At 37.1% G+C, this 54,995-nt stretch overlaps 7 protein-coding genes across 7 annotated transcripts in view; 3 read left to right on the forward strand and 4 right to left on the reverse strand.

Moving 5' to 3' along the window:
* Positions 1 to 6,627: 6,627 nt before the first annotated feature.
* LOC126794691 (uncharacterized) lies at positions 6,628 to 7,761 on the forward strand. The gene has a single exon (XM_050521458.1). It carries the CDS (start codon positions 6,628 to 6,630, stop codon positions 7,759 to 7,761), a length of 1,134 nt encoding a protein of 377 aa, XP_050377415.1.
* A 218-nt stretch (positions 7,762 to 7,979) lies between these two features.
* On the reverse strand, positions 7,980 to 12,069 carry LOC126794689 (plastidal glycolate/glycerate translocator 1, chloroplastic). The gene is made up of 8 exons (XM_050521456.1): positions 11,659 to 12,069; positions 11,243 to 11,558; positions 10,462 to 10,723; positions 10,191 to 10,306; positions 9,870 to 9,979; positions 8,871 to 9,048; positions 8,529 to 8,658; positions 7,980 to 8,262 (listed from the first exon to the last, which is right to left on the reverse strand). The coding sequence occupies exons 1-8, from the start codon at positions 11,977 to 11,979 to the stop codon at positions 8,109 to 8,111; spliced, it is 1,587 nt and encodes a 528-aa protein (XP_050377413.1). The 5' UTR covers positions 11,980 to 12,069; the 3' UTR covers positions 7,980 to 8,108.
* Positions 12,070 to 13,226: 1,157 nt separating this feature from the next.
* On the reverse strand, positions 13,227 to 16,460 carry LOC126794687 (4-coumarate--CoA ligase-like 6). Its single transcript, XM_050521454.1, has 6 exons — positions 15,371 to 16,460; positions 14,871 to 15,060; positions 14,013 to 14,158; positions 13,796 to 13,863; positions 13,526 to 13,628; positions 13,227 to 13,400 (listed from the first exon to the last, which is right to left on the reverse strand). Exons 1-6 carry the CDS (start codon positions 16,454 to 16,456, stop codon positions 13,287 to 13,289), a joined length of 1,707 nt encoding a protein of 568 aa, XP_050377411.1. The 5' UTR covers positions 16,457 to 16,460; the 3' UTR covers positions 13,227 to 13,286.
* A 1,621-nt stretch (positions 16,461 to 18,081) lies between these two features.
* On the reverse strand, positions 18,082 to 25,443 carry LOC126794685 (CSC1-like protein At1g32090). Its single transcript, XM_050521451.1, has 11 exons — positions 24,938 to 25,443; positions 23,345 to 23,497; positions 22,733 to 22,868; positions 22,428 to 22,529; positions 22,183 to 22,302; positions 21,952 to 22,032; positions 21,468 to 21,808; positions 20,805 to 21,050; positions 20,363 to 20,687; positions 19,679 to 19,912; positions 18,082 to 18,752 (listed from the first exon to the last, which is right to left on the reverse strand). The coding sequence occupies exons 1-11, from the start codon at positions 25,252 to 25,254 to the stop codon at positions 18,303 to 18,305; spliced, it is 2,505 nt and encodes an 834-aa protein (XP_050377408.1). The 5' UTR covers positions 25,255 to 25,443; the 3' UTR covers positions 18,082 to 18,302.
* Positions 25,444 to 26,561: 1,118 nt separating this feature from the next.
* Positions 26,562 to 29,306, reverse strand: LOC126794716 (protein EIN6 ENHANCER). Its single transcript, XM_050521484.1, has 4 exons — positions 29,232 to 29,306; positions 28,879 to 29,056; positions 28,329 to 28,396; positions 26,562 to 26,979 (listed from the first exon to the last, which is right to left on the reverse strand). Exons 2-4 carry the CDS (start codon positions 29,048 to 29,050, stop codon positions 26,848 to 26,850), a joined length of 372 nt encoding a protein of 123 aa, XP_050377441.1. The 5' UTR covers positions 29,051 to 29,056; positions 29,232 to 29,306; the 3' UTR covers positions 26,562 to 26,847.
* A 4,948-nt stretch (positions 29,307 to 34,254) lies between these two features.
* Positions 34,255 to 38,685, forward strand: LOC126793839 (uncharacterized). The gene is made up of 4 exons (XM_050520471.1): positions 34,255 to 34,580; positions 34,988 to 35,091; positions 35,188 to 35,272; positions 38,402 to 38,685. The coding sequence occupies exons 1-4, from the start codon at positions 34,371 to 34,373 to the stop codon at positions 38,489 to 38,491; spliced, it is 489 nt and encodes a 162-aa protein (XP_050376428.1). The 5' UTR covers positions 34,255 to 34,370; the 3' UTR covers positions 38,492 to 38,685.
* A 15,063-nt stretch (positions 38,686 to 53,748) lies between these two features.
* LOC126794634 (uncharacterized) overlaps positions 53,749 to 54,995 on the forward strand; it is a 4,352-nt gene continuing 3,105 nt past the window's right edge. Inside the window, exons 1-4 of the mRNA XM_050521394.1 lie at positions 53,749 to 53,967; positions 54,055 to 54,120; positions 54,240 to 54,420; positions 54,738 to 54,934. Of these exons, the coding sequence (XP_050377351.1) occupies positions 53,758 to 53,967; positions 54,055 to 54,120; positions 54,240 to 54,420; positions 54,738 to 54,934 (654 nt within the window). The 5' untranslated portion in view covers positions 53,749 to 53,757. The remainder of the gene's footprint in view (positions 53,968 to 54,054; positions 54,121 to 54,239; positions 54,421 to 54,737; positions 54,935 to 54,995) is intronic.

The following is a 54,995-nucleotide window of genomic DNA, read 5'->3' on the forward strand; positions in this document are numbered from 1 at the left end:
GTCAACTCCTCAAGCTTTATCTTCTCGTTGGCCACATTGGTATCATACCTCTAGACAGAAGAATCTTTCGGCAAGAATCTTTCTCTAAGAAGACCTGTCATCTTCCTCCATGTTTTAGCAGGCTCCTTACCTTGCATTTTCCTAGCCTTTTGCAAATCATCCAAGAAATTTGCAATAATGCTCTTGAGTCACAAAGCAACCATCTTGTGTAGCTTGTGTTATGGAATTTTTATGGTCTCAAAGAAATTGTCAACCTCATCTAGCCAATCCATAATGTCCTCCTCGTGCATGTAACTAGAATAATAAGGAATATTTGCCATCGTTTTGGGACCTTGTTCAGCAATCTGAGTCATCCTCTTCAAGTCTTTTGTTTGTAAATTTCCATATAAGTAAGATATGTTAGCTTGCCTTCTATAATTTTCTTCATGGTGATATTGATATTGATTGTCTCAGAATCATAGTTGTTATCATGTCGAAAGTGTTAGCCTCGGGCAAATCCTCCGTCTCACACATCCACTGACAGCTGTTGCACTGAAGTCGCCTATTGACCAACAAAAGCTGATAAATTGGATATATCTTGACAAAAACCGCCAATATCTTTTTTCATCGCAGTAATTAATATCCCGACCAACGTTAGTGATTGTGATAATAGTAACCTCCGCTTCGTTGTCTGACATAGAATCAAGCGAAATCTGCTCTGATGCCACCAAAGACGTAGTTACACACGGGCTACGATGGGTTACAGTCCACCTCAAAATTCTCAAAAAGCTTGACTTAACTACATAATTTTAGTGTAAATAATTCAATTAAAAAAATTAGTCCACCCTAAATTTAAAAACTTAGCCCGTATATTTTTGAACTTAGTTCATTTATATTTTTATCAAATATAAACTATTTATTTTTATTAAACAATTCAGTTTATAGAGATTTAGGTCAAAGAAGAGGAAATGTTTTTCTTTATCCCTAGTCTTTATTCTTTAGGCACTGTTCTTCTTCCCTTCAGTTTTTTTTAAGTGGCTTTTCTTCTTCTCTTCAGTTACTAGGTACTAATGCATATACTCTTCAACTCTTGGGTATTAAGCCATTGATTTGAAATTTTGAATTTAATAGGATATCATGATTCATTGAATCTATGGCACTATATTTGAATTGGAATTATATATCAATATATAGCCATATCACCCATATGGATCTCAGGATTTGGACGTTTGTGATTTGTGAATTATTTTTATATTATATGATTACTTGTATGTTATAATACATAGTTGAATGAAAATTAACAGGCACTCAAAACATGTCTGCTCATGATCGGCAAGCCAAGAAAGCAAAATTTTTTAGTACATGGTACAAGAAAAAGATTCAGCTAAGTCAATTGAACGGAATATGCCAAATAGCAGTGTACCTTTTGCATCTGATAAGCATCAATATGTTACTTCTCCTATACTATAACCTAGAGAGTTTGTTCATACTGGAGTAACTGGACTTGCATCAGATACTGACAGAGAATCTGTTCCTATAGTTGAATAAGCAATACCAGAGACTAGAGAGAATGTCCATACTTTTGATTCAACATCTACAAAATTTACTCCTACTTCGCCACCGCCAGTATGAAATGTTAACAGTACAATGGTCAATGAGCAACTTGATGTTATATATGAGACTCTTGAAGATACATATTTTGATGTTGGTGATTTAGAACGAGATCTGGGGAAACTAAAGCAAATATATGAATATCCTATTAATCAGCGTGACCGAATTCGACGTGCTTATATAAACTTGGGGCCATATGATCATAAACTGTTTGAGTATCCAAGAGTTCGCTCAGGAAACCAGTATCGTCGGTTCAATTATTCTTGGTTCCAAGATTGGCTGTGGTTAGAGTATTCACATTATAAGAATAAAGTATTTTACTTCCCTTGCTTTCTTTTTGCAAAGGGTCCAAAAGTTAATCATGCAGTAACTACTGATGGATTTAAAGATTGGAAAAGAGTTCGAGATGGAAATGATTGTGTATTTTTAAATCACTTTAGAGGTCCATGCTCATTGCATAATAGTTGTGTGAAATGCGTTGCGGATTTGATGAAAGCACCTCAACATGTAGACATAATTCTAAATAGACAAAGCAGAGATGCGATTTTGAAGAACCGGCTAAGACTCAAGACAACCATTGAATCTGTTCGTTATCTTGCATATCAAGGGTGTGCTTTTCGGGCTCAGGACGTGTCTTTAGGTTCCAAAAACCGTGGTAATTGTGTTGAACTTATAAAGCATACAACAAAGTTTAGTCCGGAAGTTGCTAAAGTTGTTTTAGAAAATGCCCAAAAAAATGCTACATACACCTCACCCATAATTCAGAAGGAGATTTTCAATATTTTAGCAAACAAAGTGAGAATGCACATTCGAGGAGAAGTTAGGGATTCTAGCTTTTGTATTCTTGTTGATGAAACACATGACTCAGCTCATAAAGAGCAAATGGCTATTATTTTGAGATTTGTCGATAAAGAAGATTTTCTAAAAGAACGGTTTTTTGATATTGTGATGGTTGAAGACACTACTGCCGAAACATCATCAAGAGATATCTAAAGTTCTTCTCCATCATAATTTACAAGTTGAAAGATTAAAAGGTCAGGGGTATGATGGTGCTAGTAATATGAGAGGTGAATGGAATGGGTTGCATGCATTATTTATGAGGTATTGATCATATGCATATTATCTACATTGTTTCGCCCATCAATTACAATTGGTCTTGATTGCAGCTTCAAAAAAAGTTGATCCTATTTGGAAATTCTTTTCTTGCATAAGTTCTATTGTCAATGTTATTTGTGCTTCTCCAAAACGTCATACTGAATTTCATGTTGCTCAAGTTATGCATATTACAGAATTGGTTCTAGCAGGTGAGCGTGGAACAAGTAAAGGACTTAATCAAATTGGTACCTTACATAGACCTGGAGCTACCCATTGGGGTTCTCATTTTACTTCAGTGTGTGACTTGATAGATAAATATGATGCAACTTGTACCGTTCTGGAATTTATTATGGATGATAAAACCACAGAGTCTTTACGTGCATAGGCTAATTGTCAACAAAGAAACATAACAACTGAGCATCATTATCATGTTGACCTATTTTATGCTGTAATAGATTTCGAGTTGGTGGAATTGAATGACAGGTTCAGTGAAAGAACAAAGGAACTTCTTATTCTTAGCTCATCTCTGGACCCTGCACATGGTTTTAAGGCATTTAACCTTGATAATATTTGGAAACTTACATAGAAGTTTTATCCTCGAGATTTCTCTAAACAAGAGTTACATCGCTTGAGAAGCAAGCTGACAATTAATGAGTCTAATGTACCTCATGATGATGTGCTCAAGAATGTTACTACTCTTGCTGAATTATGTCAAGGATTATTTGAAACAAAAAAATCAATGACATATCAAATGATTGATCAGTTAATTCGTCTTGTTTTGACTTTGCCGGTTTCCACATCAACTACAAAGAGATCATTTTCAGATATGAAACGTATCAAAACAATGTTACGCAACAAGATGGAGAATGACTTCTTGGCTGATAACATGATTGTCCACATCGAAAAGGAATTGGCTGAGAACTATGATGCAGACTCAATAATTACAGAATTTGCTTCTATTCAAGAGCGAAGAGTGCAATTTGACTAGGTATGTTATTATGTCTTGGACAAATATTTGTTATCAAAATTTTATTAATGATGATTTTGTTTATTATTCAATTAGCTACATGATTTTATAACATATACAGTTATCTTAATATACAGTTATATATATATAGTGAACGTTCATCGAAAAAAATTCTAGACCACCCCAAATCAAAATCCTAGCTCCGCCCTTGGATGCCAGCTAACGCAGTGAAAGAAATAGGTAAAAAGGTGAAAATGGTAGACAAGCGTTAGACCGAATCATAATTGAAATAAATCTCAAAGTTTTATGAATTATATTGAATATTGAATTGCATATTACATCATAGAAGTGCCTTTATATAGGCATTGAAATAAACTTATTCTTACTAGAACTGGAAACTAATAACTTATATGCTAAGACTAGAAACTTAAAATCCTCCCTTAAAAAAAACGTAAAATCCTAGTTAAAACATAAATCTCAAATCTGATCAGTAAATCGACATCTCTTGGCCTAAATCTTACATGGATCACTTAAATGAGTATTGTATATCTTGTCGTTCTCATATTATGCGTTCCAAACAGATATTCTGGCCACAAATTGCTCCAAATATGATTCAACAATAAAATCTGATCTTTCGATCTAAAATCCCGAAATATCCAAAATAACAATTTATGATCAATTTCATCATTAAGAAGCCTATTTGAATACCAATTTTCAATATTCAAATCGTTCTTATTAATGTGACAACGCTTCTTTCTTTTCGAGATTCTCTGTTGTTGGGATTTGCTATAATCACGTCCCGCATGACATGCCATATCTCTATTGAACATAGTTCAACTTTTATACAATCTACATTTAGTTTCAAGTAGTTTCAAATCATTAGAAACATTGTATATCCTTCCCTCTACTTAGTATTTTTCATATGAGATCGATGATAAAAGAAAATTTTAGATTTCGTATAATCAAAGGGCCGGAACCCAGTCTAGCTGGCGGTTAGGCCCTCACATTATATTGATAAATTTTACAAAAATACAATGGGGGAACATTATGCTCAACCCCGTCTGAGTTACATGAATTGATCCTTTTCTGATCAATGTAAATATGAATGAATGTCATCTAATAACTAAGAGACCATCATTCCCGTCGCCAATTTCCATGCTATTCAGTTGATCATCATTCAGTAGATCCTCCAGAAGAGACTCGCTCCAATCTTCGCCAACCATAAATTCACTCATCAAATTCTCACCATAGACATTGACTTCCCTTTGTGTCATGAGCCCCAATCCATCTCCCATTTGCTGCTCCATGTTTCCATCACGGTGGGAGTCAAGGCCACTCATTACTATTTCATTAGCACCAAAGGTTGGCATATCAGGAAAATTATGTCCCAAATTTCTTCAATTGGGACTTGTTGCATACCCAAATCCTCATACTCTTGCAAAGCAACATGTGGCTCATCTTCTAATTTTGTTGGTCCGGCTTGTTGTTCATTTTCTATCGGGGATGCTTGGTTGTACCATTGTTCTATGTCAGCCCACTCGAACGATGGTGCTGCCACAATATCATCTTGCGGCTTGGTTGAGCAAGGGAGATCACAACGTCGCCGCTTCTCTTGCGGCTCCTCAACTACTAATGCGGGATCGCTAGTCAAATGACTCTCGCCATCTTCATCCTCAACACAGTCCTCAAGCATCTTCTCTTCTTGCTCTCGTTTTCTGTTCTTATCCGGGAGTTCATCATATTTCCTTAGTAAACAAAGAACATAGTCGTTTTTGTTTACTTGTTTCTTGGCAAAGAGTTCAAACTCATACATGATCCAGCGACCATGATGCATGGATTGCCATTCCGGTAGGTGTAGGTTTTCTTGAAACCAAGAAGGGTGGAGGTTGGCATCTGATTCTCATCAAGAAGATGTACGTTCTTGGCTGCGTTTTGGCCTTTCCAAGTACCACTTCCAACTTTCCGACATGCACGCCGCGAGCCTTTTGCACTCGCCTTCTTCTTCTGGGTAAAGAAGTACAGATCTTTGTACTTCCTCAAGTCATTCGCCCTTCTTGCTTCGAATCTTTCCCATATCATCCATGGTTCTTGATCGCCATAAAGATCCAACTCGCAAACAAGGGATTCTTTGCCGGGTACTTCCTTCCCTTCCACCTTGGGCTTGAGGTAGTACAAGAGCAGCTCGTCCTCCATGGGGCAAAACCTTTGGCCAGGCAGAAGCGCATGATCCTCCATGAATGGATAACTGAGTTCTTTCGGCTAGGGTTTGTGTGAGTTCTTTCGGCTAGGGTTTTTGTGATCTTTGTTCTGCGCAGAACAAGAAACTGATCGAAGAATGGGTAGATGGAAATCGAAAGATAAAGAAGGTATATATATATATATATATATATATATAGCTGATCGAGGTCGAATCACGTGCCGCAGGGTGAAATATTAGAAACGATAGCGATTGTGGTATGGGAGATGGTAGCTAGGATTTATAGAAACTTTAGTATCTTGGAGTGGAAGAAACTCAGGTTAGGAAACACGTGGAACAATCAGATCCAGCGGCGAATATTGTTATTGTTTTTACAAGAGTTTAACTCTATTTATGTGGTGCGGCCGTGCGGCACTTAATTACTATACTGTACAGTATTACAATTAGGGTTTCGAACTTACAGCAAATGATAAGTTAATCAGCTGTAAAAACCGAAATGAAATTTATTTTGTTTATTCGTTAAAATACAGTTGTACAAGGCATTAACCAAGTTATTAAGCCCATAATTTTCTCGGAAACCAAAGGGCTGCCAAATCCTAGTTGAATCTACTTTCCAATTTCGAGTTGGAGTAGGATTTCTTCCGACTTGCACCATTGGTTATAAATTATATGCAAAGCCGCACTTTTCTGGTATCAAATCCAACTCTACTTTCATAGCGTTCTAGGGTTTCTAGGAGAGTATTACGGAGATATCTATCATATCTAATCTGTGATCGCTATGGATTTGAATGAAAAAGAGACTGATGATTCTGACCAGACTAAATGCACCTCCGACATGAGTGGTGATGATATAGGGTCTGAAATGAGTTGTGGGGATGATGATGATGATGTCGTTTATGACGACGACAGTTATGATATGAGTGTTACTGATGGCGATTTAGAGACGATGAACCATTCTGAAGCCAGTTATCGCGGCCGTCAATATGCCTATGATGATTATGCTAGGACGACGTTTTGGCAGAGGTATCAGTGTTTTTCTGCATCTTCGCATGCACAAGTTGAGAGTAGTGATAAAGTTATACTGCCTGCCTCAGCCCTTGACGTCCTCACGTCTCTTCAGATTGATTATCCCATGGTGTTCGAGTTCCAGCCATATTATTTTGATGCTGAAAAGTATGTCGAGACTGAGAGAGTTCGTGTTTCTCATTGTGGAGTTTGGGAGTTCACTGCAGATGAAGGAATTGTCTACATGCCTAGCTGGATGATGGAGAATATGCACTTGAGAGAGGGAGACCTTCTGCTGCTGCAAAACAAGACCCTTCCGAAAGGTACCCATGTTAAGCTGCAGCCCCATACAAAGGACTTCTTGGACATCCCAGACCCAAAAGCTATGTTGGAGGAAGCACTCGGGACGTTTTCATGTTTAACAACTGGGGATACTATTGTGTTACCTTATGGGAACAAGAAGTATCATATGGATATTATTGAAACAAAGCCTTCCGTTGCAATAGGCATTATAGACACAGATTGTGAGGTTGACTTTGCACCTCCTCTCGACTATAAGGAACCTGAGAAGCCTGTTGCTGCATCAGTTCATTTGAGCAAGGAAGCAGCAGGTCAAGTTGAGGAACCCAAGTTCAGGGCTTTTAAGGGAACTGGGAGGCGTTTGGATGGCAAGCCTCTGCAGTATGAACCAGCATTAGATTCTTGCTCACTGGCGAATGGAAATGCACAACCATCGAGTTCACAAGCTACTAGTCAGACTCAGGGAAAGCTTATCTTTGGCACAGGTGCCCCCCCTACTAGTGCTTCAAAGGTAGCTTCAAAAGAGGTCAAACAACACCAGCAGCTCCAAGAAAAAAAACAGCCAAAGTTCCTAGCTTTTACTGGGAAAACATACTCCCTAACTTGAATTTCTTTGTAAATCAAAATATTCTGTTTCTTTTGAGTTTTGACCATTCATATCAAGTATCATTGGTTTACTTTTCTGTCAACTTTTTTCTTCTATGGGCGCTTTGGCTGCTTTCAGCTTGCTATTCTTGATGTGATTTCCAAAGATTTATCACAAAAGAGATTGCTTTTTATGTTATTATTTGATATGTTATAATGCACTCGATCTAGATCTTCAAAGAAAACTACCACACAGTTGTTTTGCTCCTAAATAAATTTGGATTCTTTTTCTCCTAGAAAAATGAATATCTGTACTGTACATTACCAGCCAGCAATCTCGACTATCCATATGGCTAACGTACGAGAGGCTCATGCTCCAATCACGGCAATCAAGCTTGCCCTGACTGCTGGAATTGAGCAGAGCAAAGAACCAAAAATACCATTCAGAGCATAAGCTATGGCACAAAATGGGAGAGCCTCGGGTTCCTTGGCTGACAATGCTGCTGTTCCCAATCCATGAGCACTTCAACAACAAGAAAAAACAGAACAAACATATATAAGTACATGATTAATTGCTATCTGGTCACTATCACCACTGTCCATGTGGCAAGATAACTAGGTAAACCTGTGTTTCAACATAAATAATTTTCAGTTTGGTTCAACATACTAGCTCTACATCCAATTTCTTTCAACATATATCTTTCTATTCTCTACAGTTTGGTTCACTTGTTTACAGTTACATAATTCAGTTAAGGGGCACATTGTAGAGGGTTAAGAAGAGATCCATACCTAGATGCAGTAGCTATTCCCCGAGCAATAGGATCTCGAAACTGTAGTTTATCAAGTGTAGCCTGTACAAAATTAGCTCCCACCAAACCAGTTACTACTACAACAGCAGCTGTGAGAGATGAATTGGCACCTATGAAAAATACAAATTGGTATATAGATTACTTACAAATGTAGTCACCTCAAACTTAAAATGGACTTCCAAATATGTGTTGTATGCAATATGTATTCCAATGAAATGTAACTGTAGGAAGAGTCTCAAGTTCACTAGAGTCTAATATTGACTTCATGTAAACCTTACCCCTATAATTTGCTTCATTTAACAAAAACAGAATGAATTAGTACCTTCGAACAAAGACACAATGCTGAGGGCTAATGCTACAGTTATACATCGTGGTAGAATTGAAACAGTCAAACTTGATTCCAACCCAACAAGGCGTCCAATAAGAGCAGTTGAATACAATGAGAATATGCAAGACAAGATTACAGATGTGAAAATCTCTGCTGCATGCCTCTTGACCAGCTGAAAAATTGCACAGCAGCACAAAAGTTCTTGAATAAATGTCTTTAATTCATCAGTAAAATAAAAAGCATTATTAAATCGTTCTACTATCTACTACAATTCAGAATTGAACTGAGAACACCATTGGACAAATGCACAGATTCACTGGCGGATCCAGCCCAGGGCTTGGCCTGGCTGGAGCCCATGCTACAATATTTACCATAAAATTTTAATATATTAGTGCTGATAATATATATATAATTAGATTATTAGCATAATTTCTCCTATAATACCGTCATTTCTTCTTAAATCTCATAAAAATCCTTAAATATTTTCTTTTAATATTCTTGTTACTCTATATATTGAATATGGAATTGTAAATATGAGCTAGTAAGTTTCAATCTAATTAATTTGAGAAAAACAATTGTTTGAGTATTTTAATTTGCCATCTTATTTATATTTTTAAAGACTTTACCGTCAATGTTTATATGGTTATATATTGTACTGACCAAAATTTATTTTTGACCTTCAGCCAATTCCAAGTGCACCCTGTGTTCAGAATATACTGGAGTGGAATCATTAAGCAAAGACTATCCCTCTATTCTTAAATAATTACCCCATTATTATCCTCAGACTATATTTCAGGATACAAGTAAAAGAAAAATGAAATCACACAATAAACTAAGTATATGGTAGAAACTTATCCTAGTTATAGCATAGAAGAAGCGAAAAAAAAAAACATATTTCCAATGGATCAACCATTCCATCTACTCAGTAAAACATTTTGGCCACAACAAATCAAACTAAATAACAACCAACACAAATTGAAAAACTTGGCTTACCTTCCTCTGTTGGAACATTGAGAAAGCAAATGAGAGGATAACAGACCCCAAGAATCCCATCAGAATATCACCAGCTCCGGGGTTTGATGACACCTTTGTAAGGTAAGATTCTGTGCATATCAAGAAGAATGGCCATATTAATATGCTAAGGCACAAGAAAAAATATAGGGGTGAAGAAAGAGGGCAAAATAAAATATTTGGACTTTAGGTAATTGTTCCCATTTTTTTGGTTTTTTACGATCTGATTTACTCTTCTTCTGGCAATATAAAAAAGAGCACAATATACTAGCTGAAACCAACTACTTCATATCAGGAATGTACCAAGAACAGGATCAAGCCCAGACTTGGAGAAGTATCCATAAGCCACTGCTGTCAGTTCTGCAGATAGTGCACAACAAATAATAGGATGGAAAACCTTCTTCACAGCTGATGGGAATCTGAAAATTATAAGTTGAAAAGTGCATGTTTAGAACCCGAGTAATTTGTATAAAACAATCCTTTAGTTAACGTTTACTTATACCAAAAGAAATAGGGTAAATGAAAAAGGAAGTGCTTCTGCAGGTAGACTTAATATGGGAGATTGAAATAATACCCAGAACCAACAATGTAACCTAACACAGTGGATGCAAGAAGGAATGGGAGGCATGTCAGAGCACTTGTCCCCAGTGCTGTTGGGTTTACTAATGCTCCAATGAATGAGATGAGGAGGATGCCACTCCATGACCAAACTTCAAGGGAAGAAAATGGAGAGGGTTTTGCCATCGGCTCAGCATCTATCATTTCTGTCTTTACCAGTTTTCTGATAGCTATTGCTGTATATCCTGCAACAGCTAATGAAGCTAACCAGCCTCCAACTGCAGGATATAACAATACACACAAGTACTTGAGACAAAACAGATAACAAACTCTGACTCATAGCAGAACATACATCCTAATTCACGTAGAACCGTTAACAGTACATCCATCTACTGATTTCAGTTGGCATCACCACAAGAACAAGGTACAAGTTTGTCTCAACACTAGTAGTTAATAAGCCATACTATGCTTTTGTTATCAATTTATGGTACTTATTTGGGGAATTTTCTAATATAACATAACAACTAGAGTTTCACCAAAATATCAAAGATGAGCAGTTCCAGACTTCCAGTGGCTTGTTTCAAAATTAAAACTATCTGGGTGATCTAAAAAACAGCAGTACTTAAAAATATCACTGTTAAAGTAATCCGTCACTTACACAATTAGGAAAGAAAGTTCCTGTGCCGTTAACTTGTCAACCAAAGCTTAACAATCACAATTCTTAAAGACAAAAACTCAAAAACAATGCTTATAATCATTAGGAAAAATTGATCTTAAAGTAGCAAGAAACTGCATACCTATAATGTAGCAAATCTTGATGCCGGAAGCTGGGGGGATACTCTTAACAGAAAGCGGCAAAACAACCAAAGATGGCACATAAAACAATGGCAGCCATCTCTGAATGAATAACAGCGCCGGCTGAAAGAAATTCATCAAGCTTGTTGCCACAGCAGGAACAGTGACATCAAGAACAGTTAGAATCGAGAATATACAAAACATCCCGAAAAGCGCACTCGGGAACTTAATTGCAGCTGCCACAAATGCCTTCTTCAAGAAATAGTCTATTGCTAGAATGATCCCAAGTGAAACAGCCAAATGCAAAACCCCGACCACCTGTTATGCATACATCAAAAGCCAACATATTTAAGCACATCGAATGAAACCAATAACAAAACAGATCAAACATGTAATATGGTCATTCAAGAACACTCGCATTCTGAGACAGAGTTGTAGTGCTGGCACTGTCTGAGCCAGCTGACTTGATCAGGCTTTGTCTGTGGGAGGAAGCGTCTTCAGAACCCATTTGCAGGAACTTGGGGGAGTTGGGTCCTCTGAGAACAGTGGTGTAGTTTCGGGAACTGGTCCTGTTGTGTTCTGTTCTGACGCCATTGAAAGTAACAGACGAAGATCTTTTACGGGTTCCCAGATATTTAGAAACTGAAGACGTGACACAAGTAGGGAAAAAGAATAACGAATTGTGGTGGCTGCGGAAACAGGTGTGAATGTTATTGGGTGCGGCAGAGAAGGTCGACATGGTAGGAGAGTGAGGAAGAGAGTGAGTGATGGATCGTGTAATAGAGAAACCATGGCATTCTGTGGACGTGAATCCAACATTTTAGGAGTAAGGGGGGATCAGACTACTCATCACAACCAACCACCCGATATACTAAATCTATTAATTTTTTTTTTGTTTTTTTTGTTATGTGATTGGTCACATTCACTACTCAATATCACTTCCATGTCAATACCAATATAATTACATATAAGTATTGGGTATTGCATTGAGCCAAAATTGAAGAATCATCTAACCAAACATCGTTAACATGACACAAACATATTTTCAATTACTAAAATTGCGTCGTGTATCATGCACGTCGTTCATATAAGATTTTATGTACTTTGCGGCTTCCTCTATTTTTTTTTTTAAGGAAGGAGAAATTTATTAATGATTACAATTATAATCGTACATGAGTGCCAGGATTAAGTCTGAAGCATTTGCAAACAATTCAAGGGTGAATGTCTGTCTCAAAACCATAATCTGCTAATCTATGAGCAGCTATTAGTCTGTCTGGGAGAAAAAATCAGACTCGTCTCCTTATTCATCTAATCTCATCGATCAAAGAGCTCAATGGAGAGAGATCACAGGCAAGGGAATTACCCGCTTGCACAGCTATGTGGCCTCCCCTACTTGTGATCGCATATTATTTCAGTATTTACTAGTGCAACCTACAACACCTGCAAAGTTTAGTTTGTCAATTGTGACGACCAAGGTGCTTTATATATAGGAGCAATTCGAGCAAATCATGAAAACACCAAACACATGCATCGAAAATAGTTGTAATGTGGCTCGTGAAAGAATTCAAATTGGAGTGATTTCAAGTTTTCAACAGTATACTACGCAACAAGCTGGAGATATATTTCCCAAGCCCTGTAGTGCTACACTTTTAAAAATCATTAACGCAAGTAAAGAATCATGCACCAACTCAAGGGGGACTGGGGGAGTGTTGAAATACACAATATATATAATTGATTAGGCTTAATTAATTGCATTACAGTAACTGTTGAAATTGTATATAAAACTGGCAATAGATATTGTCATATCTTATTCCCTATTGTAAATTTGTAATTATATGCTGATTCTCAGCTACTGAAACTTCACAATGTGTACATCAGATAATAGAGAATGACCTCTGGAATCTTTATATCTATCGCCATTTTTTTAACATGATATATTCAGCAGAATCATTCTTACGCTAATTTGGGCTTATACTAGTGAAACTCTTCATTGTGATATCTTCAATCAGTCATGTCGGCAAAGTTATCTTGCTACAAACTGGAATTCTACAGCCTAGAAGCCAAAAAAGTTCTGAGCTCCCTTCGGAGGATCTTCCCTGCGGCAGATCTCGGTATTGAATGTGTAAACACCACCTTACGGATCTTCTTCTGTGGAGAAACCTGCAAGAATGGAATATTAGATTGAAATGTATGAAATGGTCCCGTAATGACCAAAATTGTGCTGTAGGATGGGAGATTTAATTTACAAAGTGAATTTGAAGAACTCAAAGGATTCAAGACAAAACCTGTCTTGCAACGTAATCCATGATATCCTTTTGAGAAAGCTTACTGTCATGCTTCTTAACCACAAATGCCACTGGTACTTCTCCACATTCTTCATCGGTAGCACTGGACAGTAAAGGAGTAGAAATAGCAAATTTATGAGTTTACTCAGACAATTGACTAAAAATTATATATATTAAAAAGCTAATTTCACTTTTGGTTGATGTCATACCAAACTTTCTGTAATTTACTTCTATAATATCTGGCAGTTCAGTGCTAATGCTTATACTTACCCTGTAATTCCAACATCTAGTATCTCAGGATGCGAGATCAACACAGCTTCTAAATCTGCAGGAGCAATCTGCAAATTGGATACACTTGAATAAAAGCCATGACAGATACATACTAAGTACAGGGAGGTTCTTTCCTCAAGACATCAAGCTTATCAGACAAAAAGAAAAACCAATTTAATGTGCCAAACTAATATCAGTTTTATATTTAATGTTGTACCTGAAATCCCTTGTATTTGATGATTTCTTTTATGCGATCAAGTATATATAAGTATCCATCCTCATCAAAATAAATGATGTCCCCAGTATGCAGCCAACCATCATTATCAATTGTTGACATAGTTGCGCTTGCATTATTCAAGTAACCTACAATGTCAGCGGCAAACAGTTTAGAATATAACCAATTTGAGCCCATAACCTACAATGGAAGCATTTTTCTTGTCCTCTATTCAGGAGTGTATTAGTGTTTCAGCCAGCAAACGTGTTAGCCTAACAGTTGAAGTTTACAGAATTTCATTCGCACGATCATATGGTCGAGTTGTACCATGGGAAACTTATCTAATATTCAACTAGAGAAACAAACATATAGGTAGTAAATATGTAAAATTAACAGTGTGACTAAGGATACAAGAAGAATAACAGCAATTCTAACATTAAGTCATCCAAAAGTAAAATCAATCTCAAACTAAACGAGCGCAAAAGAAGTTGGCCAAAATGATGCAACGCATGAAAAATTGTAATCATAGAATAGTTATAGAACCTGGAAATCTTATACTTGAGGCTCCTTTAAGTATTTAATTTTTATATATTCATAATTCACAAAACCATGCCAATTTTTTTTAAAGTTCATTTAAACCAGAGAAACTGTTGCCCAAATGTCCTTTAATTTATTCCAAAGTAAACATGTCTTTCCGTATTAGGATAAAAATAAATCTCTTCTAGAAAGGCTGATATGACCAATCAGATATAAAATAACACAGCGTAAGTTAAAAGTGGATCTCTTATCATAACTTTCGACACACACATGATAGGAGAAATGTGATAAGCGTCTACACATGCTTCAACCAAGACTCATTACCTCTCATAATTGAAGGTCCTCGTAACCATAGCTCACCAATACTAGCTGGCGGCAAAAAGGATCCGGTATTCCAATCTACTACTTTAGCTTGCATGTTTGGAGCCAAGAGTCCAATTGAAGAGTATTTCCTAATCTTTTCAGTATTGAAACCACGAGTTCCTACTGCAGCCGTTTCAGTCATGCCATATCCCTAAAAACAAACAAATCTAACAGCTGAAAGTTTCTGAATATCACAGAGACCAACATTTATGGAACATTATTGATAATCAGCAAAGAGTTCAATTGACTAGGAACAAAGATATGGTACATATATTCAAGCTTCACTGCCAGTTATGAAGAGGCTTCCAAATTTTCCATTTTAAATTCAGAAGCATCATGCATGTACAAACTTCAGGATCCCCAGAAAATATAAATGAAAAAAATATATGACCATAAAGTAAGCAAGCTTAATGACTGTTAAATCAAAGCAAAGTATCTATGATAATGATTAATCCTGTTACCTGAATAAAATCAACATGAGGAAGGGTCTGAACCAAGTCCTCTATTAATTTCATGCTTGTAGGAGTTGCTCCACAAGATACCTGCTTTAAACTCTGGAGACTTTGTGTCCCAATATCCTCTGCCTTCTTTGTTAATGCTCTCAATATGGGTGGAACAACTGGGAAGTGTGTTACTTTATACCTATCAATTGCCGCGACCACCTCATTAACATCAAATTTCTTCATAACAACTAGGCTAGATCCCAAAGACAATAACCCAACCACAACAAGCGCCATCCCGTATATGTGAAACAATGGCAGAACAGATAAATACACATTCTTCAAGCTTGAATATTCATATTGTGAAGCCTCAAATCGCACAAAAAGCTCTACTGTGGCTATCAAATTCCCATGTGTTAGCAAAACACCTTTACTCACACCAGTAGTCCCTGATGAAAACAATATCGCCGCAGTGTCTTGCTGCTTGATCACAGGCATTGGAGCCAAATCAAATTCACCATCAATAAGCTCATAAAACACTGAAAACACTTCTTTCTTTACATCCAACATTACATTTCCTGGAACTACAATTACAGTAATACCCAATGCTTGCAATTTATCAACATTTTCCAATCCAGTAAAAGCAAAACATGCATTGGAATCCTTAATCTGTTTACTGACCTCTACAACACTGCTTAAAGGGTTCATGGTAGTAACAACAGCACCAATATACAAAACACCCAAGAAAACAATGGGATAGTAAACAGAATTAGGCAACAAAAGCAGAACAACATCACCTTGTGATACACCCATTTTGTGGAGTCCAGAGGCCATGGACTTGACCAAAGAATAGAACTTTGGGTAAGATATTGAAAACCCAGATGAGGAATCAATCAAAGCTGAAACCCCATTGTGGCTGTGGGATAAAATGAATGACACAACATCAAGAAAAGGGTCAGTGGGGAGGTTAACATTGGGGTGTATGCTGCGGTAGATTCCTGTATCTGGTGAAAACCACCATGGATACTGTTGTTGTTGTTGTTGTTGTTGGGTGGCCAAAGGCATATGCTTTTCAGGGTTTAAGCTGTTGGCAAAGGTTTTAGACATTGCAGAAGGAAACAGAGAGAGGTGGGTGTTGAGCATTTGGTATTGGCCAGAGACTAGAGCTTTGTTACAGGGATCGAAGTTATATAGCAGAATAAAATGGGAATCATAAATTTTATGAGCTCTGAAACTGAAATCAATTATTTATGAGCAGAAAATAAATGAATTATGTTGCAAGGTACTGAGAAAGGCATAGTATCAACCGCCAAATGTAGGAAGGATAGAAGGAAGGAGGAGTTTGTGTTATGAAATGTCGCACAATAACAATCGATATGTTCTTTAACTGACATTGACTGAACAAGTGTTGTTTTTTTATTTAATGAGAAGGACTGGACACGTTACCTTAGTTTTTTAGCTTCTTTTTTCATACAAACGTTACCTTTGTTAAATGCTAATATAGATCTCATTTTCTGTATTTTGTAATTTCCAAGTTGCAGCATTATTGGAATCGACAGATCGGTTGTTCGGTTGGAGAGGAACAATGAACCCCGAATAAGTTTTCATGTAGTCTGAAGACATTTGTTCATTTTTTTTTCTTTGAGAATAAGAACTTCCATTGATATATATTAGATGGATATGTCAACTCGAATTACATCGAAAAGCTACAAGTAGGGAAAAGTCAAAATGACAAACCACAAGCTATCGAAAGTCGGGAATGTAAGTGTGAAAGTGTTGCCGGTAACTTTCACAAAAATACGTAGTTAGAACTATGAAATAGAAAAAGTGAGAAATATTATAATAGAGGACATCATATGGAAATGGTACTTAGTACTTACTATATGATTCCTATTTAAAAAATAATTTGGTTGGCACTTAGCAAAAAACTTCTCTTAAGAATGAATAAATGATGCCAGCAACTTAAAACTATTATCATCTTTACTCGGTCTAACGGATAAGAAAAAAGTTTCCATGTAAATCCAACTATCCAAGTAACATGAATCTATGCATAGAAGCCAATTTCACAAATTAACCCACGAATGATCTCACTTTTGCTTTTCATTTACAACTCCTTCCCTTTATCATTTAACATGTTTTATTTCACACAAAAAATATATTAATTTCCAGTCAAAAATGATTTCATATTAATTCATCTTAATAGCGTTGCTATCACCGGACAAGTCTCAAATTATTCGGAATGTGTTGTGTCGCCGTCGATGACATATAAGTATATAACCGAATAAATGTGGCCTAATTTTGTTGTGTAATGTGATTTAACTTTATGAGTTAGCCCTGTTTGGTTGTATTTTTGGATACAACAATATAAACAAGTACTAGTTTGTTTGTTTCGTTGTGTAGTGTGATTTCTTTGTGTGGTGTGCTTTATTTTGTGTGAACATGTTGTATCATAAAAAAAAAATCAATGCTTTGTTGTGAACAAGATCTGATCAAATGATGATTTTCATTTTTTTTTTGAATAAACGATTTTCATTTTTTGGAAATTCTATGTTTGAAAAAAAAACTAAATTAATTTGAGCCGTCTATGATTTTGTCACTCAAATTTGAGCCCCATTTTCAGAATTATATCCGTTGCATTAAAAGGGAAAGAGGATGACACCAGACCATTCAAAATGGACGAATAAGAGCCATTGATTAACATGACTTTACAATGGCTTCAAGGGGACAAGGTCTTCTGGTAGAAATAGCATTTTAAGCTATCTATATAGGAGGCGAGTCCCCGCCCTAAAGTTGTTCATAATCAAGTACCAAAAATCGCATCCAGTAATATTTCAATTCGCATAACCAAACTACACTCATTTACAAGGCAAATGAAAAATGAGCAGCATCAAGCAGCTAGGACTAGAAGATGCCATGGTTAGAAGTTCCTGTCAGCATACCAGCAACTTAATGTTCACAGTTCTTGATTATGGTAGCCATAGTGACTACCATAATGGGGTGGCGGATCTTCATTATGGTACATGTAATGCGGTTGAGGTTCTTCATTATGGTAGGAATAATGTGGCGGAGAGGTTGACTGATACACATAATTAGGCGGAGAGTTCGAACTGTATGAGTATTGGGGTGGAGAGGATTGGTAATAGGCGTACTGTGATGGAACATGATGGACATTATGAGGCGGGGATGACGAACTGATATCATGAGGTGGAGATGGGGAACTGATTTCACTTGCACTGGGAGCAGCAGCAGTATGAGTTTCTTGTTTGTCTACTCTGACTTTAACAGACTCATGTTGTTCTTCAAATGACCGGAAAATAGGGTGCAAGTACGCATCAGCCAAGTATGATTTTAAATTTATGTCAGGTTCCGTAGTTTTGTCCAATTCATCTTTTTCCATGGCTTCCTGAGGTTGAAACAAGGAAAGAATCTCCATCAGCATTTGAAAAAAAGTTACATGCTTATATGAAGACAGGGTGAAAGCACCTTGGAGAAATTTATAGCCTATGACATATTGATCTATCAAAATAAATAAAATAAAGGGACACAAGACACTTAAGTATAAGTTCATACAAGACAACTGTAGAGAGATCAACTAAACCACAGAAACAGAGATGTTATCCATCAAAGTTAGAGATGTGACCAAGGGACGTTACTTTGTATAACTATCTATTAGTGCATCTGCCATTCACAAACATTCTGGACTATATTAAACCGGGTTATTAGACTACTTTGCAATTCGTAGATTGATCATATAATAAAGGGAGCAAAGGGCCACATTGGCTGTGTACTGAAGTATGCCAACTACCTTGGTAAAACTCAAAAATAAAGGTTACTCAAGTATATAAAAGCCCAGTCAATTCTAACCAACTTCAATAATGTAACAAGGACCTCAAAATTATGAATAACCTCAATCTATAACAGAACAGTAATGTTAAACTCAGCACAGCCACTCTCAACTAAACTATTCCACTTCTGTCATTTGTCAAGGGAAGTTTCCACTTGCAGGTGGAAGACTTACTGCAGAATCCCATCCAATACTTATTTATTCATTATTTCCATGGAGGCAGCTAATGGATATTGGTAAAGTAAATGTCCTTTTAAGGTTCATCACAGAATATGCCGAAAAGTTTTGCTGGTGGTTAAAGTTCAAGAAAACTCCTAATGTATGAGATTATGTTTAATCTTCAATATGTTGTCTAGCATTAGCTCTTATGTATGCATATCTCCAACTTTTAAGTTATTTATCACAGTGAGCAACTTCTTATAAAGTAAAGACGATAATAAGAAGAGTAATAAATCAATTGATCCAAAAATAAATACAAAGCTTACCTCAAGTGGATACTTTCTGAATGCAGGTTCAAAACGATACTTGCAATATTTGTGGAATGATAATGTTAATATAGGTAGAGCAACAAGAAATGGAGTAGAGTTCGCAGCCTTTTTTGTGCTTAGTAAGCCCATCAATAGTAGTTGAGATATCAACAAGCTCGCTATGATGCGGCTATGAACATGTGGCCAAAATGCAGCAGCACTTTCATATTGTTGATCGTAGACATTGATTATCTGCCAGTGGACAGTGAAGAAATAAATATAAAACTACTGAGGCACTTCATATTCAATTTCTAAGTTATTATGATCCGAAAGTATAATTGCACAGACAACTGCCTTCAGTTCCCATTTTATCATTCCAATACCTTTATTGTTTTTCCTTGCAGAAAATGAAAAAAAAAAACATAAACTCTACAAGTAGTGGAAAATAAAGATACAAATCTTTCTCTTCCGTGCACATTGAGATGCACAATTAGGCTACTAATATTTCTCTTCCATAACATGGGGATGCACAATTAGATTTCTACTCTTCCTCACCCATGGATTCTACTATATATTCCATTCAAGTTTATGAAATTCATGCAAAATTATTCTTAAGTAAACTTTGTGTTCATGCATATTCATTTGTAAAGTGGTGCTACAAGCATAATAAAAGGAAACGAATAGAAAGACAAATAAAAGTACCTGATGACGGTAAACTAAGTACGCAAAGGCGAAGAAGACTAGTATAAAAGGCAGCAGGATTGGAGTAACCACAGCATATACAATACCCAGAAGGAAGTATAGTTGAAGACTTGGGAGAGTCTCTGGAAAATCCACACTACCGGGGTGTGTTGCCTTCTCCCTGTCTCTCTCAGTTTTTACCAAGAACATGTTCTTGAGATGAAATATAACCAATGGCTTAAAACGGAGAATCTCACCAGCGATTGCAGCCCACCCATCGACCATTATATATGTAATAAAGAAAGTAGCCTTTGATGGTATAGTCTCTCCAATGTTTCTTGGAATCCTATGACAAGTAAAAGATATTATAAAGATCAATTGCACAACTTCACTCCACTCTTGAAGTGTTATCCTACGAGAACAAAGCATTTTTGTTTACTATACAGTACAGGTAGAAAATTACTGGGTAGGTGATTGGTGAAGGAATGCATGCAATTGCTGGAAAGCTGTTCCAGTCACTATGCTTCCCAAAAATACGTTGACCAACATAAAGTAATAGTATTTTGCTGCTGTTCTCCGTTCTAGGGTTGATAATGCTATATGCCCCTCAATTTTTGACATGATCATTAATACTGCCGGAAGAATGTACAAAAATATTTTAAGGGCAAGACCAGGAAGAAAACCCTGTAGGAATGACTTGATGAATTTCCTGTAAAAATAGAAAGAAAGAAAAAGAAATTATAGTTAATTTCCTCAATCATAACACAAAATCAGGAATTATAACATGAAAAACTAAAGAAAAAAAAAGTGGCTGCTGCAAGAAATATCATACTGGCCAAAAGGCCGTATTAACTTCCAAATACAAAAACAATTAAGTTCTGTTATAATTATATATGTTGTCTACGAACATGATCTTTATAGAATATCAAACTTTGCAAGGATTTTCAGAAATGCTATGGTATCATGTTCAAAAATATGATAGCAAAACACTAAGGTTTTTGATATGCAGTAGGAAGAGATGAACGGTAACAGGGAGCCGAAAGCAGAGGAGTAGATCTGCAATGGCTATGACAAGTAAGAATACTATTGAAATTTGAAAAACATACAATATGATTGAATTACTTACAATTCTATCACTGGTCTGAGAAAAGGAGCAACTCTTTCCAGACCCTCTAAATTTGCAAGGGACTGCACAAAGGCTATGGGTATCATGTAGAAGAACACCAAAGCAAACACGGATAGTGATATTACAAGTTTTCGTATGCTTAAGGAAACAAATGGTATAGCCAAGTTACGCCAGTAAATATCACGGGGTTCAGGGGCCCAATTGGTCAACCACAGAGTAGGATTCTTGCTCTGTGTTGTCTGTGCACAAACAGCAGCTCCCCAACGTGAACTAAATGATACAAAAGCAACCGGCAAAAGAGATTTGGAGTCCGTGAGAATTTTTTCTTGTTCCAGTGTCATCTAAAGTAAAAATACAAAAAACGAAAAAGAAATACATCACACAGGTTAGGGAACACTTGCAACTCATATACACACCATGGTGGACTACATGAATAAAACTAGCCCTACAGAAATTCGAAAGAATAGTGAAATTAGTAACTTACTCTTTTATCAACTGCTTTAATCTGTCGTTTGTAGTACTCGATGGCATCAACCCGTTTGCCACAAAGCCCCAAACAGCCTGGCTGGAAATACAAAGAAAAATACACAATGCCCAAGTCATATATATACACAAACTTTGAACCAGTGCATTCCACATAATAATGGATAAAAAAATCAAATGCTACCACTAATGATGTAATAAAAAAATGAAATATTGGATTAAGATAAATTACCTTTGTGGTTGGCTTTTTGTTTGGATGCCTTTCATACTTAAGCTGGTAATAGTCAAGCCAGTTTTGGACCCGATCTCGCTGTCTCACAAGTCTGGCAAATTTGTTTGCATTGTAGACTGCCTGAATAAAAATAAGTTGCCCTTATGAGAATTATGATATGTGACCAAAAGAAAAGTATAAATATTACTATTTTTGTATAAATATTCACCCATCACACTTCCATATTTTCATTATAACAATCTTACCTGGTGAAAAAGATACTCATTCGGGTGGTTTCTTTTGAAGTATTGGTCCACAGTGTCTGATATTGAACGACCAGAGACAATTGGTATGTTTCTAACGACTACCTGAAGAAAGACATGTGTTAAAATGTTTAAGAAAGAGAGAGAGAGAGAGGGAGGGGTTAAGTCTATCTTTAATCTTATAGGCCTATAGATTAAAAGATTGTTTAATAGGCAAAACTACAGTCATCAGTATGAGAACCTCTATTCTTCTTACATTATAACATTAGTATTCTTAATAGTTTTCCACGAGTAGATGATTCACTCACCGTGAACTGCTCTGCATGTCTGCGCTGAGAAGCTAAGAATTTCAACCTCATTGATGCTACATAATTATACTCCTTGTATAAAATATAGCAAACCCAGAACGTGAACAAGTATTCCAATCCTATGTGGTAGAAAAACCTGAAATGTATAATGTCAAATTACTGTAAACTCCTCTTCGGCTAGTTTCTTGCTTCTCTCACCTCTTTATGGAAACCAAAGGATTCTTTAATCTAATCTATCTTGCAACATTAATTTAAATTTCTAAAGAGCTGGAGCATTTCAGTTTCAAGAGGAAAAACAGTGCTTATTACAGAACTACAACTATAGCAAGCACGTTGGAAAGAGATAACAAGAACTATGCAACTAAACGGAAATGTAATCATAATATTCTTTCTCATCCATCAGATATCTCTGGTCTATGAATAGTTAGCAGCTCTTCAGGTTGCACTCTAAAAATATTAAAATGGATGCATAACCACGTTGTTGTTTTAACATTTACACAAAACAGTCTCTGTTTGCAGAAATTCAAATAAATAAAAACAAGTTCAGCTCCGTATTTTAGTCAGTCATTACATAAGCATGAATTATTATAGGTTTCTGAAACACAGAGTTACCTTATTGACTTGGGGCGCACATTTGATATAGAGAGCCTATCAATATCACTTAAAACCAACTCTTTCTTTAAGAAAAATAAGGTACCGCTCGAGACATTGACGGGAATCAGTATAAGAAGTGCTAGGATTGTCATTGGAATGAAAATCTTCAAGCTGCATGTGATAGAAAAACGAAACAGTAAGTTTATCCTCGTATTGAGAATCAATATCTAAAGGACTGAGGCTACCAATCAATAATAACAACAAATGATCCCATAGATATAGACAATGACACACACACACACACACACACACACACACAGAAAGATTGACTATAGCCCGAAAAAAAGTTAAATATCTTTTATAAGAATAAATTGCATCTTATATGCGGCCCAAACCCTCTATAATGAAGAATAGTACGATAAATAAGATTTGATGCCTTTTAAAAAAAATAACACAACATCCTAACTGTGTGAAAGAGATATTAACATGTAGACTCGTCAAAGGGACTGATCCTATTAAAGACAAAGTGCAACAAATGTTGAACAAGATGAACTATATTAAGAACATTCTGTAGTGAGTTTGATATACTAGGGTATGAGATGGTTTACTTGAGGGCAAATGAGTGAGACATGAGGGGATCCAAATACATGGGGCCTATAAAAAAGATCGTGCAGTAGTAAATGATTACCACAATATTCTATTAAGGAAGCAGAATTGTACTGACAAGCGAAAAGTAATTGCATACCATGACGGACCCTAAGTCCAGCAAGGTCATGACAAACAAACAAAAAGGAAGAAACAGGCCAAACCACACAAGTTATACAAAAATGACGTGGTCAAACACAGCTGACCAAGCCAGCTGAATCAAACTAAAGAGAACACCATTAAGTTGCTCATCCATTATTTGTACTTCTATGTTGTCACTAAAACAATTTTTGCCGAAGAGAAATATATGATAGTAACTGCTTGGTAGTTAATTTTTCAACTTTCAGATAAGTCCAATATGGCTTTTAAGTAATCAGGCAAAAATAAATATTACATTCTATTATATATGCAATGGCCAAAGAGAACGGCAGCAGAATTATCTTAATTGTTCAAAGATATACACATCCAGCTTTAAGTTACTTTCTCCAGTTGCACCACAAAATTGAATCACTGGAACAAAATGGAATTTGTAACAGAGAATGCTAACAGACATAAGAAATATATTTGTCATATCATAACAGGACCCTAAGTAAGTATCAACCAGAATTTCAAGAAAAAAAAATCTAACGACAAGTGATGCAACCATTGAAACAACTTTAAGCACAGCTGATTGGGAATCATAAATTTTTTCAAGTCCAATTTACAGAACTCAATTCATATCAACCATAGGAATCAAATCAAAAACATAGTTATTTCCATCCCAAAGATAAATAAAGGAATGACCTTTCATATGGACTGGAATTTCATAGAAAAAGATACAGCAAATAGAAAATTTTCACACTTTCCTATCCAAGTCAAACTCAGAATTGACTCACAATACAACTCAAAACACAAAGCTGAATCAAAACAAAGCAAAGAAATAGCCACAAAAACTAAAAGTAATTTTAATAGATAAAGAATGAGTACCCCAAAATGTAAATTCTGAGAAAAGCAGCAGAGTCAAGGCCAGCATGGTTGATGATCTCAGCCTCAGTCATTCTCAAGGCTTGAGGCATCCAATTCAAGAAAGTGAAGTAAGTCCAGCAATTGAGATTGACAAACTTGCCCACAAAGTTGCCAGACCCTCTTCTGGGGCTGGTCCTCTGACCACTAAGGTACCATTTGGGAAAGTAGACCCTGTCATTCACAGGCTGGATTCTCAGAAAAGCAAAGGCCAGAAGAAAGGTGATAGCACCAACTATGTTGATGAATGCAGAGACCCCAATATCCCCAAGAGTTGCCATTCAAGAAACAAAACACAGAAAACACAGAACAGAACCAGTGTGGAAGAAGAGAGACACCAAAACTCAAAAAGGGTGTGCGAAGTAAAAGGTTTAAGTAATAATAACAATGAGTTGGAAATTGGAAGTCAGAAAAGAAAGGCAGGTAAAGAAGGGAAAGAATATATCTTTTTTGGGAACTATTTTAATGGGAGGGGAAGTGGGATTGGCATGGCAGTGTGATCTGTAGTTCTGTACTGTGTTGTAACATATGTGAAAAAAAAAATGGAACTTTCTACTGTCTGTTATGGGTTCTTTGTTTTGATATGTTTAGTGGGGTTTTGTTTGGTTCCATGTGCAAAGCCGTGATCTTTGTTTGGCAGATTGTAAAGTGGAGTAAGAAGATGGTGAGCTGGTTGTTTCTTATCTTCTAGGGTTGTAACTTGTGGTTCGGTTTATTGTGCTAAATTATTGTTATTTATTTGGATTATGGTGCTAATTATTTTTTGATTTAGATAAGGAAATGGTCATGTTTTGCATTTTTTAGGGGGAAAATGAAAGCGAAGGATGTCATTGTGATTTGTCCCTATCAGTGTTTCCCCATCTTTTGCTGGAAAGCTGGATGTCTCATGAAATCATAATGGGGGTTGCTTTAGTTACGGCTACTAATCAGGTACTTAAGCTTTTGTTTAATCAGGATTTTGGACCAATGGGAAGAAAGGAATATAATTTATTGTTAAGGTAATCAAGTCTGGCCAAAAGGGAATAATTGGGAGATTTTCCATTGTTAATGGGAGGAATTGCCAGACTGGTAGGCAGTAGGCAATGTACCATCCAGAATGGTTTGAGATGATGGCGTGAAGCAAGTGACGCTTACCATTAGAGTCGAAATCTTTGGAACCCATATGGGTTTGGGGCATTAATTCACTTTTATTGGTGTCAATGACCGAATTCGGTTATAACGTATTAGTATCAATGACCTAGGTGTTTGCATTAAGGTCTAACGATCATAACCTAAGTTCGACATAGGTCCATGCACCATGGTTTTAATAGTTTGAATTGTGGTGTCATATTCTTTCGTAGTTCATCGTTGATTTCTTTTGTCAAATCGTGTTTAAGAAGTTCAAATAGTGAAAGGAACAAGGCATGAAAGAACGAATTGACATCGACAAATCATTACGTATTTGATTGTTTTTCTATCCACGAACGTAGGTATCTTCCATCCATGAACGTATTGTTCACACAAGCAAGATGAGGGATTGCAAATTTGCAATGGCTCAATCGTGTGGGAAAGGCAGATAGGGATAAGAGGCGCCAAAAAGGAGAACATATAACATAAAAGTAAAAAAGAGACATCTATGGTGAATTATTATTATTGGCATTGAGTGTGCGCAACAGATGACTTCACTGCAAATCATGAATGCTTTTATATGGGCCACTTGCTTCTGTCAGGAGGTACTCCTCTCAGCAAGTAAGATGCGTACAACAACATATGCATGCGCAACTTGAATACTATTTTTACATATCCAATACTTTGACAACATATGCATGCGCCACTTGTTTCAAACTTAGGGAATGTGAGTTCTGATGCCTTCTGCGGCTGAAAAATAAGGGATTCTACCTCAAAACCACAGCAGCATTTCTGAGGGCCAGGTATCTTTGAACATATTCATTGGGAAGGGATCTTATTTGCTTGAAGATTTCTGCATTGGCGTAACGCAGGTTGGTCCTTGGATCGTAGTAAGGTGCCTGCATTGAGCACAGATGTGTTATTCATTGCTGTTAAGATGAAAAGGCCATAAGAAATGAACATTTGGCCACTAATTGCTTCAGCATCATATTTATACATCAAGAAGCAATCACTCAATTCGTCATCTCATTGAAATTCTCCTTGGAGCCAACTCATCAACAGAAATTGCAGACAGGAAACATAAAAAGAGAGCAGCTAAAGCTCAACTCATCCCAGTTTCACCAGCTATATATATAGATGAGCACAACTACAAATATACAGGTACTGAGGGTGGGTTCTTATTTCTTAACAATTTAAGGTCACATCAGGAAGGACTTGTTTAACACCATGCCAGGATCCTGCTCCATTCCATGGAATATTATATCTTCTATATTATGAAATAAGAAAACTAATACAGTATCATTATTTGGACTATGTTTATAGTTCTAAGACTCAAAGAAGTCAACTATCAATGGTATACAAGGAAGACTATATATGAGTTGCATGTGCACCTCATAAGATAAGGTCCAACACAATGACTTGGCTAGTTAATTATCCGCATGAAGCATCTCTTACTTTCTTTCTTCTTTTTTTTCTTTCTTTTTTTTCAAAAGTAAAGCTAAACAGCTTTTTTACTTGTAGAATATTAAAGCAAAACCTATAGTATTAATCATAATGTGGTTCCTACCACGGCCCAGCAATGTTCCACTTAATAACAAGATTGTCATCACCATGTAAAGGACCCTATCTCCTCTCTACTTTAAAAATTGGTATTTCATCAGATTTCATTGTAACTTATGGACCATTTAATCTCATTAACAGACCACATCATTCCTGAGATATTTTGGCCTAAATGTCTCCTTTATATTACCAAACTTCAGTCGTGCTAAATCATATTAGAAGCAGGTTCAAAGTTTGAATAACCTAATACTGCACTCAACCTAACAAAAGGACTCAACACAGCAACACCTTGTCTGACATTCACTCGAATGAAAATCGTACTTATACATGGTAAGTACTGTGAGGACGTAAACTGATATTTAGTTGGAAACATTCACTCGATAAGAACTATATGAGGTGCTGTCAGATTTCTCAGCAATAGTGAAAAAAAAACTTCTTAGATTTTCAGAGTTGTCTTCAGAAAGAATAGGCAAGACATTGTTAGAGGTCCACAAAGTCATTTCGTTCACTTACAACCACATAGCTAGAGAGAATGCAAATGGTGTGAAGGGACAGGGTTCTCTGTAAAACTTAGTGAATGAAATGAAAATTATGTGAAACTCAGAATAAACAGATAATTAACAAACAAGTCCACCCTTAGGAAACTGAAATAGACATTATCCTTATCTTGTAAAAAGTTTAATAATACCTCATATCCTGTTATATCACAAATTCTCTTGCATGGATGCATAGATGGTGGTGACTCTATATTAACATCTGCAAATCAATGGACATAGAAAGAAAGCAAACTGTTACTTGAAAGCAAAGTAGCAAATAATTAAGCAAATTTTAAAACACCTAAACAAACGAGCACATTACTTGCCACTGTAAGCTTAAACTAACCAAGTTAAACATGATTCTCTGTCACAAGACAAGCAAATCAGATCCTAAATAGTCACAATAAAAAGTATCACACTCACGAGTACATCACCAGCAATCTTAAATATAAGGGCAAACCATCTTAAGCACTATGATTCTCAGTTCATCAAACAGTCAATAGAAGGGTGGTAAAACTGAATCCTTGAAATCAACTATAACTCGCAACAGCCTTGACTTAATTATACTACAAATTAAGCACCATTAACATCAAACTTAGCAAGAAGGAACTAGTACTCAAGCATTGTGATTTCCAATTCAATTAACAAGTGTAATTTTAAAGTGGGGTAAAAATTGGAACTTTGATATTAACCGTGACTTACAATTGGGTTCATCAGGAGGGTAATTCTGGTAATTCTCAGCCTGAATGATCTGCTTGAGATGCTTCCATCTCCCTCTGGGTTGGCCTTTTGGGTACTTCTCATTCATCTGAACCCTCTTGAAGCTCAGCTTGCTCGGCAACACCAGCTCCGCTTGAATCACCTCTTGCTCCATTTTTTACTACAACACCCAATTTCAATTACAACTCAAAATTCCAAAATAGATAGCAACACCAAAATCATCACCCCAAAAACCCACAAGTTACTGAACCACTTTGAAGATGGGTGGAAATTTAACTGATTGGGAATGAAGAAAACACATGAATTTAAATTTGAGTAGTGAAGTTGAAGCTTACTCTGAAGAGTTGCTTGGAAGGGTTTGGTTTTGTTGCCCCGCCTTGTCTTTCCAACACTATGGAGTTGTTTGGGTTGAAGAGCAGAAGAAGCACGCGCTCTGATGAGTTTTATATATAGTTGCATGCCGCCACGTGGCATTAATGATTTACGGTAGTCAGAAAAATATATTGCTTTTAGTATCTGAATTTAAAAATCGAAATTATCGTCGATATATTTTTATTATGATAAATTAATTTCGTCTGAATTTTTTATATTTTCTGATATTTTCGATATTTCTAATAAATTTAAAACTATGTCTCTTTTAATATAATTTTTTATATAATTCAATTCAATTTCACTACCGATACCAAGTAAATTTAAATTTTTTGAACATTTTAATATATTTTTCTATATAATTACACATTTCATGATCATTATCATATTTTTCATGTCTTATTGGATCATAGATTAAATAAATAAAGTAAATTATTGTTAATTCTCAATAGTTAAGTATGTACCGTGTCATGTTAACTTATAATACAACTCACTATAACTAAAAATTAATATTTATATCATATTATCTATGTGGTATAAGGTCCTAATAATTAAAATTTTGTGCAAAGTCCTAATAATTTAAAATTTTATATCTCATAGATCCTCTACGTTGTTATAAATCATCCATGCAATTTCATGCTCAATGTATCATATTCATATGTATATAAGGTGTGATGACCTAGTCTTTCTTTGGGTTCTTAGTCATAAAAAAATTAGATGTTTAAACTTTAAAGTATCAATTTTTCAGAACTCTCGACGACTATTAGACCCTCAATATTTCCGTAATCACCAATATGTTGTAAAGGAGAGTGAATTTGTTTTGTGTTTATGCTAAATGATTCATGGAAATGTTGTGGGAATTTAATTATATGTGAGTGGGTGCATACATGAGTTGTTTCAAGATATGCCACTCACTACCCGAACTGAGAAAATGTAGCGCTTAAAAGAGTCTGTTTATCTCTTTATGAGAGAATGAAATTGTTTTCAGTTTTAGGCAACTAGAGATAAGAAAGATCAAATATTTGAAAAGTGCGTTTTATGCTGTTAAAATATTAGGCGTTGATAGTCCATGGTTACTAGTACATCAGAAATTTATAATAGAGAAATTGGAGAAAACTAAAAATAGTGTACTGCTAGGAGGTGATTAAGTAGTGTTGTATGTGTTGGTGGATCTTAGATTAGGATTGGCAGTAGAACATACTAATAATAGGGAACATAGTGAATCACGTAAGATTACATAAAAGCTAATTGGTTTTAGATAATGGTGATTTTAGATATGAGGTCTGAAAAGTTTACAAGTTTTGTGAATGTGCACTATGTTCTACGGTTTAGTGGGAGTAATTTTCTTGTAAACTTTTTTGGTTTACTCTTGTCAAGTTGCCAACTACTATTTCATAAAGTGCATTCCAATTCAATCATTTTTTTTTCATGAGATTAAGCATGTATTTTCAACTTGTTGTTTGGTTGTTATCTGCAAATTATGGTATGCCTAACAATTATTTTGTTTTGGCTATGTTTGTTGTCATTAAGGTTGAAGAAAGTGTTATGGTTTATGCAGTGGCGGATCTAGAGACTATTGTCAACATGGCAAAAAAAATTAAGATGAACATATATAATGAATTTTCATGATCATGATTTTCAAATCTAGACAAATAAGTGATGATGAACATTTACCTAAAATAAATCGTGAGAGAGAAATAAAATTTGGTGAGAACAAGGGTTCTAACAATTGAATTTGTGATTTTAGATAATTTGGCAATAGGTGAGACAAAGAGTTGGGTCTTTTTAATATTTTTGAAAGAAGAAGAGATTTAGTCTTTGTCAATTGATATAGAGGCAACAACATAATCAACTAGATTAGTTCATTATCCTTGTCTAGCAAATCGTCCTCTCTTTTTTTCTATATTAATGAAACAACATCATTATTTGGCCCTCATGCATTAAGTTTTAATGAAAAGGCCAAAATGTTATCATTTTGGCTGCAACTAAGAGAAAGAAAAAGGAAAGAAAGCAGAAGGCTGAAACTTGCCCAAAATTCTGCAAAATCTGCTTATTTAAAAAAAATCTTGTAAAGCTTTATACTCCATGGCAAAGGTAAAAAATCTCAGCCTAGGCAAGTGCCTAGTATGGCCTATACATGGATCCGCCCCTGGGTTTAAGGTCTCACAGACGATTTTAGTTAATTAGCTTCATGTAGTAGATAATGTTTTCAGTTATAAATCCATGGTATAAAGTTTTTGGAATATAATTACTGCAACTATATTGTCATTGTAGTTCTGGTTAAATAGCTATTTGTTATAGGTGGATTGAGTTGTGCCTTGCACAATTGTTTTGGTAAGTAACAAACACATTCCATAATTACATATAGGATCCACCAGTGTTAAAGTTGTGTTTGTGGTCTTGAAATTTAAAGTCTTATGGTTGGACTATAAGCGTGTGTTATACAGTTTGATATATGTTACATAGGCTTCAGAATATCATTTTAGTTTTGAGACTTATGTGAAGTGCAGGGACTGGTGTGGTATTAAAGAGGCACGCTTTGCTAAAGTGCATTATGTTTCATCACTCTACATCAATATTTGTATTTTGACCGAGTTTGAATAGATTCTGAGATTTTCATATTCTGGTGTGCATACTTTAGTTGTTATTTAGTCAATGTCTTTTGGTTCAATTGTTGTTTTAAACTGCGACAGTCCAAATGGGAGATTGTAAGAAAATTTGTCGACTTATCACATGTTTATTTGAGTAAGCAACAATTGATAATTGATATAGACTATATAATCAGAATATGGAAAAGAACTCAATTCTAGGAACCTAATCAATTTGTATATCTATTGATATGGGATAGAAATATATTTACTTGACTATTAATTTAATACAAGTTGTGATATCATTAGGATTCTTAAAAGTGAAGTTATGTCTAATTGCACTTTGTTTACGGGAGGAGTTCAAGGCAAAACTTAACTTATATATAAGAATGTGTAAGTTCCTACTACCTCTACAATATAAAGCATAAGTTTTTGCCCCATTCACAATAAGCTCAAAAACCTTAGAGGATTGTAGAAGACTGATGCATGAGACGACTTCATGACGTCTTCAGTTAATTATACAGGTACTATGTATTAATCATAATTTTGTAATCAATATGCAAATACAATCGTGTCTATACTCTTGTGAATAATCTTGAGGTATCAGATTTTTTTTTTCAGTTTTAGGCAACTAGAGATAAGAAAGATCAAATATTTGAAAAGTGTGTTTAAGCTGTTAAAATCATAGGTGATGATAGTCCAATGGTTACTAGTACATCAGAAATTTATAATAGAGAAATTGGTGAAAACTAAAAATAGTGCTTATAGGAGGTGATTAAAGTGTGTTGTATGTGTTGGTCGATCTTAGATTAGGATTGGTAGTAGAACATACTAATAATAGGGAACATGGTGAATCACGTAAGATTACATAATTAGCTAATTGGTTTAATAGATCTATAAAGTACAAAATAATGGATCATTAAACTCCAAGATTAAAAATCTGTTAAAAACAAAAAAATGCCATGCTGAAAAAAGGAGATGCAAGTACTCCAATTAGTTCTTGATTGGCGGAAATGCGAATATGATAAGGTTTCCTACAAATGCGGTGTGCTGTCCAGTACCAGATATCGATAATGAAAGTATCTGCACACCGCAATTAGGTACAATGATAATGAGACTTCCATACATACTAGTATTTTTTTGTAGAGTTTTTTCCTCTCATTTACCATCCTCCAAAAGCAAGTAAGTAGAAAACTAGAAATTCTACACACATGTAATGCTAACATGGATCACCCCGATTACCGAACTTTATGTATTCATACTCTTATAACTCAAACACACTTTGTCAACCAAAATTTTTGTGAAAATACGTTAATAACCCTAGATTGTAGGTTCATTAAATTCAGTTTTTAATATATAAAGGATATAGTCGTAAAAACTATTAATAAATAATAAATAAATTTGAAAAACAAGAAGTTTAAAAAATTTCAAATCCGATTATGGTTAGATCCAAATCTCCCAAATCAATGGTGCAAACCATACTCCTTTTCCCTTTCCTAGTGATCTACGTGTTAGCCTCAGCGCTTTTGGTGGTTGAGAGTGGTGTTCATGTTCCTTCGTTTGGTTTTGTTCCTCAAGTCGTCGGAAGGTTTCTTCGGTACAGGCTCCCTAAGACTTGCCTTGGTGGCTCTCATGGTGACGTATGGGAGGTTGGTGGCGGCAGTAAGGTCTGGCTGGGTTTTTGTTTCAACGAAAATAGATCCGGTTTTTACTTCGATTAGTCTAGATCTACTCTCGGATCGGGAATAGATCTGGTCGTTCTTGATGGAGGCAGGGTATCAAATCCCCTTTGTGGTCTTCCAGATTTCTTGTGGGAAGATGGAGCTGGAGAGGATGATAGGGACTACTTCCAACAATGGTGGTTGATGGTGGCAACATGGCGGTGGCCAAGATCGGCCGGACCTCCTCTTTCTTGGGCCTGGGCTTTTGGTGCTTTGGTTTTGGGCCATTGGGCTTGCATTTGGGCTGGGCCATTGAATGACTTGCAAGTAGTGGATTTTGGATTGTGCTTTCATAAGGCAATTTAGCTTGAAAAGTCGACAGAGTGAGAGTTTTCTCCCTCTGCCGGAAAGACATAATTTGAATCGCGTTACAGTTATACAATGGTGTGGTTGTTAAAATTTATCCAGGTCTTCTACAACATATGTATATTGTTAGTTTTGTGTTTCATGCCCATGAAAATATGGGTGAATCTTGACTTTGGTTGGCTAGTTTTACCTAGGATTGCTAGTTGTTGGCCAATTTTCTTAGAGATAGTTAGTTTATTTGAGTTAGAAGAAGTATATATTTTTGTCAGTTTTCAGGTATGTTATCTTAGTTCTGTGTGCTAAATACAAAGGAACTAATGTTTTATTCAAAATTTTTTTGTTAGTGTAAGCTATAAAAACGCAGCAATAACTGGAAAACCCAAACCCGTACCCGGATCCGAGAAACGCCAAAATCACAAATGAGCCAAAGTAGGAGTGTAGAACAATAACACAACCCGAAAATCTCAGTAAAACCCTTAATTAGACCAAGATGCAGCGCCTCTGCTCCAAGCTTCGCTCTTTCCCCATATCATCTCTCTCTTCTTCTTCTTCGCTGCCCCGATCTTCTCCTCGCCTCCACCGCTCTCTCCATTTCTCTTCAAACACCACTCATTCATGGAGCTCAAGTAGGTCCGTCTTCAATGCCCATTCAACACCACTCCTCGTCGCCTCTCTTCGCTCTTCAACGTTTCCCATCTCCGTGAGTTTTTCTGGTCTCTTTTGTATTAAGGGTCTTTGTTTTGTATTGGTTACTGAGAAATTGCCTGAAGAGAATTCGATGTCATATTTCTAGTGGAAAGCATCGAAATTTCGTGTTTTCGTTCACCTGGCTTACTTGGGTTTTCTGCATTCTTTGTCATCTTGTAGTTTAAACTATTTCTGGCTGAAAATTTGATCAAAGATATTGAATTTATTATGAATGAAAAATCACACTGATCGGATTCTGATGTGTATGAGTGAAGTTATATGTTGGGAAGATGAGTAAACTTTAGCTAGTGATCGAAAGATTAAGTTTCTAACGGAACCAATGGGGTTGTGATGTGGGTTTTCATATGCTGATGTTTAAGTGCAATATTTGATGATGAATAGTATTTTGTGTATGTGAAGATGGTTCAAGTGCGGTATGTTTCGTCACGAGAGCGTAAGAATAGGAGGAAGCCAATGACGCCGGTTACTTCCAAGATAAAGAAAGTCAAAATCAAGGGTTACTCGTAAGTTTGTGGCATTTCAGTTAACTTACTGTGTTATTCTTTTGGAGTTGGTAGTGGAGTTTTGCATAGTAATTGGTTTTGGAAGTTCTTGATCAGGTCGTACAAGTCCCGGTTCAGGTTATTGAATGATGGTACTATTCGACGCTGGAGGGAGGGCAAGCGGCATAATGCACATTTGAAGGTGTGTAATGCATTTTGATTATCAATGCTTGTGGTTGATATCTAGAGTTCGTCTAAGTTAATCTAGCGAGTTTTAAAAAGACCGGTTCATATTCCATATTTCCTGATACTTTACTATATGATGTGGAATGATGCCATTACTTTCTCCCCTTTTGTTTGTTGGCCCAAGTTAGAAAAAAAACTAAGTTTTCGTAATATGGTATTGTTCTGTTTCTTGTAGGAAACTTTGAATCCATAAGTAGCCAACTTCTTGGGTCTGTCCTTCCATTTTGTACATAATGTAATGTCAGAGACCTGCATTGATCTATGGACTATGGGTAATGGAAAACATAAATATGATGATTACTGAGGTGTAAGATTAGAACTATCAGTACATCCACACAATCCAACTAGTTCACATTGTATATTCACTTTCTCAATGTTCCTTATGAATGAATAGAAGCAAATTATTTGTTGTGTGTGTGTGTGTGGGGACACGCAACAGTGCTAGTTTCTATATTCGAGAGTAACACCCATTTAGCTAGGTTAGTCAATCCCATTGACTTAAACATAGCCCAAGATACCACTGTAAGTATAATAAGTTCAACCCTGAACACAGCTCAAATTCAAGTTCCGACCAAACTTAGAAAGTACAGTAGTGTGATAAAATTAAACCTGATTAAGACTAGAGGACGGCCCGCTTAAACATATATATCTTTGTAGAGCGTTTTAACTGTGGGCTAGATACTGAGATGTATTGTAGCCAGGAGTCGAAGAACTAGTCATGTTAAGCCATACCGGAGTTGCTTTTCAACCCTGATGACTTGTTTTCTTGAGTTTTCACATCCCCACTACCAGGTTCCTAGATGAAATGAAAAAGCTAGCTGATGTTACCCTATCTTCCTATCGCAGGGGATTCATCTATGAAAAAACAGTATTTTTTTTCAAAACTTGTTTATATGGCAGCTTTCTTTCCAATTGTTATTTCGAGAACACTTTACTTTGCTTCCAAGTATGTCTTAGGAGAAAGATTTAGATTTTCTCATTGAAAGTGGAGAGGTCCGGTGTAAAATAGGGTCTCAGAGGCATAGCCGACATATAACAGCTAAGAGCCTTTTTGAGAGATGGAGAAGTTTAGAAGAGACTTCAAAATTTGGAGAGATTCACTGGGAAATTTAGCGACAGAAGAGAAATTGATTTTATGTGATGGAGCAACCTATTTGTTATTTGTGATATTCTTCTTCACCTTCTTTCATCATTATGTTTAGATCACTATATTTCCTTTCCTAAGCTTTGATTAATTTTTAATCTTTCTCATAGTTTTTTTTTTTACTCAGTACAATGTGTTGACACAGTTGCCTGTGGCCTGGAATTTAATAGGTTAAATTAATTTTTTCCAAGAGTATTAGAAACAAAATTGATGTGTTGCTATTAAGTTGCATAAACAAGTGTCACAATCTTAAAATTATAAATGTATGGCTTGGACACTGGAAAATTGGTGGAAAAAGATTTGAACAAAAAACACATACAAGATGGCATGCTGGAAGTTGGGTAGATTTCTGGTAGAAGCCGTGAGAGTTAATTCCACTGAAATTTTGGAGAAGACAGTGTTCCCCTCTTAAAACCTTTGTTTTTTTTTTCTTTATTTGGAAAATGAATATAGAGTTTTTGCTTCATTGAGACTAGTTGGTAAATGAGGACACCAGTCAGCATCTCTTGTCAGACTCCAGTATGGGATAGAAATTGAGATGTAAGGAAATTCCCTTAATATAACTCGAATCATCTAATCAAGCAGGTTGGCAGTAAGCTATTGATGCATGAAATATATAAAGGGAAAATAGTGGATAAATATCAGATGGGATTAGAAGAAGAATTAATGGGCTTCAGTGTCTGCTTGGATGACCTATAGCAGAGGATTCTTCTGCTTTCAGTTGGTGAATGATAACAGGAAGTGTTTACTTGTCTTTGAACTCACGAGTGCATAGTGTTACGATTAAAAGCTTCTGGGACATTTAGTTGGATCCTGGCTTGTGATGTATTCAGAACTTTGCTGCACAATTGGATCTTTTTTTTTTTTCAAGAGACTTAGGAAGGGTATCTGAGAAGCAAGTATGAGTTTTGTGAAAGTAGGTTGGATGACATATGACCTAAGCTTCATAGTCAGCACATTAAAGTCTTTAGTCCTATGAAAACTTTTCTCAAGGTTATAATTCGAGTCTCACCTTATTGTTGAAGTGTAATTTAAGTGTTCTTATTGCTGGACTTACTACTTGACTTTTGATTTAGTATATTGCATGTTGAAGAAGTTCAAAGATTTAAAATAGGAGAGCTTAACTTTTGCAGCCATTGGTATTAGACTATAGCGTCAAATCTCAAATATGGGAATTTAAATTTATGTTCTTTGGTTTATAGTATACTTGATTTTGTTTCTAGAAGGTAGAAGGTGGAGGTTAAAATCTTCAAGTGTGTTTCCTTTCCACTCTTCTCTTTGAGTTGGAACTTGGAAGGTCTTGACCTTAAGGTACTACACCAACCTCATGTAATTGCTAATGGTAGGGCAAAGTAAAATTTGGTGACTTGATTCAATGCATGATTCATTTGTCTCCATTGCCCTATAGCCTTAGAAATTTCATAGCCTTATATGCCCAAAACATTATACATTGCCCTATAGCTGTATCCATAAGTTAAAGGCTGTTTAAAGAAGTTGATTCAGTTAGGTGATCTAGCTGCATATTTTTATCTTATTGTTAAGACATAAAAGTACAAGATATATGGTCGTACTGTGAAATTTAGAAGGCAAAAGTTTTACTGACCTATTTTGTGTCATCAAGGTTTTGGATAATTTATGTACATAAGAACTAGAGGATTTGTGACAATGGAAGTATGGGCTTCATTGTCTAATGAATTATGAGATACTGCATCTGTTTTACATTTACAGATCTGAAAGTATTTCTGCTTTATAATTTCATTTTTTCTAAAAGGGGAATTGATGGCTAGCGAGTTGTCGATGTATTCACTGGTGGTCATCTTGATTTTTTTTTTGGGCTTTAAACAATTGATAATTCAGGCATGATTTGCTAACTTTTTGTAAATGCAAAATTACTCTAAACATATTATTCATGTTGTTGATGAACTTTAACATGTGATGCAGTCAAAGATATCCAAGCGTAGACTGAGACAACCTGCCCTCGTCCATCCTGCTTATGCCACAGTGATGAAGAAGCTCGGTTTTTGTGCTTGAAGTTTTTGAATCTCATTTAGGTACTGCCAGTTCATGGAGTGAAGAGGGAACCATGTAGGCCTTTGAAATTGTATTCCTTCTCTCTATCTCATTGCTGAGTTCCTTTCAGCTCCAGATGAAATTTTTTGGTACACACATTTGAGGTTGGGGCTGATGAAATAATCCGCTATTCTCTTCTTGAATTTCTATTTTAGAAGTAGTTCCTCAGCAATTCATTGGAGAATTTTGTTTTACTGTCAGTGATTAGAATGATTGGTTCTCATTCTGACTATTTGGATTACTTTGAGATATAAGCATTATACTAAGACAAGAACAAGCAAAACAAATTGTCTTCTGACAATTTACTCTTAATCAACAGAACAATTAGATCAGACTTATTCCGAAACAAAAAATGTATACAAGGACCAATATCAAATTGACAGGATATACATTTTTTTTGCAATATTACTTTTGCCTATGGCCCTTCCACTGGTGGCTGTAAAGCAGTATCAAGGCCGGTAACAGGTGATGCTTGTTGATCATACTCGTCTCCTCTCACGTGCCCTGCAGCTTTGGCTCCTCCAAAATCACTGATGTTCCCAAAAATCAGAATCAGCATTCCACAGATGGTGGTACAAAATGACATTCCAAAAGAAGTCGTTACATTTCCCGGAAATGAAGATGCAATTGCAAACCCTACACACATGCCAAGACCTCTCGTCCATGAGAACCATGTAGAGAATGCACCTTCTTTCCCAGATGGAGAACAGTCCATCAAGAGAACTCGTCCATATGCGTGTAACACCCCGGCAGATGTGCTTTGCAGGAAGGCAAAGAACAAAACATGGTGTTGCTGCCAAGATGAGTCCCGGAAATAGAATCCGAAGCCGGAAGTTGCTGCCAATAAAAAGAAGCCCAGAAGTTGCATTTTCACAGCGTCACCTTTAATAATTTGTTGCAGGGGATGTAACATTGGAAGGGAAACCAACGGGGAGATGAAGTACGTTAGCCACAAGAAGAGCAAAGACTTTGGTTTATAGCATAGTTCTCCAACCAGGTAGAGCACTCCTCCAGTGAAAAGGCACATAGTTGTTAATGAGGAGACGAAAATTCCAGCTAGGGTTCCCAGTGCATGAGGAAACTTGAAAATCGAAAGGATGTGATGGGTACTTGATGATACTGGTGTGCTGATACATGGTCTATTTGTGACGAGAAAATGGAATATCCCACAAAGCCATTTGAGGCCACTAAAGATTGAAACAATCCAAAGGCTCAGCACCTCCTCCTTCTCTTTAAGCATCTGGTATGTAAATGAGGAGATCACTGCTGAGCCTAAGGAGCCCGCGGCGGCGGCGTAGAGGGAGAGCCAAGAGTTGACTGCTCTTCGAGATGGGAACTGGGATTTGTGAAGGGTTGGTCCAGTGAAGCCTCGAACCATTAGGCCAAGGTGGCGGGTGTGGCAGGCGGTGGCGATGAGGCTAGAAGCTACTATGGCTGCAATGTATGGTGGGAAGATCCATATGTTTTTGAACGAACCAGCTGGAAGGCAGAAGATTGACCCCATGGCTATGGAGGCTACGGCAATTATGGGTTGGTGGTAGCCATGGTCAAGGATGATGGGAACAAAGGCAAGGAATGGAGAAGCTAGAGCAACACCTATAGCCCAAGAAATTGAAGTCCACTCTAAGGGAGAGTATCTAGAGAGTATTGTCCTTTTTGTTAGTCGAAGGTACCTGCATATATGTCGACAAACTACATCAAGATTCGAACTGCATGAACATGATATACGTACGTATCACCCCAATTTATTAAAAGGAATATTGGGTGGTTTTGTTATATATATCGATCCGAACACGTACATACATATATGCATACATAACATAGCATCGAAACCTATATATATGGCTCCCTGACCAGGGACGAGGACTACGTACATCAACTTCTCCTAACCCTAAACTCTGTAACCCTCATAATTAAGACACATTAGAAAGTTTTTCGTTAACAATTTCCACGTTTACGGGCAACAGCCGTTTTTCTGTTAAGTTTATCTAGGGCGGGCGATATACTGCATATATCTCGAAAGTGCACGCAGGATACTAACTAGCTATACATATCATCAAAACTGAAACAATCAACTGAACTTTGAAGCAGAGAAGCTTTATGGCTGGAGTTCATGCATGCCTAGGCTGCACGGAATCAGGTATGGGTATGCGAAATCGAAACTTTTAGAAATGCGAAAGCGTTTTTTTTTTTAAATTTTTTAAGAAGTGGGTACGTTTTTAAAATGTCGAAATAAAAATTATATAAAAATAAACATACCAATAAATTTTTAGTTTAAGTAACTCTAAGTCTCAAATAACTTACATAACTTAGTGTTCTACATTCGAAATAACACAAATATAATGAGAGATCTAGGTATCAACAAGAGGGAGGGAGGGTCAATGACTCGGCGAGAGGTCGAAAACATGTCGAAATGAGTTATTTGACTCGACGAAGGTAGGTCTAGCTCTTCATTTTTTTAGAAAAAAAAAACAGAAAAAACTCTTATTTTATCGGAAACTTCTTTTTCTGAAAATGCGTTTCCGGTCGCTTCCATCGCGGTTTCATAATGGTTCAACATTCCCCGCATTTCCGTGCAACCTAGATGCATGCACAACTAGTTAAGTAGAGTACTATAGTGAATTAGTGATTGATATGTAACTTTGTAACTGAATCTTGGTCCGTCGAAATGCGGTAGTCTGTTTGTTCACGGTAAAAAAAGCCTAAACTTGTTGATGCAAGTAATAAACTACAAGAGGGAGTGATTTATTGGACGGTTAGAATATACCCCATTACATATATTAGTATTAACATGTGTAAATTTCCACGGATTACATAATCACTTAAAAAAAAGAAGTTGGTTTTAGTTCATCTACTTCCCACTACCCACAATCTTCTCCTGATATTTTTTTTTAAGTTTATCATATTATCCATCTCCCATATTATTATTATTATTATTATTATTATTATTATTATTATTATTATTATTATTATTTTATTTTATCTCTAATATGGTCAAAAGTTTGGTGAACTTGTTAACACCAGCTACGCTTCTCATTATAGTAGTAAATATATATATATATATATATATATATCACAATAGATTTCGAATTATCTGCTCGAAAAGAACGATATATATGCCAATCAAGAGAGAGGAGGTGTCTGGTGCGGTACTTACAGGTTTATTTCCTTGTGAGTACAAGTAACGTTGCTCTTGGCGCTCGAATGATCCCAACTCTCAGGCAGCTTTATAATTTGGGAGAGGATCAGCGGGAAGACGATAGGAACTAGAACAGTTAGAACAAAGTGAGAGCAGAGCTCATAGAAATACCAACTCAAAACCTCCACCTTCTTAGGCTTCTCTTCAACCCCACCATACGCTTTGTAAGCTTCCCTAGCCCTCTGAATTTTCATGGAGGCACCATGCACATCATGAGTAGAATACGAAGCAATATCTTCCTCCTCCACAGCTCTTCTTGCCGGGACCAACTCTCGATCTTGCGCAGCACTACTATTTCCAGCTTCAGGACTAGTAGAGGTCACTGCTTGATCAGCCATTACCCTTCGATTATTACACGATGAGAATGATGAGTATAGTTGGTTGTGAGAGACTTGAGGAATGTGAAGGAGACCTATCTTGTATATAAACATAGTTTGTAGACATTCTCAACCAGCTGGATGCGAAGATATCAAGGCTTTGACAAGCCTCGGAATGCTCAGATGTACATGTATACCACAATAAGGGGGTATAGTTTTGGCATTATTTCCCAACTCTCACCGTCTTTTGTCATTTATACAAATCTATCACACAACAAGGAAGCTCTTTAGTATCTACCGTGCTATACCTAGTTCTTGTTTGTTCCTCTCGATATTTAGTTGTTGGGTTTCAGTTTTGACAGTCTAATCTTGGTAGTACTCGATCTAATCAAACTAGACAGAGTACGTAGAAGTGTTAATTACAAAGTGTAGTAGTATAAGCTATTAATTAACAACGAAGAGGTATGAGTGCATGACCGATCAAGAGGGAGATACTGATATTATATAAAGAAAATGTAACATTGTATCGCGCGCTGTTATTATCCAAGAAGGCTAGTATATTGTTGACCTCATTAGTACACAGCATGAATAGTGTGAATTTTCTTTTGTAATCTTTGAAATAAGGATAAAATGTGCCTCTATGCACGCTTATCATTATGTAGTCCAAAAGGCAATATATAGTATCCAAATAAACCTGGCGTTAGCTAGATTAAGTGAATAAGATATTTGTTCTTTGACTATACAGTTGATGTGTTATATATTAAACTCTATTCGATCAGGTTGGTTGATCATATATATTCAAAGAAAATCATACATACAAGTATAAACCATTCGAGAAGAATTACACGTACATCAAAATTGACAGTGTCGGCCAATTGATAACATAGCATATTTCCAATTGATAAACATAGAGGAAGCTTTTGGCTATAGTAACACACAACTCAACCATCGACGGATGAATTAAAATAACAAAAACCGATTAGTATGTATGTAATATAATTCTCGGCACTACGAGCATGTCTTGTTTTGTCTATTGTCAGGTGTTGCTTTGTTTCCTGATTAATGATATTAGTAACCGAAAACTTAAATCTTACGCACTAGCCATCCTATACGTATATATTAAGTTAATATAATGGTACTTGTTAATAAAATCATACATTTTGCCTTTGTTGTGCTTGGAATTATTTTCCTTGCTGAAACAAAGGTCAGTTTGATTTGCACAAACCTGCACTTCGTTCAATTAATTGCTCTAGAGAGGAAGAAATAACTTTTATCCTTCATTCTTAGCAACTTTGTTTCAGATAATGATATAAATACATTGGAATCCAACTACAGACAGTTACCACATTTTTATGTGACAGAGACTTCACTAATAGAAACTTGTCAATCTAATAATTTGTAACATATTTAGCAGTAACTTAATTGTTCCTATACTCTATTATGTGAAATGTTAAGATGATTCATTAATTTACTTTCATTTATGCTGCTTCTGTAGGGAAGATTGGTTCCAGATGGCACTACCAAAAAGGAAAATTTGCTATATGACCATCGATCATCACCTTTAAACGAAGTTGATTACGCACGAGTTTGTCAGATTCCAAAACGGAAGGTTGGATGTATATTGCTTGACCGTATGGTTGAAAGTACTTTTATATATGTTGCTAAACCATATGATATTGTTAACTCTTTTACATATCTGCTGTTTCCAATTGATAACCATTTTCAGGGGGCAAACTTCAGGGATGTACCCGGTGTTGTTGTAGGAATAGACAATGTGGCTGGGAGGGTTCCAACTGAAAAGCAGTCGGTGCTGCCATCTGGAAAGCCATTGGTATGTGCTCATGCTCTTTTTTTTTTGGGAAATAAGTGCTCATGCTCTTTATGCTCTAAGATACCAATCTTTTTTTCTTTGGAGCTCCTGCTGCTCTTTTCTTTCCTGCCGGCCGCCCTCACTTCTGTCGAGCTCACATGTGCCAACCCACCGGACATCTGCTGGTCACTTCGCACGTATCCTGACGGTCACTTCGCACGTACCCTGACGTACTCCACCCCCGGCGCCGCTCTCTACCACTATGCGTCCAACGACGTGTAACGTCCAACCGCACGCCATCTCGGAGCCGACAACTTCGCTGTAACCGCCAGCTCGTTCCGGCTCACTCCTCCATCTCCGACGACCACTGGTGGACCGCTCCACGTTCTTCCCTCCGCCGCATCAAGTCACCGCCAGCCGGTATCACGCTCCGGCGTCGAGTTTTTTTTTCTCCGACGTCGAGCATCTCCAAAATCTGCAGTCGATCCGACCCGGCCTGTAGTCAATCCGGCCCGACTTGCATACGATCCGACCCGGCCTACAGTCAATCCGACCCGGCCCGCAGACGACCTTCGACCCGGACCAGATTCAATCCGACCCGCTCCAGCCCAGAATTGATACCTCTTTATTGGCAGTGCACGTGCACCCAAGACAGATTCTTATCAGTTTTTTGGTGTTTCCGCTGTATAATTCCTGATTCTGTTTTTTTTCCATTTCCTTTTCAATGGGTTCTGGAGACGAAGGTGATGTTCCGAAATTTGAAGTATCTGTCAAGAGTTCTGACAGTGGGTCCTTTGGGGGTACTAAACTCAATGAGACCAATTTCCGTAAATGAAAGCGACTTATGGCGGCTCATCTTCGAGGCATGCACAAAATGAGGCATGTAACCGGAGTCACTCAGGCTCATAGTAAAGATGATATTATTGCCTACACTAAGTGGGACGATGATGATGGCCTTGTGATGTCCGTCTTGTGGAAAGCTATGAATGACGAGATAATTGATCTGATGGAAGCATGTGACACTGCGCAGACAATATGGCTGGCACTTGAAGACTTCTATACTAATGACTCTGATTTCATACAGGTTCATGAGTTAATGTGCACCGCTTTGGCAATGCAACAAGATGGGCAACCGGTGGCGCAATATTTCACCAAACTAAGAAATATTTGGGCTGAGATTGATGTGAAACGTCCTTGCATGATCAAACATCAGGAGGATATTGTTTGGTACCAACGTGAGAAGGAGCTTGAGCAAGTTCACCATTTCATGAAAGGTCTTGATACTAAACATAACAATGCGAAAGGGGAATTGCTCCGCCAAACCGAACCCCCTAGCTTAATTATAGCTTTCACATATATCCGTAAGGATGAATCTCACCAGAAAAGCCTTCATCAGACACAAGTTGAAGTTTCCAGCCTTACTATTCGTGCTAGATCTTCAGCACCACCTCTTCAGCAAGCCACTTCATCTCCACTTCATCATCGAGGACCACCACCAAGCTTCGGGAATCAGCCCCGCCCTCCTTGATCTTATTGCCATGATACAAACCATGCTCGTGCAACATGTTGGAAGTTGTATCCACACCTTAGGCCCCAAAGGCCTAATTATCATCCTAAGGCAAAAGCAGCTATTCAACTAGTCCAGGAACCGGATATTTATGGTGTAGTTGGACATGATCATCATACAGCAGGAGGAGTAACACCCACAACATCAATAGCTGGTCGTGGTAAGATTGGTATGGCTTTACATATTTCTCACTTTGTTAGTTTTGATACATGGATTATTGATTCTGGTGCGTCCGATCATATGACTTATGACAAATCTTATTTTACTATATTATCTCCTCCACCAGTACCATATGTTACTAATGCTAATGGTGAGGCCTTCCCCGTATTAGGGAAAGGGTCAGTTCGTATTACTCCCACAATAGAGCTTCACAATGTGTTATATGTACCTGCTTTATCTCATCATTTGATATCTGTCCCACAGTTGAACACTGAAGCTAACACTGAAGCTAAGTGCTCTGTGATATTTTTTCTCATGTATGTGATATTTCACGATCTTCTCACCGGGGAGTTAATTGGTCGGGGGTATCTACGGGGCAAGTTGTTTCATCTGGATCAGACATATGCGGGAAAGAAACCAGGGGCACAGTCCCGGATCGCTTTACTCTCCACTTCTGATAAGCTAAGTGAAGTTTGGTTATGACATCGTCGCTTGGGACATCCTTCATTTAGTGTTATGAAAAAATCCATGTCTACTTTGTTTATTGGTGTGGATGAGTCAGTTTTTCGTTGTGAAACTTGTGTTTTGGGCAAGAGTCATCGGTCTACATATTCCCCTAGTACTTCTAATAAAAGCATTCTTCCTTTTGAATTAATTCATTCTGATGTTTGGGGGCCATCCAAAGAGTCTACTGTGTCGGGAATGCAGTATTACGTGTCATTTATTAATGATTGCACATGTCTTTCATGGATTGTTCTTCTGAAAACCAAAAATGAGGTTTTTCCAGCTTTTCAAGCCTTCTATACCACTGTCCAAACACAATACAATGCCACAATTAAAATTCTTCATTCTGACAACGGGGGGGGGGGGGAATATGTGAATCGTGTCTTTCAGGAGTTCTTTAACGCACACGGCATTGTTCATCAAACAACGTGTCCTTACACACCTGAGCAAAATGGAGTTGCCGAAAAAAAAATCGTCATTTACTTGATATGGCTCGGTGTATTCTCTTTAGTGCCCATATGCCTAAATACCTTTAGGGTGATGATGTCATAACTTCTGCTCACCTCATTAATCGTCTTCCATCAGGTGTCCTTGAAGGCAAAGTTTCATATGAGGTGCTTGCATCCCATGTTTCCTTACCCTCTTTTCATAATCTTCCCGCCCGTGTTTTCGGTTGTGTTGCTTTTGTCCATCTTCCAAAACATCAGAGGTCTAAGTTGGATGCCCGAGCAGTTAAATGCGTGTTTGTTGGATACGGAGGACATCAGAAAGGGTACAGGTGTTATCATCCACTTACCAGAGAGTATTATGTCACTATGGATGTTACTTTCTTTGAGGACATGAGCTATTTCCCGTCTTCTGATACTGCTCTTCAGGGGGAGATTTCATATTTTAAAGAGAAGTATCATGGAGAGGGGGAGACAAGTCATCCAAGAGATATGGTGATAGGTTCGGTTGAGATTACTGATGATTCTGGTATAGTCACTCCAGAGATTCAGGTACTGGAAGCTGACCTGGAAGCTGACAGCACAACTGCCCCTCCTGTCTCCCCTACTGTTGTTTATACCCCTGACCAACGTTCCCCTGGTACAGAAGATTACTCATCTGAGGTTAGTCATTCTATTGGGGCTAATACTAGTGAAACTAATGGTAGACAATATGTCTTGCCAAATAGGTATACTCGAGGTCAGCCAACAAAAAAATATGAACCTACCCTTTATGCTAAAGCTAAGTATCCTGTGTCAAATTTTATGTCTAACAAAATATTGTCTAAGTCATATAAATCATTTGTGAATCAAATTTATGTTGTATCAATACCTAACAAAGTGCAGGATGCATTGAGAGATCCAAAATGGAGGAAGCGATGGAGGAAGAGATGGAAGCATTACAGAAGAACAATACTTGGGAGCTTGTATCTCCACCACATGGCAAGAAGGCAGTGGGATGTCGTTGGATGTTTACAGTGAAGCATAATCCAGATGGGTCAGTGAGCTGGTATAAAGCACGCCTAGTAGCAAAAGGGTTCACCCAAACATATGACATAGACTATGATGAGACATTTGCACCTGTTGCAAAGATGAACACTATTCAGGTATTGCTCTCTTTTGCTGCTACCTTAAACTGGCCACTTAGACAGTTTGATGTTAAGAATGCATTCCTTCATGGAGAACTTACAGAGGATGTGTATATGGATCTTCCTCCTGGATATGTGGCAGCTTCTCCAGATAACTTTGTATGCAGATTGAGAAAGTCTTTGTATGGTCTTAAACAGTCTCCTCGTGCTTGGTTTGGAAGATTTTCACAATTCATGAGGAAAATTGGCTACAGGCAGAGTAATTCAGACCACACATTATTTCTCAGACACCAACAAGGGAAGGTAACAACCCTAATTATATATGTTGACGATATGGTAGTTACTGGTAATGATACTATTGAGGTGGATAGATTACAGAAGCAGCTAGCCACAAAGTTTGAGATGAAGGACTTAGGTATACTCAAGTACTTCTTGGGCATTGAGGTAGCCCGGGAAAGTGATGGTATCTATCTATGTCAGAGGAAGTACATCCTTGATCTACCAACAGAGACAAGTATGTTGGATTGCACTCCAATTGATACTCATATTTAGCAGAACCATCGGTTAGTAGAGTACCCAGATCAGATGCCTACTGACAAAACTCGTTATTAGAGGCTAGTTGGACGCCTGATTTATTACCAGACCAGATCTTGCGTATGCAGTAAGTGTAGTGGGTCAGTTCATGCATAATCCCAGTGTGGATCACATGGATGCTGTTGTGAGGGTTTTGAGGTACTTGAAGTTAGCTCCAGGAAGAGGAGTAATGTTTTGTAATCACAACAATATCATTGAGGTTTGTGGTTTCACAGATGCAGATTGGGCTGGAAATATTACAGATCGGAGGTCCACATCAGGGTACTTTACCTTTGTTGGGGGTAATCTTGTTACTTGGAAGAGTAAGAAACAAAAGGTGGTAGCTCGATCTAGTGCTGAAGCAGAATACAGAGGTATGGCTCAGGGAGTGTGCGAGTTGTTATGGTTTAGAAATTTGCTACAAGATTTGGGTATTAAGCCTAAGTGTGCTATGCAGCTGTACTGTCACAACAAGGCAACTGTTGATATTTCACAGAATCCTGTACAACATGATCGTACAAAGTATGTGGAGGTTGATCGTCACTTTATTAAGGAGAAGCTAGATGCTAAGATCATTAGTTTTCCTTTTGTTCCGTCGAAAGATCAACTTGAAGATATACTCACAAAAGGAGTGTCTAAAAATGCCTTTTATGACTCACTTAGCAAGTTGGGCATGATCGATGTGTATGCACCAACTTGAGGGGGAGTGCTGGCGTGAGTCAATATACAACAACCGGATCTCACCAACCAAATCTCTAGCCGTAGTAATTGACAAACAATTTTTAGTTTCATACTTGATAATTTGTAGTCTAGAATCCTATAAATACATTGTAATTACGTTGATAAATCAATAAGAGTTCAATCTATATTCTTTTCATCTGTTCTCTCATTCAAACTACATTCAATTCACACAAACTTAGCCGCTTCTATAGGTTTCGGCATCATACGAAACTTTGTATTAAGGAAAATAGATCTATTTGGGGAAAATATGATTTCAACAATAGTATATAAACTCTGGAATCTCCCACTTTTGTGTCCCTTTTCAAATCAATTAGATAAGAATTGCTTTTCTTCAAACCAAATCCCAACTTTGGTGTCTGTTGTGTTTTAGTCGCCCATGCTATGTAATATACAGATATTCACCACTGCCCTTCATTGTTTCAGTTTACGTGGCATATTTGACAGTAACTTGTCACATTCTGCCACACTGAGACATGAACAGTTACATAGAGCTGCTTTCTGGAGTGCAAAAAATTGGTAGCGACTCATAAAATGTAAATGCGGTGTTCGTCCAAGATCTCAATTTAACTGCTTAAACTCGAACCACACGATCCCGAGAATCAGATTCAATATTAGTCATGGTTAAATTGACTAGCGAAGTTGTTCGTTTATTCATTTTGAACCTGAAAATTTGCTTCTGCAAGCGTTAGCGTTCATTCAGTTTATTACCAATGCTTGCAGAAACAAGTTTTCAGGATTCAAAATGAATAAACGAACTGCTTCACTAGTCAACTCAACCATGACCGATATTAAAACTGATTCCCGGGTCGTGTGGCTCGTGTCTAAGCAATTAAAATTGAGAGCTTGGATGAACACCAAATTTACATTTTATGAGTTGCTACCATTTTTTGCACTCAAGCAGCTATGTGCAACTGTTCATGTATCAGTGTGTCGCAGAAGAATGTGACAAGCTACTGTCAAATAGGACTAGCAAATTGTTTACCACCCATTTGGAACTTGATATTGTTTTCTTCGCATGGGCTTCGCTATAAATCCCACCTCCAGTTCCTCACCATTCACTCAAAGATTTTTGCTTTCGTTGCTCTGTTTTCAGTACGCTGTGTTTGCTCTCAGCTTTGTAATACCTCAACCTTAGTTTGGTTGTGAGGGTATATTTTAACTATCTCCATTTCAACAATACTGAGAAACATGGCTTCTGGGAGCCGAGGAGTCCATCAGTGACTTCTAACAATGACGATACTGCAATCCAGAGGACCCCCCAACGATATCCACTTCTGAAAATTAAAACTAAAGGTTATTTCAAAAGAAAATTAAGAATTGAAGGCAGTGTACGTTGGTGTGACAATGAAGGCAAACAACATGTATATAACAAACTCTTTTATGAAGGATTAATATTATTCCCTTAGTGAAAATCTACTATAAGAATGAATCCAAGTTATAACAAGCAAACAGATATTCAATAAAAACTAGAAGAGATCCGGAATCTCTTACGTAAATTTTATATATCATCCATCAAACCTAGTGGACGAACTAGGGGACATGCCAACTTATTTACTCTTGTAAAGATTTAAGTTGTTCAATGGAAATCTTACGTTGGTATGATGATTGAATCCGTTTGTGAAAATCATCTTCAAGATGAATCTAAAACTCCTATTATGAGCTTTGAGTAAAATTGGAGTTTGGAATACAGTAAAATTTACCACAAACCATTAAGAATAAAATTGAACTTGGTAATTGCTTCCATGGAATATAATTAACTACTTCACATGATTCACGAGAAAAAAAAAAGGAAGTATTACCCTCGTAAAAGGAGAGTTCTGATTTCTCCTTCAAGCACCCCGACAACTCTTGCCATGCTTGCAGCCATGGCCACTTTCAAAATTTCCCCATTTCTATTGAGTACTGAGTTTGTGCTAGTCATGCTACAATAGTGCTCTCTGGGATCCCATATGTGCTTGAAATTGGAGCGGTGTTTGTGCCTATGCATTGAACTCCAATAAAGAGAGCAAAAGAAAATGGTAAATGACTAAATGAGCAAAGGGATACTGAGTGTAGTGACAGATTGAAGATGTATTTATAGGAAACAAGGACGGCAAAAACAAGAGTCAGAGTAGAGATTTTTGAACTAGTAGAAAGCGTTTCACTTATTTGAACCGTTTTGTTTTGAATTTGTTGAACTCAAGGATAAGCGTTTAGTTGATATTAAGCGACACTCTCTGAATTTGTTGAATTAGATGACAAAAGTCTGCTTATGCTTATTTAACCAGCTTTCTTAAATTCAATGAACAAGAAGACGAGTGTTACATGCCCATTCCACGTGATGTTCACATAATTTGTTGAAATAGTGGACAAGCTTTTCACCGATTTTAAGCGACCTTCACACAAAGCATATGCTTAGTAGACATTGACAGTGACGTCGATTAAGGTACAAATAATGTTTTCTAAGCATTGAAGGAAAAGTTAGAGATAGTTTCTACTTTCTAACAAACCACATTATTGTATTGAAATAGAAACAATATTTTAAAAAATTTCACGCAAGCGTTACAATAACTAATGTATGATTCTATAATCAAATCAAAATAATTTTGATATATTCGCATACAATTGTATAAATTATAAAAATGTATTATCTCCTAATTTATATTAGAAAAAAGTCACTACTTATGAATTAATTATAAAAAAATTATCACATTTAAGTAGAAATTATAAAAAGGTCAACAAAATTAGAAAAAAAGTCACTTTAAAAATATTTTCTGGACTGTTTTGCCCTTTCTCACTTTTTTTTTCTAATTTTGGCCATAACTTTCTCGTCCGGTGATAGATTTTGACGAAATTAGTACCGTTAGAAAGATCTTGCTCCTTTTTTTCATTTGATATACTACCCACTTCGAATCGACCAACCGTACAAGGCGCAACAACCATCGCAAAGGGTTGCCGCCATCGATGGCGGTGCTCCAAGCGATTCCGGCGAAACCGAAGCTCAAGGTTCCCTAATTCTAGCTATTCTCTTCATTCTGAGCATACTTATACCAATCTCATTTGAATTTTAACAAAATTTCGCATATTTCCACATTTTCTCTCACACTACCTATCACACCCGCTGTCACACTACCTGTTACATTATCTGTCACACCTGCTGTCACACCCGATGTCACACTAACTGCCGTTGTCATACTACCTATCACAATATATGTCACACTACCTGTCACACTCACTGTCACACCCACTGTCACACCCTCTATCACACCCATTGTCACACCTGATGTCACACCTCCTATCACACCCGTTGTCACACTACCTGTCACACTTGTTGTCACACTACTTGTCACATCCGCTGCCACACATGCTATCACACATGTTATCACACTTATTTTCACACTACCTATCACACCCACTGACACATTGGCTGTCACACACACTATCACACCCGCTGTCACATTGTTTTATGTGACTATGTTGTGATAAGAAGAAGTAGTAGAAGAGAAAAAAATAAAAAAGAATGACTAGTAAATAACGAACCTTTGTCTATTATGTGATCTTGAATTTCTCAAATAAACTCATATGATCCAAATATCGACAATAATGTGATATCATAACACCAGCCACACTACCTATTACATTACCACTACATATCACACTTGTTATCACATTGCCTATCATAATACCTATCACATTATCTATCACAGTAGATAATTTGTTTGACATGTAGTGTGATAAGTAATGTGATAGCTAGTGTGACAGCAATTTTCTAAAAAATTGCTCACATAGCCACAAAATGACTAGTAATGTAACTGTGACTAGTAATGTAAATGTCATGATGACTAGTAGTGTGATTCACAGAACGACTACAATCTACAAGAAAAAAGAAAAGAAAATTAACAATTTTGAAGTGGGCACCCAAAAATTGCTAGAGTAAGCCCTTATCACCAAGAAACAACCTCATTCGGCATACTCTTTCTCCCATAGACACAAATCAAACTAGTCTAAAACACGGTGTTCCTCTCAAGCATTTCATCAAACCCCTTTCGGGCATAACCCAACCGTTGTTGTTCCAAGCTTTCCTTAACATCATTTGTCCTCTCCTCCGTGCATCACTATTTCTAAACTTCAATTCCACATGATCAAAAGCAATGAACCACAAAAAGTTCCCAATATACACATCTCTCTCCAAACCCAGCATATGAAAGAATCCCTTGGAAAATCTCAATTGTGCTAAAAGCAATGAAGTTCACACCCGTCGGTTGTCTTTCTCGTCCTTATCCCTGTACGTACCTCATCCCCACGTCTTTGACCTTCTGTCGTTGTCCCCGCACCTCCGTCCCCGCTTATCCCCTCAACTCCAGTCCCGCGTCTCCGCAGTCACTGCGCCTCAGGCGACGATCCCCGCGCCTCCGAGCTTGTTCTGTCACCGCATCTTCGTCGCCATCCCCTCACCATCGTTGTTGCATATCCCCTCACCTTTTAGTCACAGCACCTCCGTCGTGGCCTATCACCGCGCCTCTGCAACCATCCAGTCACGGCGCCTCCAAGTGACGATCCCCGCGCCTCCCAAGATGAAGGTCTGCGAGAGCTGTTTTAGATTTAAGTCAGTGGTAGGTTTCGTAAATTAATTGAAGTTTATGGGCAACGCTGCATTAGTTTTGAAAAAGTGACTAAATCCTAATTTCCAATCTAGATTTTTTTTCTAATTTCAGGTGTCCATAGATTATACAATTATATTTAAATCAAAAAATTTGCCGGACATTAAAGCATTTCCCTGATCACCAAATAAAACACACGCCACCATGGCTTCTCGAATCCTACTCTCAAGAACACCCCTCAAGAATTTGAATCCTCTCCACCATTCCTCCTCTCAATTCCTCAGAAGCCTCTGCTCTCTCTATTTCCGCAATGCTCAACCTGGGTATTCCAGGAGCATGGTCTCCGATGCGACCTTGGGTCTCGATACCCGTGTCCCGGCGACCATTATCACCGGCTTTCTCGGCTCCGGGAAGGTGGGTTTTTGCTTCCTCTACTTCTCATTAGATTTTTCTAACTGGGTTTTGATCAGTTTGGTTGTTTATGAATTGTCATGGATGCAGACTACATTGCTCAATCATATACTGACTTCTCAACATGGAAAGCGGATTGCCGTCATCGAAAACGAGGTTATCTCAACACCCTTCAAGATTTTTTTTTGACTTGTTTAAGAATGTTTTGTGGATTGGTTCTTTTTTGAATGGTTGTTTCATGGGAGATGAGTTGGTAATTTGACTGTAAAATGCAGTTTGGTGAGGTGGATATTGATGGGTCATTGGTTGCTATTCATTCTTCGTCGAATGAAGACATTGTCATGGTTAATAATGGTTGCCTGTGCTGCACTGTTCGGGGTGATCTGGTCAAAATGATTTTGCAATTGGTGAAGGATAAGCGGGATAAGTTTGATCATATTGTCATAGAAACCACAGGTATGTTATAATTAGTACCTTTTCTGAGGTCATATTTCATTGGGATGATTGGATGAAGGTAGTGGTACTGTAAATGTTTAAAGAATTTGAGTGCTATTAAACTGTTTGGGCAAAACTCAAAGGAGTGCTACTGTATTTTAGTTCTATATTTTAGTTCTGGTTATAAAGAATTGAATCTTTATGTACCCCTCCCTAAACTACTTGAACTAAAGCTGTTGAGGGAGGCCGGATTTTGCTTTCGTTTTATGGTGCCTAATTATGTTAAAAAATTGTTGGGATGACAGTACGTGGACCTTGACATGTTGAGATTTGTGCAGGCCTTGCTAAGCCATCTCCTGTTATAGAAACCTTTTGTATGGATGAGCTAGTTTCACAGCATGTGAAACTGGATGGAGTTGTTACTTTGGTGGATTGTAAGCATGCGATGCAACATCTGAATGAAGTCAAGCCAAGATTTGTGGTGAATGAGGCAGTAGAACAAGTTGCATATGCTGATCGCATTATATTGAACAAGGTAAGGTGTGATATCTTTACTTGACCCTGAAATCCTATCCTTCTGCCCTTCACACTTTTAC

This window comes from Argentina anserina, chromosome 5, assembly GCF_933775445.1.
Source record: "Argentina anserina chromosome 5, drPotAnse1.1, whole genome shotgun sequence".
Lineage (NCBI taxonomy): Eukaryota > Viridiplantae > Streptophyta > Magnoliopsida > Rosales > Rosaceae > Argentina > Argentina anserina.

What these genes read in the sequence shown, in the direction of transcription:
- LOC126794716 (XM_050521484.1), bottom strand. Translation starts at nt 29,050, where the DNA reads ATGGAGCAAGAGGTGATTCAAGCGGAGCTGGTGTTGCCGAGCAAGCTG. An exon ending in CCCTCCTGATGAACCCAATT is followed by an intron (nt 28,397 to 28,878) that starts GTAAGTCACGGT and finishes ATTGATTTGCAG; the next exon opens with ATGTTAATATAGAGTCACCA. An exon ending in GTGATATAACAGGATATGAG is followed by an intron (nt 26,980 to 28,328) that starts GTATTATTAAAC and finishes TGCTCAATGCAG; the next exon opens with GCACCTTACTACGATCCAAG.
- LOC126794687 (XM_050521454.1), bottom strand. Translation starts at nt 16,456, where the DNA reads ATGTCTAAAACCTTTGCCAACAGCTTAAACCCTGAAAAGCATATGCCT. An exon ending in AGGACCTTCAATTATGAGAG is followed by an intron (nt 14,159 to 14,870) that starts GTAATGAGTCTT and finishes CTGACATTGTAG; the next exon opens with GTTACTTGAATAATGCAAGC. An exon ending in TCAAATACAAGGGATTTCAG is followed by an intron (nt 13,864 to 14,012) that starts GTACAACATTAA and finishes TCCAATTTGCAG; the next exon opens with ATTGCTCCTGCAGATTTAGA.
- LOC126794691 (XM_050521458.1), top strand. Translation starts at nt 6,628, where the DNA reads ATGGATTTGAATGAAAAAGAGACTGATGATTCTGACCAGACTAAATGC.
- LOC126794689 (XM_050521456.1), bottom strand. Translation starts at nt 11,979, where the DNA reads ATGTCGACCTTCTCTGCCGCACCCAATAACATTCACACCTGTTTCCGC. An exon ending in GGTTACATTGTTGGTTCTGG is followed by an intron (nt 10,307 to 10,461) that starts GTATTATTTCAA and finishes TATAATTTTCAG; the next exon opens with ATTCCCATCAGCTGTGAAGA. An exon ending in CATTGTGTCTTTGTTCGAAG is followed by an intron (nt 8,659 to 8,870) that starts GTACTAATTCAT and finishes TATTTTTCATAG; the next exon opens with GTGCCAATTCATCTCTCACA.
- LOC126793839 (XM_050520471.1), top strand. Translation starts at nt 34,371, where the DNA reads ATGCAGCGCCTCTGCTCCAAGCTTCGCTCTTTCCCCATATCATCTCTC. An exon ending in CTTCAACGTTTCCCATCTCC is followed by an intron (nt 34,581 to 34,987) that starts GTGAGTTTTTCT and finishes GTGTATGTGAAG; the next exon opens with ATGGTTCAAGTGCGGTATGT. An exon ending in GGCATAATGCACATTTGAAG is followed by an intron (nt 35,273 to 38,401) that starts GTGTGTAATGCA and finishes CATGTGATGCAG; the next exon opens with TCAAAGATATCCAAGCGTAG.
- LOC126794685 (XM_050521451.1), bottom strand. Translation starts at nt 25,254, where the DNA reads ATGGCAACTCTTGGGGATATTGGGGTCTCTGCATTCATCAACATAGTT. An exon ending in CTCAGAATTTACATTTTGGG is followed by an intron (nt 23,498 to 24,937) that starts GTACTCATTCTT and finishes TATCACATGCAG; the next exon opens with CTTGAAGATTTTCATTCCAA. An exon ending in ACAAAAAGCCAACCACAAAG is followed by an intron (nt 22,033 to 22,182) that starts GTAATTTATCTT and finishes TTGTATTTCCAG; the next exon opens with CCAGGCTGTTTGGGGCTTTG.